A 69,235-nucleotide genomic window follows, 5' to 3' on the forward strand; every position below is an offset into this window, starting at 1 on the left:
TTGGGATCACCGTGAGCTGCCTGAGTTCAGGCAGCCCACTTGACTCTCTCTGGCACCCAGAAATACCCTAAACAAAAGGCACAAAGATATGCCTCTGGCTTAACTTTATCCTATTTTGAAACCTAAGATGTATAGAAGATAGATAGATAGATAGATGTGTGTGTGTGTGTGTGTGTGTGTGTGTGTGTGTGTGTGTGTGTGTTTCAAGACAGGGTTTCTCTGTGTAGTCCTAGCTGTCCTGGAACTCGTTTTGTAGACTAGACTGGCCTTAAACTCAGAGTTCCACCTTGCCTCTGCCTCCCAAGTGCTGGGGTTAAAGGCTTACGCCTTCATTGCCCAGCCCTAAGTTATATTTTGATGCATGTTTTTTCCTGATTTTTTTTGACTACGGGAGCAACATACTCTCTCTGAAATTATATTCACATCCAAGGACAAATGCAAATGAATCTGCCATTAAGCTTTTGGTACATGTATGTTCACGGACTAGTGCAAACAACATCAGCTCTAGGGAGTCAGTAGAGAAAGTGTGAGGAAACTGGGTTAAGGCCAATGAAGATTTAGGCTCAGCAAGAAAAGACTTTGATTTTCAAAATGGAGCTCCAGACTCTATTAAGAGAGCGCTCCTTTGATTTAAATATGTGTACTGGTGCCTTACCCCATACTGGAACACCTTTGGCTACTTGCCTATATATTTTCAAGATGACATAGGCTCTGTGTAAACAATTTCTGGCAAGCCGTACAGTAGCCTGAAGAAGGCACAGCCGCTGCATGTCAGAAAATGTGATCCTTCACACAACCCCAGGCACCGAGCATATTCTCATGTATGCTAATGTGACAACTCATTGTCAGTCACCCAGGAGACTGATGCCAAAGATCCCAGCATTCCACTTTTCTCTGCTTCTGGGTCTGCATTAATGTTACCTGCCATGCCTTGCCCACGAGGATGGACCTGTCTTCTAAAACCTCATACCTAAGCCAAGCATTTCAGAAACAGACATAGCACAGTAACTTTAACACAGCTTTCTAATAAATCATTCATCAATAACCTAAAAAGCAAAGATCTGATTGGAGGAAACTTACAAGGTGGTACAGAGCAAGTTCTCCCATTTCATGAGCATCTCAGGGTCATCTTTCATCACTGCTTCACACACACACACACACACACACACACACACACACACACACACACACACATCCCCAGACAGCTTCAGCCTCCTTCACATGTCTTCTGCTGGCACCACCATGGTCCCTGCCTTTTCTCCCGGCCAGTCAACATCACTAATGGCCAGAATTCCCCTTTATCTCTGCACCAACTGTACAAATGGCTGATAATAAAATTGCAACAAATCAAGACCTGTTATAGCTGTGGAATTCAGTGACACCAGTTCCTGGGGTAGGAGATGGAGGCTTCCAATCCTAGAGAGGATGCCTGATGAAGATGGACCACGGAGCAGCATCTGAGTTAATGAGGGCTGGCTCTCACTCCAATTCTGTATCTCGTTGTCTATTTTATTCTGGGGCCTGAGTCTAAGCTCGTTCTTCTCTTGCAGCTCCTAAGATCTAAAATTACAAACTCATAGAAAGTGAAAATAAAATACACAACCAAAAAAAAGCTGCCTTTTAAAAGGTGTCGTTTAGGAATTCGGACAATGAGCCAATTTGGGGAAAACCAGAGATCTGAGTAAGGAAATTCCTGGAATTTCCTGGAATTTCACTGGACTCTGGAAATTCACTTCCAAGGTGAACTAGGGATTCAGACTACAAAAGAAAACATAGCGAGAAGATTCCTCAAGTCATATCAGGTGTCAGAGCTATATTCCATAGACAGGTTCCCCAGTTCTCCTGCCTGAGGGGCTACCACATTTAATCTCACTTGTCCACTTGATCAGATCTACAGTTACCTAGAATGTAAACTATGAGGGATTACTTGGATTGAGGCTAGTTTCTGAGGTGTCTACGAGGAATTGTCTCACTTGGATTAGCTGATGTGTGAATCAGAACCATTTGGGGCAGAGACTGTGGACTGTATAAAAAGGAGAAAGCAGGCTGAGCACAGGCATTAATTTCTCTCTTCCTTACTGTAGATACAATGTGACCACTTGCATTATTTACTTGAACTTAACTATGTGGCCAATATATTTTTCTTGGTGTTTTAAACTTAAGAAAAAAACAGGCCCTCATATATCCCAAGTTATAATCAAACTCTCTAGATTGCAAGAATGATTTAAAATTTTTGATTCTTCTGCTTCCACTTCCCAGACCCTGGGATTACAGGTCTATTAAAGCTTTAATTTTTGGCCAGTAATAATTGAGCAGATTGTATGTAATATTTCCAAGACTGAGCACACTGTGTAATGACCAGTTAAGCTAATAATTATTCACCACCTCACCTACTTACCATTTCAATCACACACACACACACACACCAAAAAAAACCCCAAAAAAACAAAAAAACAAAACAATAACCAAAAACTAAATGCAGAATTCAGAGAAAGCTAGAAATAGAATAATCTCAGAATCTAGCAACCTCAACTGGGAGGTTCAAAGAGATTCAAATCCATATACTGAAGTGATGTTGGCATTACCATAGCCAACTGAGGCTGAGATACAGAAATAACCAAAGTGCCCATCAATACAGAAACTGATAAAAAGTGGTGACAGACACACAGGCTGAATAATCCTGAGGAAAGAGGGGAGGCCTTTCTCTGACAAGGAGGAGTGTGAGTCTGGACATCATATGACAATAAGATCAGAACAAAAGGACAATTCTACCCCGTGTAATTAGAGATTAATAAAAGGAAAAGCCTTTTAATAATGCTGAGTGATCACTCTGGCAACTCTGGCTAGCGCCAATAAGGAAAACAGCCCATAACAGAAAACAGCCCATAATAGAAAACAGCCCATAATAGAAATCTTCCATAGTTTATACAGGTTAGTGTTATCATATTACATACACTTTATTGGCGAGTTGCTTTTAGGTTCCATGCCCAAGTTACACTTTGAGTATTAAACGTGTTTTGCAGAGACAGAAGCTGCAAGTTTTAGTCATATGTGGACAAATGGGGGAATTTCAAAAATGTGACAATATGATGTAAAGATATTATTATAGTTATCTTGGTATTTGACATTTGCTGCATTAACACAGACATTCTTGGAAGAACAGTGGTTCAAAGCTTGGATGGTTCAAGTCTCCACAGTGACGCTAGCAAAATCTTCCACATTGATTCCGCCTCCTAACAAAATCCATATCCCTGTCACACAGACTCTGCCAGCCATTCAGGATCTGGCTTTGGTCTCCTCCAAAGCCCCGGGTAGTACCTTGTGCCAGGGTTCAAGATGTTGCCTTAGGAAGAGGACTGGGGATATGGAGGAAGGAATGACACCTGACCCACAGCCACCCTGGGCTTGCCTCAGTCAAGGTGACAAGCATATTCACCTGGCCTTTGATGCCAGACTCTTTCTGGCTGTAGCCTGATGACTCCTCAGTGTCTGTGTCCTCCCAGCATTAATTCCCTTCCACATGAGCCAGCACTTTCTCAGCTCTGTCTTCTGGAAACAGAATTAAGTAGCTTGTATTCCTGTGGTTTTTACTAGGACCTCTGCACCCACTTATCCCCACCCAGCTTCTTCTAATATTTCTCCTTCCATTTGATGGAACATATCTGCTAAGCTATATCAGAAATTCCAGGTAAAACCCCAGCCACGTCTGTCCCACTCTAAGTACACAGCAGCTGAACTTTCTGTTTTTTTTTTTAAATGACATTTATTTTTATTTTATTTGCATTGGTGTTTTACCTGAATGTTATGTCTGTGTGAGACTATCAGATGCCCAGGAATTGGAGTTACAGACAGCTGTGAACTGTCATGTGGGTGCTGGGAATTGAACCTGGGTCCTTTGGAAGAACAGCTAGTGCTCTTAACCTCTGAGCCATCGCTCCAGCCCACAGCTTTACTTTCTACAAACTTTGCCCTTTCCCAAGCACTGTGCATGTTTGCCTTTTCCAAGGTAAATACCCACACTGCTGCTACCAGCTGCCCAGACTCTGGTACAGCACCCAGGCTGCAGCCAGTGCCTTCATTGCCCCTCCACAAGCCTGCATTCCTTCCTCCCAGCTGACATGGAGGTGATAAGGGAGGCCCTCAGGCAAACAGTAGTGCAGTCAGTCAAGGGAGCTGGGAACGCAGGACAAGAGTGGGAACCCTGTTCAGCCACAGGTGGCCAATGTCTTCTCTGGAGCTGCTGATAACCAGGAAATGGGCTCAGAGCAGCAGGCATTTTCTTGGATGCAGCATATTCTATTAAAACTAATCAGCAGGCTGCATGTTCAGCATCAGCACATTCGGCATCAGTGAGCACTGGGGCGGTTATGTTTGTCCACACACCAAGCTCTCTCGCACTTGAGTCCACAGATTCATCAAATCGACATTTAAACAAACTGCTTCATCATGTTAGCTTTCTGATAAAAAAAAAAAAAAGGCATGCCTCTGTAGACAACCTGGGCCTACATACACATGCTCTGAGCCTGCCTGTGATTTCTGTTCCCTCCCTTAGCTGTATCTGAACACAATTTGAGCAGACATGTCCAATCACACAAGAGTGACTCACTTCATCCTCAGGGGCTTCTCAGATACCCGACAGCTGAGATTGGTGGTCATCCCATTTTTCTTGCTTGTTTACACATTTGGCCTCCTGGGGAACATTTCCATCATCACAGCTGTGATGAGAGACAGTAGGCTCCACTCGCCCATGTATTTCTTGCTGAAGAATTTATCTTTCCTGGACACATGCTACACCTCGGCCACCATCCCTAAGGCAGCGGTCATATCCTTCACAGGGACAGGGCTCATCTCCTATCTCGAGTGTGTAACACAGCTCCATATATTTATCACACTCTCTGCTACTGAATGCTTTCTGCTCACGGCCATGGCTTATGACCGGTGCCTGGCCATCCTCAGACCACTGCTCTATGGAACCATCATGAGCCAGAAGTGTTGTTCTCAGCTGGTGGCCACTGCCTGGGTGAGTGGAGCCATCGACTCAGCCTTCCACACGTTCAACGCCTTCTACCTCCCCTACTGTGGACCCAATGTTGTTGAACACTTCTTCTGTTGTGACATCCCTCCGGTCATGAGACTGTCCTGTGCCGATTATCGTCTCAATGAGGAGGTGGGCTTTGCGGTGAGCAGTTGCGTCGTCATGAGCTCCTTCGCCCTCACCGTCCTCTCCAATGTCGGCATCACGTCCACAGTTCTTCGCATCCCCTCAGAGCATGGCAGTTGGAAGGCCTTTTCTACCTGCTCCTCTCACCTGACCACAGTCGTCTTGTTTTATGGAACTTCATGTACCTTAGACCTGCCTCTCGATACTCCCCAACCCAGGGTCGCCTGGCATCTATTTTCTACTCTGTCCTCACCCCTTCTTTGAATCCACTTGTCTATTGTCTGAGGAACAAAGATATGAAGTTTGCTCTACAGAAACTTTATTGTGGAAGAAAGTACTGAGTCCTAGAAGGCGCCAGTGTGTGGCTCTAGGTTCTGATGCCTGTGGTTGGAGCCGTGTTTCATCCGCACACACCACACCCCTCCCCCTTCCTGGGACACTTGACATTGCTGATCAAGCCGGTTACAGAACTTGCAGGAGGCCACCACAGTCCCTGCAGTGACTTTTCAGCTCCAGAGGATGCTGGGACCTTCTACTGGCCTTCATGGGCATCCAGACCCATGTGTACTTACCTACATATAAGCACACACGTAAATAGTAACATTTAAAAAAAAATTAAACAATGTGTCTCAGAATGTTCTAAGAAATAACAGAACTGAAGGACTTAAATTAAGTGTAAAAAAGTATACATAGGTAGATTCTTGTGACAGAAAGACAAAGAAAAATGTGTCTGCCACCAGAGACATCTGACCCATGTTCAGCTGATGACGCTGTTTGGTAGTTGGTGCTCAACCCTATGCTAAACTGCTGTCTCACTGCGAATAACGTGCTATGGTTGGGTCACCACTGGGTGTCCTCTACTAACCATACAAGTGAGCTTACTATGTCGGTGATAAGCATCGTCATCACAATTCTCAAATGTGCTTGCCTTTTGGGTTGTACGTACTTCAGGGGCAGCCATTCTCACTGCCAATGTCACTGTCTCTCAGACAAGCTCTGCAATATGATTTTTTTTTTCATGGTTCTTTGTCTCTTGGCTCAGGGTGTTGCCTTCATGTGTGTGTGTGTGTGTGTGTGTGTGTGTGTGTGTGTGTGTATAGCTGGATACGGTCCATCTGTTTTCCAATGAGGTATTTATTGAGTTCCTTCCTAATTAAAATTTTACTCAAATGAATTTATGAGAAATGTGGCCTCAGCCTATGTATTTCAGAGATTGTTCTTTTGCTGTCCTTCTTGGTTTGATTCTTTTTTTCCTTTATTTTTATGGTACGTGTGTGGGTGTTTTGCCTCCGTGTGTGTCCATGCATCATTTTGGTCTTGGGTCCATGGAGGTGAGAAGAAGGCTACAGTTCCTGGAGCTGAAGTTACAGGTGTTTGTGAGCCACCATGCAAATGCTGTAAATTGAACATCAGTCCTTTGGAAGAGCAACCAGTGCACTTACCCTCTGAGCCATCTCTCTGGGCCCTGGTTTCTAATTTAAGGACAAGACCTCAAGTAGCCCAGTGGCCTCGAACTCAGTATGTAGTCAAGAACGACCTTGACTTTTCTGCTCCAGCTTCCCAAGTAGGGATTACAGGGGGGAACCCACAAGGGTTTAGTGTTCTTGGGGATGCAAACACGCATATGCACATACATGTACACCACACACAGATACACGTGAAAGAGAAAAAGAAACAACTCCGAAACACACTGAGATAGCGTGATAGACTCACTTGTCCAGAAGAACACGAAAGGGTACAAATGGCCCCATGCTCATTTCTGATGTCATTTTGTCTTCCCCAGCCTTCCCGGCTCATGTGGGCTGGAGGACCATATTGATGTAGGCCCATTGCTTATCACGCGTCTGCCCCAGAGGTAAACATTCTTTGTCTCTAACCTTTGCCATTCTGCACTTCTCAAGTGCCTCTCAGGGAGAATGCAAACCTTCCACCTCGACTGATTCAAAAGGAATTTTTATTTTAATTTTCGTACTCATTGTTCTCTCCCCTCGGAGAAGCGGCCCCATCTTTCAAGGTACATTTTGTGTCACAATTTCAGGAGTGACTAAGATGGCTGGGATTTGTGCAGGCTGCTTAGTACACAGACCTATGGGAAGGGACCATGAGCATTCTTTCTGTACCTCCCCTCCTGCTATTCCTAGGTTTGGGTAAAGCTTCTTGCATTCACCTTGAACCTTGTTACACGGGGGCTCTGTGGTGCCCTGATCATCTAAGGATGGTACTCAGAGCCTGAAGAGTATCACAGAAGTCCTCAAGGATGGTACCTGGTCCTGTCCGAGGCTCAAACAGTAGAAGTGGCCTGCTCCATACGGAAACATGTGTCACCCTGAGGGAAAGTCCTACAGAGCCACACCTTCATTCGCTAGTGTCTTAGTTAGAGTTTCTATTGCTGTGGAGAGACAGTATGAGCACAGCAGTGCTTATGGAGGAAAACATTTTGTTGAGGCTGGCTTACAGTTGCAGAGGTTTAGGCCATTCGTGTCATAGCAGGAAAGGCAGCAGCATGCAGGCAGACATGGTGCTGGAGAAGGAGCTAAGAGCTCTACATCTTAATCCGCAGGAAAAAGGCGGCGACTGTGTTCCACAGTAGGCCTGGCTTGAGCATAGCTGACCTCAAGGCCCACCTCCACAGTGACACTCTTCTTCCAACAAGGTCACACCCACCCCGATAAGGTCACAATGGTGCCACTCTGTATGGGCCAATTATTCACACGCATGGCCTATGGGGGCCATCCCTAGTCAAACCACCACCACTCGGAACACTATCTTCAAACTAGAGAAAGAAAGACAGGGTTCAGTGGCAGGTGAGCTCCCTTCACCATCTTGGTATTGAGGTGTTGCTGGTGAAGGCGAGACTAACAAATACCCGAGACTGTGCGACCTGGATGAATGTTTATCTTTATTCATGTAGAATTGAAACTAGATGTATCCTTTGTCCTACCTCATGCTCTTTTGGTCAAATACCTAATTGTTTCACTTTATTAAAATGAACACGTGTTCCCAGCTCCCGCATGGCAGTCCACAGCCATCTGTACATCTGATGCCTCTTTTTAACTCCACAGGCTTAGACATGTACTTGGCATTTTAAAATCATTTTTAAAGTTAGGCAAGACATCTTGCCTACATGTAACCTGAAAACGGATGCAGAACATGGACATGTCTTACAAAATGCTAGAACTCGGCATCTTTATACATAAGCAAAGTAGGCCAGACTCCAAAACACAAGTTGCATGTTTTCCCTTGGGAGTAAAAACTTGGATTTATTTTTATTTGTGTGTTCTGTGTGTGTGTGTGTATGGTGTGAGTGTGTGTGCATGAGTGTGTGTGTGTGTGTGTGTGTGTGTGTGTGTGTGTGTGTGTGTGTGTGTGTCCATGAAGGAGAGAAGACAGCATTGGATCTCTGGAAATGCAGTTATAAAGGTTGTAAGCTGCCCAAAGAAGATACTGGGCTGGCCATCTGAAAGAGCAGCAAGTGCTTTTAGCCGTTGAAAATAGAGAGGAAGATCGTTTTAGATCAAGATAAAGAAGTTAAGCTGTTAGAGTTGAGATAAGATAGAAATTGAATCTCATTTGGAAATCTAGACCCAACAAGACAGGAAAAACACTTACTTCAAAGGAGACAAATGCAGATGGCCAAGTCACTATGAATGTAACATGGATAGAACTCATTATTCTCATGATTGTCACATGGTTCTCCCTGCTGTATGTAGTTTGTTTTATACGTGTGTAATAAAATAAAAGTATATATAAAAAAAGAAAATAGAGGGGAAATGTTTAGAAAGAGAAACAAAACTTTGGCAAGAGAAAAGTAGAACAAGCCAGAGAAATAGCAGTGATGTAACTATGCTCAAATCTATTATAATCATATGAAAACAAATTGAACAATGAATAAAATTTAAGGTATATATTATAAGAAAGACTACAATGGATATTACCTTTGAAGAAAAAGTTTTATATGATTTTATGTGTGTGTGATACAAAATATAAACTGACCAATTGGGGGGATGCAAATGGTAAACCCCAGCAAATCCCAGGAAAAATGCAAATTAAAACCACAATAAGTTGCCACTTGTATGAGTGAATTTATCAGTAACGGAAAAGTTGGCAAGTGTTGCTGAGAATGTGTAGAGGAGCTGAAAGTGGATGGGTAGATGTCCATTATGGAAAATGTGACGGTTCCTCAAAAAGATTAAAATGCAACTACTGAGGAGGTCCTCCTCAGTCTTAGACCTAGGGGAGGGGAATAGGGTGAAAGCGGGAGGAAGGGAGGAACAGGAGGATACAAGTGATGGGATAACAATTGAGTTGTAATCTGAATAAATTAATTAAATAAAAAAGATAAGATATGATAGATATTGATTCACATTCAGAATTTTAGACTCACCAAAATAGGAAAGATGTTCTCCCTCAAGGCTGCCAAATACAAATAGCTAAAAGACTATGAATGTAGCATTTATATAACTCCTGGTTGTTTCATGGTTCTTCTTGCTGTAGATAGTTTATTGTATATATGTGTAATAACATAAATGTATATGTAAAAAGAGAAAAAAAATAAAAGTAGAATAAAGGCCAAAAAAATTTTTTTAAATGCAACTACTGTAACAACCAACAATTTCAATTCTGAACATATAAATAAGGGATTTCAGGTCAATGTGCTATTTTTTTCTGCATGCTATGGTTATTGTAGGACTATGCATAGGGGTCAAGGTATGGAAATTATTCATCCACAGGTGTATGGAGGAAAAAAAGGGTGAATATCCACAATGAAGTGCATCTCAAAAATAGCAAAACCCTGTCACATAACACAGATTAACCTGAAGGACGCCATGCTATATGGGATAGCCAGGCAGAGAAAGAAATATACTTAACGATGTCGCCGGCTGAAGCAGGAAAAGTCATAGTTACAGAATCACAGAATAAAGTGGTAATTAGAACCCGCCAGTCAGCCTTGTTCCATCAACGATTGGTAATGTTTCCTGTCACTCAATAGATTCTATCCAATCACGGCAGTGGCTCGGGATCTGCCCAATCAGGCCCACGCTCCGCGATGGGGCGTGCTTTCCTTATTTGTCTCCGGCTCCGCCCTGCTGCTTCCGGTTTCCGCCGAGGTCCGGCCTTGGTTGTTTGGTCCTACGCTCTCTTTCGGTGGGTGATAGCCACAGGGAGGCTGACGTCGGCACAGAGGTGAGTGCCCTGTCTCGGGAACCGGCGGGAAGCTGGCTGGGATGGGTCCTCATCTTCTCGACTGTTCCGGGTGCTGACGGTGCTGGGCTGGGAACCTGCGCTGGGCTGAGCTCACCACCTGTCTCCATGCTCAGTCTGGCCCTGACGGAGGGAGGGCCTGATTGCTTAAATTCATCTGCGGCTCCTGAGCTTAGCTCTCCCTCCACCAGGTGGCCAAGTGTGTGTCCCCCTACGCTGCAGTTCAAAAGGACTTGCGCCCTGTCATTGTAATGTTTTGTGAGGGCTTCACGGTAGAGGAAGGCAGTGAGGAGTCAGTCCCTTGACCAAATGGGACCCTGGTGGGGAGAACGTTGAGGAGTCTCTAACTTTGCAGTATTAGTCAGACCACAGTTACTGCAGACAAAGCCATCACTGCGGTCTTCATTGCCAAGGGCATCTTACACCAGGGTGGCAGTGGAGACCTGTTGTGTCTGGAGGGAAAACCTGTGACACAGCAGGGTTCTCGGAGGAGTGTGGCTAGCTTATTGTGGTTTCAGCTCCTTGGATCCACACCCAGAACTGTGGCTTCCTGGAGCCTGTTCTTTTTCTTCGAGTGTAAGGTGAAGAACTTTTAATACTCTTTAAAGAACGGTATCTATAGAAGCAGAGGGTGTAGGGACATAAAGTTGTCATCTCCGCCAGTTCCCCTGGGGAAGAAAAATCATGTTAAAATCTGTACAGGTCACATTTATTGTAGCTACACTGGCCAGAGCAAGGGACTTTGTGGGAGGGAGACCAGCCACTGTGAAACATCGCTCCTAAAGTCCTGCAGTCAATACACTCAGTGTTCAATTTTGCCAATGTAGTCTTGGGAAGAAGCCGTCTAGATTGGGGGTGACAGCGTTCTATGCAATTTAAATGTAAAGCAAGAGATGTGTTAGTGGTTGTAGCTGTGCAGTTCCATATAGTGTATCTGTATTGAACTGAACTAAAATGACAGGACACGAAGTAATGTTGCCTAAGTATGTTTCTATAATTTAATTTCTGTGACTCAATAATGTTCATTAAACACCCATCCTTAAAACATTGCATTAAATAATGTTATTGTTATTATTTATTATTATTATTATTATTATTATTATTATTATTATTATTATTATCATCACTACTACTACTATTATAGCAGAATTACTAAGCAAACAGCAAATATTTCCATTAACCTGTGCATAGTTGAATGGTGAATCTCTACCACTTAATAAAATGCTTGGTGCTCCTTCAACAATGTTGCGGCAGTTTCCACACAGGGAAGCAGTTTTGTCGTCTTATGGCTCTGTCCCTCAGCAACTGTCTTTGTGCATTTTGTGCGTTTTGCATTGGAATCTGAAAGCGAGGCGCATCTAGTGAGATCATTTCTGTTGACCCTCTCTTCCAGCCGTGATTGCACAGTCCTCTCCCGTCTGAGTTAGGGCAATGGACACAGCTGAGGTAAGTTGTGGATTTATGCCTCACCTTGTTTTACGTTGTCTCTTAGGACTTTTGAAAATTGGAATGCAAGAATAAACTAAGTGTCAGCTGCATATTCGCAGACGGTAGCACTGGGTGTCCTGACAGAGCCACATTACAAGGTCTTTTGGAGAATGAGTAAGTCACGTGCATGTTGGCTCTGTTTCTCCTGACGTAGTGGCACAAAGGTCTGCTTGTTGTAGGGCTTGGATTGACTCAGAAAGAGAAGGTGCCAACTTCTCATGTCTTGTGATGCCTAAACAGGCTTCGTGGATATGCGTGATGCAGACAGAGCTGCATTCCCAACCTGGAACTGAGCACAGCGTTCAGTGATGTCAGTTCACGGGTGCTCAAACTCAGATGGTTCAAACGGGTTTTCTTTGCTGGGTAGAGCTGTGTAGTCCCAGATAGCTTTTAGAAGCCACACACACACACATACACACACACACACACACACACACACACCCCGCTTATGTCACATGAGACCGGGAGCATATGAAGAAAATGTACTGCGAGTCCTTCATTTCTCTGCGTACATTTTTTTTCTCTGCTTGGGTGTGTATTAGGTCATAACAGTGTCCAAACATGTTTCTAGTAACAGTTTGTCTTTACTGGTCGCGTCTGCCCCTTTACGTACTTACTGGTTCAGATTCTCATTGGTGCGTCACAATCAGGTGGAGACCTTGTTCTTTACCCGCTGCCACGCTCCGGTCTCCTGCCCTGCCGCAGAGTTCTGCGCACCGTCCTCATCCGGAAGCTCTTTGTTTCAGTTTCTGCCCTGGTGTTGCTGCTGCTTTCTTATTGTCTGAGTTCTTTCTCTCTCTTTGTCACGGCTTATCCTTTCATTCTGCTCAGCCCCCCACTCATCCCACCTTAGAGGACCTCCGTGATCCAGCCCTTCGGTTTGAGTTTGCAGCAGCATGGTCTGCCTGCTCAGCTTTCAGATCATAAGTTTCGACTGCTGTGCTGACGTGCAAAGGTACCTCAGGCTCCCTTTTCAAAATGGAAGTCGCACCATCTGCTTTTTACTTGTATATTGTACTGATACGATCTGCCTTCTGGACTTGATGAATATGCTGAAAGGGGGGGGATTTTTTTCCCTCTGGACCCTTCTTTTTCTCCCCTCCCTCCTTTTCTCCCCGAGGTCTAGTGTTTTGAGTTGCCATTCCTGCTCGCTGTGTTTGTTCGTTCTTGCGCCAGTGACAGCACGCGATGCTGCAGGTGGTGAGGAAGTGTGGTTGCCTAGAGACGGATATATACTTTTGCTCACATTGGAACTGTTTGCCTCCCAGACTGGAAAGGTCTTGTTTTCCTCAGTGGTGATGTGTGAGCGCCGAGGAGCGGTGCTGCTAACAGGCGGGCATGGTGAAGGCCGTGGGAATAAGCAGGAGGAAACCGAAGTTAGTGGGGTACCATTTGTGTAAGAGTCAAGAGAGAGAGACACAGAGCGTAAGCACGACAGGAGCACAGATGTGAGTAATGTGCATAGCTTGCTTATGCCTTTCACTTCAGTACTTCCATCTAGTTTGTAGATCATGCAAACTCTATTCCTTGCTCAAAAATGTCTCGGCATCATTTTAAACACGGGAAACAGGACCGGCTGCAGGAATGGTGGGGTCCTCTGCAAAGGGTACAAGTACATTGGGTCAGGCTCAACAGGTTGCCTGATGTTCCCCATAGACAGAAGCCAGAATATCCGTAAAGCTGAGGAAAGCAGCACACTCCGTTCCCTCCACTGACCTGACCTACACAGTGCTTCCAGTTTACGGCCAGTAGCGTAGAATGAACACTGGATTCAAAAATTGAGGTTAAACACACTTGGGAACAGGAGTGTTGACACGCTAGCTGGATAATAAGAGTATTTGTGTCTCCTATGACCTCATCAGAAGTGAACTAGTAGCACTAGGCACCCTGAAAGACATGATCTCAAACAGGTCTCACTTGGTTGGCCTGGAACTTGCTCTGTAAACCATGCTGGTCTTGAACTCACAGCCTTTACACTTTCCAAGTGCAGGGCATAAAGGTATTCACCACCACGCCCAGCTGCTAGTACTGTTTGTTTCTCTTCCCCATGACCAAGTGCTCCACTGGCCTGGCTGCCTTACATTGAGAAAGGCAGTGTTTGTACCAAGAGCCACAACCGTGATCTATTTAACTGGAGGGACTGGTTTTATCCTGAGCACCTGACTTCTATAGCTCCAAGCCAATAGGTGGAAAAGAGTCCCAGGGCTGGTTTTGCTGAGTAATCTAGATTACCAAGGGAAAAATCGGACTAGTCTACGGTGGAGGTAAGGGAGGGTGTTCATTACTGTTGTGTTGTGACCAGATACCCAAAAGAAACCACGTAGGGGAGGAAAGATTTATTTTGGCTCATTGTTTCAGAGGTGTCAGTCCATCATGGCAGTGATGGCAGGTTGGAGTGGCCCCATCAGTGGAGGTGACAGTGTGAAGAGGAGCAGCTGTTCACACCATGGCAGACCTGGAACCTGAGAGAGCAGTGGGAACCAGGGGCAGGTATAACCTTCAAAGACCCTCCCTTTCCAGACTACGTCCACCAGCCAGACCCTGCCTCCTAAACCTTCCACAGCCTTCAAAGTAGCTCCACACATTTGGAATCACATGCTGTATGGGACATTCCATATGCAAACTGTGAAAGGAAGAGAATGTGTAGAGTACAGGAGATCCCTAAGGGCATGCCTTAGTATAACTATGCCCTTTAGTGGCCAAAACAACCCTGTCAGGCAAGACTACAAATATAAATTAAGATCAAGTATTTCTATGTGGGATCAAGCCTCTTAGTAAAGAAACAAGGTCTGCTGAGACATTTGCTGAAGGCTGGGAAAATACAGAGTTAGTACTAGAAGTAGATAATCAGCTCACACACACACACACACACACACAAAACCAGTTATAGAAATGAAGACTGTAGTTGTGTCAGTTGTTTCTGTTTTATAACAAGTTTGCTATTGTAGATTATTTTTCAGGAATGCTTTTATGAATGTTCATGTGTATCAAATGAATATTTTGGATGCTAATTTTTTTTGTAATTTTTCTTAGATATATAATTAGGAAGTAAACATTTTCAGAAGTGACTGAGTCTTTTGTAATGCTTTTCTTTGTCTTGGGACCTAATTAATATATATATAAATTAAGGTTTCTCGGCTTATATTATAGTTGTGTGTTTATTGACTCTACTTCCTTTTAGAAAGCTATTTCCTCATTGAAAATACCCAGAATTCTTGTTTGTATCCAGTCAGTGTAAGCCATGAACTGAGTTCAGTGTGCATGCGTGGGTGCTTGCCGTGTTCCACAGTCTATGCTCGCGCCTGGATCTTTTCTAGTGGATGTAGTCTTGTGTCTCCTCAGATGGCAGAAGCTGTAGCGTAGGCTGTGCTCTGATAAGCAACAACTCCAACTTTGGTGACATTACATAAACAAGGTGATTATCAGATCTGTGGCTGCAGTAGCATCACAGAGTGGTCTTCCTGGAGTTGCTAGTCAGTGAGGAAGAGAGCAGCAAACCAGCTGCCAGCTTCAAAAGGTCGTCAGAGGCGGCACATCACTTCTGTAGATGCTTTCCTAGGTACTGTGGCCACCATGCCCTGAAATCCTCTTCCACACACATATGCCAGCACACTGTGCTTTCTATCTTGTATCTCAAAATGATGCCAGGAATTCAGTTAGCATCCACTCTGACTATTATTTCAGGCATCTGGCACTTACAGACACATTCCAACCTACCCCGTGCATAGTATAACAGGTAATAGGCCGAAGGGGCAAACCTTGAGAAGCATCACCTTCCTACAGTCACGGAGTCTCAGTTGCTGTGGTGAATGGTCTTAACCCTACGGACTAGACACCTTCCGAAATGGGGTTCTGGTCCTGCACCCTGGTACCTCCTAGGCCATTACTCTCCAAGCTTACCTCTCCTTTAGGAACTTCTCATTTTGGTCTTGCTGGCGATGAATGATAGCCTCTCTGATGTATCGTGCTCAGAGAATAAGCAGCCATTACCCCCTCTTTCTCATTCACAACTCTCGAATGCTGCTGCTTGTCCAAAGCAGGTACCAGACCCCAGCTACAAAAGCTAATCAGAGATGGCAGATCACATGCAGGTGTTTCCTTATGCAGTGTTGGCTAGTCCTGACTCAGTTGAAGTGAAGTGGGAAGGGAGGTGTGTGTTCTGTTCTGGATCTATCCATACCACCTTATTTGCCTGCGCTCCAAAAGAAAATAGGGAGCAAATTGTCGTGGGCAAACAGAGTTGTTTACAGGTTCTCAAAAACCACAGGACAGAAAGGTGTATTGTTTTCTTCCCACAAATTGTCCCCTTCCTTCATGTGTATAGTCACAGCGTCAGTTCCTATATAATTGCGTATGGAAATAGCTGAGGAGCAAACTGGTATTTTTATCAAAGAGCACAGGAATTAGTGAAAAATCCTACTCTTTATTTTTTGCTTTGTGTTTCCTTCTGTGATGAGTTTCCAACTCTTTATTTTAACCTCTTTTGTCTGCCTATACATCACTGACTGTCCTCTAACTCTTGGTCCCCCTGCCTCAGCCAGCCTTCTGGAGGTGGGATCTGTGTAGCTTACCACATTGCATGGCTTCCATTCTGTGTTCTTGTGCCTTGGTGTGTTTCTCATTGTGAGGTGATGCTTCCCCTCTGGCTCTACCGTAAGACCCTCTTCTCTCCTTTCATGGGATGACTTTCAGAATGTCGAGGTGTTGAGCTAATCAGTTTTTACTGGCTTCTGCTTGTGTATATATTGCCTTACAGGATGCTAGTGATGTTTATTTCTGTTGGATCTAGCAGGTCTTTACATTTTGGATGGGCATATGTGGTTGCTTATGACTGTACTTTATAAATAACATGGGAACATTGACTCCTTGTTATTGTGGTTGTTGGAGTCAGATGTGTACGTCAGTGTGAAAACAAAGAATTATCAATTGCTTACGTTTTTCTGCCTCTTGTGTCTCGTCATTACTAAATTGATATGTCTGTAAGTCATTTTGCAGATCATTTTTTTTCCATGATAAGAAAACTTACATGTACATCTTGTGTAAATTATGCTTGTGGAGAGCAGTGATTTCCTGTGTTCCTGTCTCTGACCCAAGGCTGAAGGCTTGAGTTGAAGAAGTTGCTTCATTTCAGGGGCTGGTGTCCTTTGAGGATGTGTCTGTGGACTTCACCTGGGAGGAGTGGCAGGACCTGGATGACGCTCAGAAGAAGCTCTACAGGGACGTGATGCTGGAGACCTACAGAAGCCTGGAGTCCTTGAGTGAGTTGGGGGGGCTACAGTAATCTCTTTTTGTTACTTTGTCTTTTTTTTTTTCCCCCCTTCAGAGCTGAACACCAAACTCAGGGTAGAGCAAGGGCTCTACCACGAACTAAATCCCCAACCCCAAAGACTCTGTCTCAAAATAATTAAAACAAACAAACACATGCATGCTTGCGTGTGCACACAGACACACAGACAGATACACACACACACACACACACACACACACACACACACACACACACACACACACACACACCTCTTCCTCTTACCTATTCTTGGGGCTTTGTGTTTGAACCAGTTTTTGCATCTCTGCTTTCACTGATACTATGTCTTTGTACTAATTTCTGCTTTGGTGTTTTATGCCTTCTCTGTTTCTCTTTCACTTGCTGCTTCTTCATAGACTCGCTGCTTCCTTTCTGTTGCTCTTACCACGTTATTTATTGGTGGCACGGTTTTTCGTTGTTGGTGGTGCAGTGCACCTTTAAGTTTTTTTGTTTGGTTTTGGTTGTTTTTAACAGTTCATCATTCAAGACAGTGTTACTTATTTTCAGCATAACATCTTTATGATATCTTTTTAATGCCTGACCCTGGGGTGGGGCAGCTGGATGGATGTTTTGTTGTTTGTGTGTGGCTCATGTACATCTGTGTGTGAGGCTTGCTGACTCTTTGTATGCATGAGGAGGCCACTCTACAGCCTGGCTGTTGGCTAGCAATCTTCTGGCATCTCCTGTCTCTCTCTGTCCTCCTTCTCCCAACCCTTGCTACCACACCCAGCTTTGATCTGAGTCTTGGGTCTCTAAACCCTGATCATCTTGGTTGTACAAGCATTTGCAAATCCTCTTACCCATTCGAAGATGGGCTCTTACTGTGTAGCTTTGGCTAGTGTATTAGTTCCTGTTCTACCTCATGACTACAGTAACTTACACAAGAAAGTATATCAAGGGGCTTATGGTTTCAAAGGGTTTGAGTCCAGGATGGCAGGACAAAGGCACGGCAACAGGAACAGCTGAGAGCTCACATCTTGATCCACAAACAGGAAGCCGAAGGAGAACACTGGGAATGGCATGTGACTTTTGAAGCTCAAAGCCTGCACACAGTGACATACTGCTCCCAACAAGACCACATGTCCTGATTGTTCCCAAACAGTTCCACTAGATGGGGACCAAGTATTCCAACATCTGAGCCTGTGGGCGCTATTCTCCTTCAGAACACCCCAGCTGGGCTCAGGCTCACCATGCTTTTGCCACACTCGCCCCAGTGTGCAGGTTACAGGTGTGCGCCCCATGTCCAGTCAGTACTTACTGTTGATTTCTAGTTTTCTTCTGTGGTCTAGAACACCAGGGTGTGTTTCAGTTTGGTTTTTGTTTTGTTTTATGGCTATGTTGAAGATTTTTTTTGTTTCGTAACATTTGGTCTGTTCTGGAGAATGCTTTGTTTATGAGGGCAATGTAGTATTCCTTAGCTATTGGGTAGAATAATTCTGTGAATTTTTTTTTTTTAAATGTCTTTGGTCTCTAAAGTTTAACTACACTGTTATTTTTCATCTCATAAGTTTGCATTGTGTAATTGGATCCTCCAGCACTGATGTGCGTGTGTGTGTGTGTGTGTGTGTGTGTGTGCGCGCGTGCGTGCGCACAATATGAAATGTCTATATACTATGTATGTGACTCTGTAATATACATATATCATTATAATGACCCTTGTCTTTTTTTCACACTGTTTGGTTACTATCTGCCTTACATATTGTTAGCTGTTCAGTTTTGAAGTCCGCATGTGTTCACCATCATTTTCAGTCCCTTTACTACCAACTTAGGTGGGCTTCACTGGAACAGGGACTTTTGCTTAGGTAGTCCATCACTAACTCTCATTTCTGCCTGTATCCTCTGACTCACACATCACATGCTTACAAATTGCTGTTCTGGGGTTTTGTTGTTGCTGCTTTTCTTCATATCTTCTGTTCTTTTCTTGATAAATCTTTGCTGTTTTGTGATTTCCTATACAAATAGGAATTATTTTCAACTTACTTTTTTGTGTCCCTGCTCTGCGTTTGAGTTTTTATCCTTTCGTGTGTTTTCATGATAGTATCCTGTGGAGTATCTAATGGGGACATCAGCCGTTTCTCATCAGGTCAGCCAGAATTAATGAAAGTTGTCACTTGTTTATGTCTGAAAGCTTTCATTTTTCTTTTTGAACGTTGTTCTGGTTATGGTATTGTTTCTTGGGAATACGTATCATCTCCTTGTTTTTGGCCTGTAAAGTGTCTACAGTTAGAGATGTTTACTGTACTATGTTAGGTGTTGTTTAGGCCGTGATGTACTGTCTTGTCTTATCATTTAAAATTGTGTATTTCATTATATTTATTTGTGTGTAGTAGGGACATATTGTGTCATAGGGTGTATGTGGAGGTCAAAGACAACTTGTAGGCGTTGATTCTCTCCTTCCATCGTGTAGTTCCTGGGGATAGAACTCAGGTCATCAGTCTTAGAGACAAGTTCCTTTACACTGAGCTATCTCAGCTGCCTTTTCCCCCATTTTGTTAATTTGTAAAATTTTGCTTTTTAAAGATATAATCTCAAATAAATAAATAAATAAAGTCTCGGCCAGGTGAGGATGCACATAATCTTTAATTCCAGCACTTGGAAGGCAGAGGCAGGTGGGTCTCTGAGTTCGAGGAAAGCCAGGGCTACCTTATCTTGAGAAACTAGAAAAGAAAAGATCTCTCTCCACAGGCTTTCCTTTGAAACTCAGTGCTAGAATTATAAGAATGTCCCATATGCTGGCTCTCACATCGTCTTAGAGCTCTGTCCTTGTTTTATTAGGTTTTTAAAAATCATATTTAACTATGCATGTCTATGTGTGGGTTTGTGCATATGAGTGCAATGTGCTCACAGAGGATGCAAGAGGAAGGTGAATCCTCTGGAGCTGGAGTTTGCAGTTGTGTGTGCGCTGCCTGATGCTAGTGTTAGAACCGAGCTTTGGTCCTCTGCAAGAGAAGCACTTCTCTTAACTGCTGAGTTCCCTCTCCAGTCCAATTTTGTACTTTTCATAGTTGGCTGTAATATGCCATAGGGATTGGTGTTTGAGTTAAACTGTGGATGTTTCTTAAGCTCTTATAAAATGTTCTCATTGGTCCTATCACTGCCCAATGTCCATAATAATATATGTGTTAATTTTATGCATGTATATCTATGCACAATGTGGGTGCAGTGCCTTCAGAGGCCAGAAGAAGGCATTGGGTCCCCTGAGACTGAAGTTGGAAACAGTTGGGAACCTCCATTTGTGTGCTGGGAATTAAACCTAAGTCCACTGAAAGAGCAACCAGTGTTCTCAACCCCCACACCGTCTCCAACCAATGTATTCTCATTGCTTAATATACCTGACCTAGCTGTTAGCCAAAAATCTGTACAGTGTTTCCTATTAATAGATCAGTGTGATCCCAAACCTGAGTTGATCCTGAAGTTGGAGCAAGAAGCTGGGCCATGGAAGGAAGAAGATGCCCCTGACCAGAGCCTCCCAGGTCAGTGAATACACCCTGGACAAGGAGACCAGGTTGAGGAAGCTCATCCAGTGGTGTCTGGGTTGGGCTCTTCTCCCCATTTTCCCATGTCTGAGACTTGAGTTTAGTGTTCTTACTCGTCCAACAATCAGTGTGCAGTCTGCAGGGAAGGTTTTCTCATATAAATGCATACTGCTTGTATTAGTCAGGGTTTCATAAAGGAAAAGAGCTGATAGAACACACACACACACACACACACACACACACACACACACACACACACACACACACACGATTCATTACAGTGGATTATAGCCTGTGGCCCAGAATGTCCAACAAAAACTACCCCAGCAGAAAGGCCAAGAAGTTGGTAGCTGTTGAGTCAGTGAGAGTAACGTCTCAGCAGTACCCAGAGGATCCTAGAAAGCGGCTGTCTTGACTATGCATTGGAATCCTGGAGAAGTAGGTTCTAAGGCCAGTGAAGTAACCCCTCAGCGATGGGATAGGTGCACTTACCAGTGAGTGTGAGGACAAGCAGCCAAAAGGCAACCGCCTCCTTCCGTGACCTTTCATTAGGTCACCAGAAAGTGTGGCTGAGAGTTAGGGTGGGCCTTCCCACCTCAGATGAGCCAATCAAGACAATTCCTCATGGACGTGTACAGCTGCTTGAGTTTTAGTTGCTTCCAGAAGCAGGCTCGTTGACACCAGGATGAGCATCACATCACTCTTGCTGCTTCTGCCACCCATCATCACAGGCAGCAGCTTAGCTCACGCCTCACATACGAATTCACCCCCATCCGAATGTTTGCAATATGTTATCTTCGGTTAAACAAATCCTATTAAATCTGTAGTTGTTCTTAGATCTGTTTGTTGGTAAGGTTATTGTGTAAGTTCTTGCTTGTCATTCTTTCCTCATTTGTATAGTTTACTTTGAGCATTTATTCATGTGTTCATTGCTTATTATTTGCTCCCTCTCATATACTTGTTTGAGATTCTGGACCAAACAGTAATGAATCAAGAAATTTATCAACAGGCTAAAGAGTTCTGTAGTATTGAGAAACAGAAATTCTGGCATTAAAAGAATCATCATTTCCCCCCCCCCCCCCAAAAAAAACTTCCCTGCATAAAAGGAAAAAAAGTAGTTAAGGAACATACAATTTTAAGATTATCACCTTTTTAAAAGATTTTTCTATAGTTATTTTTGTATAATTATTTTTTAAGATTTATTTATTTATGTATATGAGCATTCTGTCTTCCTGTACATCTGCATAACACAAGGGGGCGTTAGATCCTATTATAGATGGTTGTGAACCATGTGGTTGCTGGGAATTGAACTCAGGACTTCTGGAAGAACAACCAGTGCTGTTAACCACTGAGCCATCTCTCCAGCCCCCTATTTATTTCATTTTGGACCACTGATTTCTAAACCTAGTATACAATATGTAAGTGGGCATGCACTCTCAAGAGTGCTTATTATTTTAATTAATAATCTAATTTTGAGTCAGGCATGGTAGCACATGCCTGTAATCCCAGCACTTGGGAGGCAGAGGCAGGCAGATCTCTGTGAGTTCGAGATCAGCCTGGTCTACAAAGAGAGTCCAAGGCAGCCAAGGCTACACAGAGAAACCCTGTCTCAAAAATAAAAACAAAACAAAAAAACAGAATCTAATTTGATATTGTTAGTTTGAAGCTAATACTACAAACATAGCTCTCTATAAGAATATGAGAAAGTGAAATCATGTATATGAAGATAGCAGAAATTTGAAGCTGAGGAGCCCCCAGCATACCTCAAGGGTGGAGTGTATCTAGAGCTTAGTGTGACAACTGGGAGACCTTGGACTTGAAGGTCAAACAAACCACAGATTGCTTGTTAGGATTTATAGTTAGGATTGTACTAAGTAATTAGCCTTCAACTTTTCTCTTTGTGGAAATCACTCTAATTCAACATATGCGATGAATTTGTACAGGGAACTCCATTTGTTTTGAAATGTTAGCACAGTTAGAATTCGAAAGCACAGATACAGGCATGGAGAAGCATGATTCCATGTGTCCGCATGCGTGTGTTCACACAGGTAGGAAAACACAAGTGATTATGTCAGACCTATGCAGAAATCTTACATTTCCAGTATTGTGAGTACACCTTGGCTTTTATGGAGCCAAATGTTTGCAGCTTTCCTATGTGTTATGCTTAATTCAGATTAAACTAGGACCTTTAAGAACCTGTACTGCTAAATATGGAGCAGGATCTTTAGTATTTGAAAGACACTGGAGGCGTCTGTGTCATTTCATCCAGAAGTTCTGTCTTGGGTAACAGACAAGTGCATTAAGCAGACGACCTTCCGTTGCTTTATTTTCTTCTAGACATGCAGAATGCGAATGCCCAGGGTGCGATCCGCCAGGACAATCAAAAGATGCATGGACGCGATCTGGTAATTGCCAAGAGCAACACACCAGCTGAGGAGAGGGCTAAAGCAGGAAAAACACGCACTAGCTCAAACCGTGTTTTAAGTCTGGCTGTGAAGAATGGCATGTCTTCTGGAATGAGACCTGGGGCTCTTACCATGTGGGATAATGTGCTTCTCCCCGGTGGGTCCAGTGGGACACAGGCTGTAGAGGACCTTCCTAATGCAACCAGGGTGTCCCCGAGCCTTCCCAAGCCTCTTAATCTATATGGTAGTACCGAGTGTGAAGAGCAGCGTCTTCAGTATTATGGGCCCAGAGAAGCTTTCCACATGAAGACAGTGTGGTTACAGAACACATTTCCAATGAGAGATGCCTCCAGGAAGCTGAGGGACTACAGGAAAAGATTAGAAAAGTTAGCTCTTCCTGCCCAAGGCGGTACTCGGGTACAGGAGCAAACTTTTAAATGCAAAGTGTGTGGGCAATTGTTCTATAAAAAGTTTCATCTCACACAGCATTTAAAAACACACAAAGAAAAGAAATGCTATAAAGGTAATAATTGTGAGCCAATATTCAATATACAATCAAAGTTCCCAAAACATCAAAGGTTGGGAGTGGGAGAAGCGCCTACCTCATTACACATGTGTAATGATGTTGAGAATTACATTTGTCAGAAATCAGAAACAAATGTTGAGCAGAGACTCCTAGGCGATGGGAGGAATGTGTTCCGGAAAACTCTGTGCTCAAAGTTGAATTGCAGTGCTCAGCAGAGCCCTGGCAGGCGTGAGAAATCCTATGAGTACAGTACATCTGGGAAAACAGTTTGTGAGTCAGACCTCCACCAGCTTCAGACAGCTCACAGGTCTGAGAGGGAGTGTGCATGTAATACCTGTAGGGAAACCTTTAACCATACACCAAATGTCCACTCACAGTCCAGCGCTCACACAGCTGAGAAAGCCTATGAGAGTAAAGACTGTGAGCAGTCCAAACCCACTGTGAGTCGGCCGACTCACACGCAGGAGAAGCGCTATGTGTGCAGTGTATGTGGAAAAGCCTTTTACAAAAGAGCTCACCTAAATGCACACCAGCGAACTCACACAGGGGAGAAGCCGTACGACTGTAAGGAATGTGGGAAGTCTTTTAGGCTGAAGTCGTTTCTTGTTGTGCATCAGAGAATTCACACAGGTGAGAAGCCCTTTGCGTGTGCAACGTGTGGGAAAAGTTTCAAGCAGAGGACCAGCCTGTACACACACATCCGAATTCACACAGGTGAGAAACCCTACGAATGTAAAGAATGTAGAAAATCTTTTATCCTCAAGTCATACCTCACGGTACATCAGAGAACTCATTCAGGTGAGAAACCCTATGCATGTGATGTATGTGGAAAATGCTTTAAGCAAAATTCCCACCTTCATGCACATAAGAGAACTCACACAAGTGAGAAACCCTACGAGTGTATTGTATGTGGCAAAAGTTATAAGCAGAGTCCAAGCCTTTACACACATAAGAAGATTCACACAAGTGAGAAACCCTATGAATGTAAACACTGTAGGAAGTCTTTTAGTTTGAAGTTCCATCTCACTAGACATCAGAGAACTCACCCAGGTGAAAAACACCATCAGTGAAGTGTGTAGGTGAGCCTGTAAGCAGAGTTCCCCCCTCTACAGCAGAGAGCTCATCCAGGTGAGAGTGGGGAAAACGCAGAACAGCTCTCTACCGCTGACCATCTGCCCACATTCCTAGGGGCCTTGGTGGTGAGACACTCTACCAGTGTTGTCTGTGGAAAGGCCTTCGGGCAGATGTCAAGCTGGTACACACATCAAAGGGTTCACGCAGGTGACAGGCCTTTATAATTAAAAACTAAGAAAATATTTCAGCCAAAGATACATCAGAGAACTCAATATCATGAGAAACCGTAAGCATATAAATGTAAAAAATATCTTAACCATAAGATACAAATCAGTGTTCATCAAAATACATACAGCTGGCCATAACATATGTAGAAAAACCTTTCTCCAGAGGTCATCTCAGTGGTCATTAGGTAATTTACACCCTGTGAGAAACCCTATGAATGTAGAAAATCCTTCAACCATGGGCCATTCTTTACTGCATACCAAAGAAGACACATGGGGACATCTCCATGAATTTTGTTTATGTGCAGAAAACACTTACTCAAGACAAACCTCCGTGTCCACCTGAAAAATCAAAACTGAGAAACCCTATGACTAAATAGGGTAGGAAATGTTTCAACCATAAGCCATCTGTTGCTGTACATGAAAGAAGTCACATAGGTGAGTAATAACCCTGAGCACATAGGTGAGTATAATGTAAGCAGAGAGCCTTTAAGAGGTGTCAGGTCTCTTTGCATTAAAGAACTTGCACTACGGAGTCAGACCTCTCTGAAGTCAGCAGCTCTGGTCAGAAGCACATGAGCAGTATATGTGGGAAGTTTACTGGATGTCAAGCCTTTGCTTGTACAGATGTAATCACTGTGTATCTGAAAGAACCACATAATATAAGTCAGACCTCAGGAAACATTTGAATTAGCACAGAGGAGACACTAAAACAGGTAATACCGTGGGAAGTATTTCTGTGTGAGAAGTTGCTCAGCACAAAGTCACACCACATAGGCCGGAAGCCCAGGAGGTGGAATGCCAAGTGCTCTCCAAGATGTACTTTCTTCCCTGCACTCATCAGCCTGTGTTTGCAGTTCGTCTGTTAGGGGGAGAGCCCTCATGCTAAAATCTTCAGTGGAGTACAGACATGTGATGTGTTGATTTCTATCCCACTATCCCCAGATCTTACAACAAACTATCTAGATGCCCATCCGTAGTTGGCCTCAGTGCAGATAACCTCTAGCATGTTTGGGAGCCATACATAGAAGGGCACTGTGGCTTAGGAATGTGTCTTGTCCAGAGAGCTGTGGCCCTCTTACATGTTCCTGCCATCTCTCTAGTGTATGATCTGCATGATCTGTTTGTACTAGTGCAGACCCACAGCCATTAAAAACTACCAGGAGAAAGATGCTGTTGCAACCCTTAATCTCTTGATGCTTTGTGGGGAAGAAATCCTGGTAACATTTCCATGAAGGCTGAGTGTGTTTCTGGTACAGATTGCCCATTAAACAGATCATTGAGGGAACAGTTCTTTTATGTGTGAAACCTTTCAAGGATTTCCAGTAGGGTTTCAAAAATCCTTGATCAAGGGCAATTATCACTATGGAATCTGTATGTTAATTGTTTGGAGAGAAATGTTAAATCTCATATTCTATTTTTCTAAATCTGCATGCCAGGGGATGAATATTGGTGATACTGCTTATCAGTGAACGTGTCTCTGAGGACATTTGTGATGTAAGTAGACTTTGGGAGAGGCCAGTGGCACATACAGGGACACAGCTGAACAGCCTACAGTGTGTTGGGTAGTGCACTCATCTATGTATGGTTCGTTGATGTGAGTATATTATATCAAACATCTTCCATGATCAGACTCAGCAGAAGGGAATCGCCACGGCTTCATGTAATATGTGTTGAAATGTACATTGATATTTCCTGCATTCAATGCCATTCTGGCCTGTTGACTTTTTACTAGTCTCAAACATTGTATTATATACTTCTTAGTCTTGCAGCACATGTAAATGTGTTTGACAGTTACTGCTGGCTCGAGTAAATAAAGACACTGTTTTCTAATATGATGAGTCAGAGTGGGCCTGCGCATCATTTAGAAGTGTTGGAGTAAAAAGCACAAGCACGCACGCTCGCACGCGCGCACACACACTCACACACACACACACACACGACATTTGTTCACAGCTAGTGAGCGTTGACTGTTGTGAGCTGTAATGCTCATTTCCCCCTATTCTCAGGGGGATGATTTCCTCCTCTTCACACCTTTAAATGGGCATCAGGATAGGTGAGAGTATTTGTACCTAAGGCTCTATAACTGAGGTTCTCTCTAATTTCCATTAAAAAAATAAAAATTTAAAAAAGCACCTGTCTCAATGTGACATGATGAAATTAGATGAAGTACTTGCCGCGCGGCCTGGAATATGATGAAAGACATATCCTCTAAGTGAATTAGTTTACAAGCATATTTTAGGTTGGTAGGAGGCTGCAGCAGAATGCTGAGAGTCCCATGACATACCTTAGAATGTGCCAAAGAGACAAACGGAGACACGGAAGCAGTAAGTCTTCTGTTGTACACTGATTGACCTGTGGAGGCAGAGCTCTGGGTTCAAATAGTCCTTTATTAGTGGATGTCATCAATTATTAGTATACAAAACTGTAAAAACCCACTTCAGTAGTGTTGTATAGAGCCACTGAAATAGCTAGTGTGAGAGCTGGGAGACTTTTCTTTTTGCAGAGGAGGGAGCATTTACTACAGGGCTGTGTTTCTCTTGGTCCCTAAGAAATAGTCACCAAGTTACAGGACATCTGGACCTAAATAATAGACCCTGCTTTTAAAAAAAAAAAAAAAAAAATGTGGCTTTGAAACTTGAGAAATGGTTCAATGGCTGAGACTTGCTCCTCTTACAGAGGACCCAGGTTTGCTTCCCAGTACCTGTATTCAGTGGCTCAAAATTGCCTGTAACTCCAGTGCTAAGGGATCCAATGCCCTCCTCCAGCCTCTGTGGTCCTGCATGCAAATGGTGCATGTAGAGACAAGCAGGCACACACGCACATAAATTTAAATAAAAGAAAAGGACATAAGTAAGTTTGGGGCCCGAGAGATGGTTGGCTCAGCAGTTAAGAGCACTGCTGTTTTCCCAGTGGACCTGAGTTGAATTCCCAGCACCCACATTGAGTTACTTACACCGACCTATAAATTCCAAGTCTGAGGCCAGGGGGAAGCTCAAATAGGTGTCTCCAGCCTCTTCGGGTACCCCTATGCACATTGCACATACTCCTTACACACATAATTACTAAAATAATTTTTAATTGTAGATCTAATGTGTGCACATCTGATTATACAAACACTGGTACTAAAAATAAATATGGGTACACAGGGTAAGGAATGGTCTAAAGCAATAAAGTTTAAAGGTGCCTAATTAGTTGTTGAAGCTGTAAAAAAAAACTATTGTGTGTATGTATGTATGTATGTATGTATATTTTCTGTAATATGCATCTATTTATAAGAAATACATTCATAAAAAGCAAAGTTAAGCCAAATGCAATGGCAAATCCCTATAATCCTAGAATATGGCACAAACCTATTAGCCCTGAAAGATCAGTTAAGTGTTATCTTCAGCTACATACTGAGTTTGAGGCCAAGCTGGGCCATGTGAAATGTCTCAAAAACAAACAGATGAAGTTGACAGTGTTGGCTCCTAAGAACTTCGCTACTGGACCAGGTGAGTAGCTTAATGTTAGAGTACTTCTCAAAAATTTGTGAAGCTCTGGGTTTCATATCTAACTGTCAACAGTTTTCTATTCAACAACAGGGGCAGGAGAGGCAGCTCAATGGTTAAGCACACCTGTTGCCTTTGCAGAGGAGTGGGGTGCAGTTCCCAACACCCACATGGCTGTTTACATCACTAGGTGTGACTACAGTTCCAGGGCATTTTGGTACCTTCTTCCGGCCTCCTCTAGTGCCAGGCATGCATATCGTACAATTACATAGATACAGGCAAAACGCTTATACACAGTATAAATAAGACTTAAAAACAACAAGAACAACAAAAATCTCAGTTACCTTTGGAATAGGCAAGGCCAAAGTTATTGAGAGCATGGGAGAGGCTAATTTTTTTTTTAATATTACACAAGTATATTCATTAAGTAATTCATTGAGCTTTCCATGGGTAGAGTGTGCATTTATTTTTGTATGCTACACATTAATAAAAAATTTCAATATTATATATTGTCACAAAAATCCCTTGGCAGTTTCTCAGAGTGACCAAAGATTTTAGTATCCCCTGTTTGCCTGTCCCATCATCAGAAGGATGGGGATTGTCTCTAAATCCTAAGCCTTGGGCAACCCCATACACATCAGTTGATAGCTCAGTTTTGTAAGTAGTAAGTTCTACATTTAATTTAAAAGTGTGTGTGAAGGCGCCCAAAGAGTCCAGAAGAGGGTATTGGGTCCCCTAAGACTTGATTACAGGGGGTTATGAGCTCCCTTGTATAGATGCTAGGAACAGAATTCAGGCTTTCTGCTCTCAGGTGTGTACTCTTACCAATGACAAGTCTCTCTGACCCCAACTCTGCATTGTTTTCCTTGTAGTCTCCCAATGTTGTGGTGCTCACCAGCCTCACAGTTGGTGCAGCGTCCTCACACAGCAGGGCGGTTGTGGCACTGGGTTCAGTCAGGGCAGGTTTTGACCAAGAATGTATTTGTAGGAAGTCACTCTGCTTCCTTCAACTCCCCAGACATTGCTGTCCATCCAGTGAGATCCAATAAAACACCGCATAATAAGGTGAATTTGTCAAGGGTGAGAGTGAAAATAGGCTTTACACCACACACTGAGGTTTTTGGGGTCATCTCCCCAAGAGTTTTCTATCTAGGAGATTGACAAGCTTGATTGGAGTAACTTATAACAATGAGGCAATCGCATGGCATTGATGATTTATTTACTTCTGAAACAAGGTCTTACTATACAGCCTTGGCTGTCCTACAATTCTTTATGTAGGCCAGGCTAGCCTGGAACTCAGATCTGCCTGCCTTCACCTCCTCAGTGCATGGTATAAAGATGTGGACCACCGTGCCTATCCTGTATCTTTGGTTTTGTAATTTGTGAGGCAGTTTAAAATACCACACTAATACCCAGAGCCAAAGGTATGGCTTAGGTCCTCTTCTTTCTGATCAAAATTTTGAAGAAAGTTATGATGAAATATAGAAAACAGCCTTCCCTTAAAGGGCCTCAACAAGAGACTATCCTCTTTCATTTTTTTTCCCTTCACATGAGATTTTAAATTTTTTAAGCGGGCAACTGCATCCATGCTTCCCTATTTTCATGTGGTAGTTTGAATTCGAAGGGCAGTTGTGGTACTTCGGTTTTCGTTAACGTATTGTGTCCATCCGCATAAGACCTGAAAACACCTGGCAAGCTAGCTACCTAGTAAGCAGGTAGTTTATGTATGAGTGTTTTGCCTGAATGTAGGTTTGTGCACATGAGTACAGAGAGGATTCTGGATCACCCGGGCCTAGTTGTGAGGTGCCATATAGGTGCTGGAAATTAGACCCTGATCCTCTGGAAGAATAGCCGGTGTTTTTAACATTGAGCCATGTCTCTAGCTCCACAGGGTCGATTGATTGCTTGATTAATTTTTTTTTTTTTTAAACAGACCAAGCTGGTCTGGAACTCTGTCCATGGCTGCCTCTTCAGTGCTGGGATTAAAGATGTGTGCCACCACACCCTCCCAGCTAAAAGCTTTTTTTTTTTTTTTTTTAAATCATTTGGTTCTGGGTCAGCCTCACAAAGCATTCACTATAGAGCTTTGTTGTATTTCAAATACAACGATGTCACTAGCGAGTGACCAGGGATGTCCTAAACTGTCCAAACACTCAAGACAGTTACAAACTCTGAACTCGGGATGGTCCCCGCGCACTTCCGGTCTATTTCCGGCGTCGCCATATTACTTCCTGTTTCCCGGGAGGCTGGATTGCGGCCTCGGACCAGCCCCTACTTGTCGGGACGTCTACTTGTAGTCAGACTCCTACCTTCTGGTGAGTGCAGCCCGTTCCTGCCGGCGGCGGCGGCGGCGGCGGCGGCGGCCGGGACAGATGCTGTGCGGTGTGCAGACGGTTGCGATCCCGGGAGGCCTGTGCGGGGCTGAGCTTGATCCTGCAGGGAGACTTGTCCCCAGCCATATCTCGTGTCCTAGTCCTGACCCCGGTGCTACAACTGCTGTGTATGGTGTCCCATTGCCCAGCAGTGACAGCCCTGGGTTCTAAAGCAGCCTGACACTTAGGGTGAACCTGTGCTGAGGCGTCTTCCTGGCCTCCCCTTTATTTTGGAAGGCTCTTTCGTGTGTTGCTTGAGTGGAGAGTGCACAGTAGTTGCACAGACTTACTGCGGAGACAGTCTCTTCGCCTCAGATGGGCACTGCAGAATGGCCAAAGTATGGACTCCACCATGCTCCAACTTGGTGATGCAGTGAGTCTATTGGGCTTACTCATACAGAGAGGATGGAGACCCCTCCCCTGACCACCAAGCCCCGCCCCATTATGAAAGCTGACCTCAGGGGAGACCCACATTCAGCTAACTTTCCATTTCATGCAATGGCTGGAATCCAATTAACTCTCGCACTTTGGAGTGTAACAGCTCCATTACCACTACCGAAAACCTATGTTATCATCTGGCTTTTTGTTTGTTTGTTTTGTTTTTGTTGTTGTTGTTGTTGTTATGGACTCCCGGTCAGTCTCTACTCCAAGATGGAGATGAGAGACGATGCTATGCCCAGAGGAAAAAGCCATAGTACAACAGTCAGCAGTGGAATACGCTGTTTAGTACAGTGTGATTTCATTTCTTGTGGAAACATGCAAAATTGTGATTCCTGGATCCTGTTGTAATTGTACTTTTAGTTTCTTGAGGAGTTTCTTGATACTGTTTTAAAATTAGGTATATTAAAAGGGCACGGTAACACACCAACTATAACCGTAGCATGTTTGCATGGGAAGCCTCATTTGAAAACTGTCCTTTTGTCACACGGCGGTCCTGCTGGCCAGAGCACATGGGAAGACAACCTAAGTGGCATTGTGGTAGGGAGCTACACCCAGGTGTAGGCAGCATAGGTAGGCTCTGGTTAAACAGTAATTCGAAGGTACTGCAATAAATATGATGGGTCATGTTCATTTCCAGGTACAGCCCTGGGCCAAAAGGTGTAGACTGCACAAATCATTTTGTCTGTGAAACTTAAATATGTGAACTAAGAAATGTGGATGGAGTCCTGGGTGGTTCCTCTGCGTTGACAGGAGAAGCGGAAACCCTGCCTAAATGTTTCCTATAATTTCTGTGACTGCATCATGTTCATTAAACATCCACCCTTGAAACGTGGCAGTATTTGGTCTTCAACCCCATCAGAGACTGGAGAAGGAATAAAATTAATTACCTGAGTAAACAGGTAATTAATGGAGGTTAGCAGCTTCCAAACTGAAAAAATGACAGACTGTTCGCTGCCTGAATAGTCACCCAACACTCTCTATAACATTGGAGCATCATCTTCAGCCTTCTGGCCCAATGTATCTGACATACTCTACTTGCTGTGTGTAGTTTATTTCATATATGTGTAATATAAATATATATGTAAAAATTTAAAATATTGTTTTAAAAACATGACAGTATATAGTTACAAAGCAAGCAGCAAATACTTCCAGTAACCTAAGGTTAAACTATAAGTTTACTTTCTAATTAACCATGTTCTTTCCGTTTGTTGTTATAGCACTTCTCAAGTTGAAGGGACTGTCTCCAAACAGGAGGCCTTTTTCCTGTCTTCTTGCCCTTTTTTTTTCCTCAGTAACTATGTAAAGATTTTGGAATCCACAAACAAGGCACACTAAGTACCTGTTCACGTCTGTTCGCCTTCTTTTCCAGCTGCGGTTGCGAGGGACTCCATGTGCCTTAGAGAGCAAGAAAAATGAACACGGCTTTGGTGAGTGGCGTTATTATCCCTGACTTTATTTTACATTGTGGTTTAAGAGCTTTTTGTGAGAGAATTAAAATTGAAATGAAGAAATAAACATACACAGACATAATAAGATCATAATGTTGGCATAACTATGTTGTAAAGGTTTTAGTGGCATTTGAACTGTGCAGAATTTGGTTACTGGTTTTTCTGATCCTGTGCCATTTGTGGTAGACCCCATTTGGATTGACCCCAGGAAGAGACTATGATCAAGTCTCATGGCCTGTGGCATCTAAATAGGCTTCACTTCCAACCCAGAGATGAGTGCAGCATTGACCGCTGTCGGGATTCACTGGTACTCAGACACATCTGTTTTCATCAGAATTTTAAATTATAGTTAAGTGATAGTACAATTCTCCAGCTGCCTTTAAACTTCTGCCACATTTGAAACTGTTATCTCTGATCTTCATATGAAAAAATTTCCATTTCAAGTTTTTTCCTTAGGAGTGTGTGTTTGTGTGTGTGTGTGTGTGTGTGTGTGTGTGTGTGTGTGTGTGTGTGTGTGTGTATTTGTAGATGTGCATGTAGGATATGCATGTGAGTGCACATGTGTGCATGTGCATGCGAAGGCCTGAGTTGATGTTAGCTGTCTTCCTCTGTTACTTTCTCCATGTGACAATTCTGGCTGCTCTAGCCTGCCAGCTTGCCCTGTGATCCTTTGTCTTTGCTTCCCAAGTGCTAAGGAACAGGCTGCCACCATGCCTGCCTGTCTTTCATGTGGGTCTGGGGGTCAGGACTCTGGTTTTACCAGCCCGGAGGTAAAGTTTTGTTTTGTTTGCAGAAAGCAGTTAATTTTCTTCTGACTGCCATTTCTTTTGTCACATATTCAAATTTCTTGAATCGCAGTTATATCATTATTAACCATAGTTTCTTTCAGAAAGGCCATTTTTTTTCCTCCAAAAAAATGTAAGCAGAGGGGCTCTAACTTATAAATCCTCAATGCGTATACACTCTGTATATTTAATATTACTTCATATGGATATGCAGTTACTCGTAGCCATTCGTTGAATTGCTCGCTAGTCCAGCTCAGGATCTCTGGTGCCTTCTGTACACTAGAAGGGGCTTCTTTGACTGATGCCCTCTTTCTGCCTTTCTTGGGATGTCAGATGTGGTGGTGTTGTGGTCAGCATCAGCTCCAGCTTTGGAGTTCCATCTTCATGTGTCACCTCTGTGTTCTTATTTTACCACTTGAGTTGCATTTGTCTCTCTTATCCCCACGTCCTCCTGGCCCCCTTCCTGCTCAGATGGGACCCCCACTCTAATGTCGCCTATATTCCATTATCCCCTTCTGTCCCCACCCCAGCCTCTCATTAGTTTTCTCTTTCAATGCACTTTCATGTCTCTATACATGTATGTGTGTATTTAAGTCTGGATTCCACATATGACCAAAAAAAGTGTGATGCCTGCCTTTCAGATTCTGGCTTATTCCAGCTTAATAATTACCTCTAATTCTACCCATTTACCTAACAGATGTTATAATTTCATTCTTTGTGGCTGAATAAAATTCCGTTGTGTATAGTTATCATATTTTCTTCATCTGATGATGGACACATAGGCTGCTTCCATTTTTGAAGCAAAGTGAATAGTACCACAGTAAACACAGATGATCTGTAAGAGGCTGGCTATCTGACTCACATGGTAGTTTTATTTTTAATATTTGGAGGAACTTTCATATTGACTTCTGCAGTGGCCGCATTAGTTTAGATGTATAGGATACATGCTTGAGGTATAAGAAGTCCTGTTTCCTTACATCCTCAGCCATGCTCGATTGTTTTTATTGATAACTGTTGTAACTGGTGAAATTGGGATCCCAATTTAGCTTTTATTTGCATTTTTCTGGTTGCTGATGACATAGAAACTTTTTTTCCATCTACCTATTGGGCATATACACTTCCTCATTTGAGAAATATCTGCTCATTTTGTTTGACCATTTATCATTTGGATTATTTGAGTTTGATATTGAGTTCTTTATGTATTGCAAAAGCTAGTCCTGTTAGATATGTAGCTTTCTGCTGTTTTTAACCCCCATGCTTTCTTATTTGTCCAGTTCCTGTAATAGATTCCTGAGCTTTTAAAGTCTTGTTTGTTTGTTTGTTTTCTGGAGACAGGGTTTCTCTGTGTAACATCCCTGGCTGTCCTGGAACTTGCTCTGTAGACCAGGCTGGCCTCGAACTCACTGAGATCCGCCTACCTCTGCCTTCCAAGTGCTGGGATTAACGGCATGCACCACTACCACCCGGCTATACTTTTAAAGTCTTTTTCAAACAATTTTGCCTATGCTTATATTTTGACAAACTCCTAGCCACTATAATACTAAATGTGACACATTTCTTTTAAATTAATTAACAAGACAAGGCTACTTAGACTGTATAATGGTTGAAGTCTTGGCCAGTACAATAGGGCAAGAAAAAGAAATACAAGGGCTATGAATAGAAAAAGGCAGAAATCAAATCATCTTCATTTGCAGGTGGTGTGATCTTACACCTATCACCTTAAGTGCTCTACCAGGAAATTCTCAGATCTGGCAGCACTTCAACAGTATGTCAGAAATGGAAAATCAACATATAAAACTCAAGAGGTATTCCATAAACTCGTAACAGTTATACAGAGAAAGAAACTAGTCACATTTACAATATAAATTTAACAAACCTAATAATGTAATAACTTTGAAGACTTCCAGATATTAAAGAAAGAAACTGAGTAAGAAAATGTGAGATTGAAAGAATTCTCATGCTCTTGGATTGGCCCTGTGGTTTTTTTCCATAGATGTATGTTTATTCTGAAATATGTTTGTACACACATCTATACACATACATGTGCATATATGTGTGTATGTGTGTTCCTTTTTTAAAACAAAGTCTATAGATGTGTGTATGTGCCTGAGTGAGTGAGTGTGTGTGTGTGTGTGCCTGAGTGTGTGTGTGTGTGTGTGTGTGTGTGTGTGTGTGTGTGTGTGTGTGTGTGATGTATCCTGGGATGACCTTAAACTGGCTTGTGTAGCTGGGGATGACCTTGAACTTCAGACCATTTTGCCTTCACTTTCTAAGTGCTAGGATCCCAGATAAGAGCCACCATGCCTGCCTGAAGTATATTAATAAATTATCTAGTCTTGAACTTTCTTGTCTTCCTAAAATAAATTCTAAAGTCTTCTGCAGTTCTCAACATCTGCATCTTTTCCTCAGCCACTGAATATATTTCTGATTCATTGCTTAGTGCCCTGAGTTGTTTTAAAGCCATTCTACTCCATTTGATGAAGTTACCTACCACTGGAATTTTTACTTCTTTATGTTCTTTGTAAAAACTTGTAAGATATTGTTTGTCCATTTGCCTGTTAGGCATCTATACATTTGATAGCAGGAGCTTTAGACAAGTATGTCCAAGACCACCTGTGACTCCTATCCATCACAACGATTGTCATTTATTCCAGTTTCAGTTTACTCCCCATGTAGACCAGACTTGCCTCAACCTCAGAGACCGTCCTGCCTCTGCCTCTCATGTGCTTGGATTAAAGGTGTACATCAGCACACCTGGCCAACTTACCCTTCTGTAGAGGGCACTGGTGATGTGTCTTTCTTTGTGGACACTAGCAACTCTTCTGGTTTTAGGAAGGACATATAAGGCTGCCTGTGAAAATGAGTGTGAAAGTATATTATTATTCATGACAGTTTCAGAGTTGAGGCATATGTTTAAGTGGAAGACCAAAGGAATATCAACTATGTACACACGTTTACTCCCTTGTAAACTACCTGCTAGTGAGTAGGCAAGGCATTTTGTAGTTTGTTTGTCTTGTTTTTGTTGTTGCTGTTGCTGTTTCTTCCTTAATAAAAAATGCCGATAAAGTACATCTCATGTAAGAGATGCTTGTGGAGAGCAGTGATTTCCTGTGTGCCTGTCTCTGACCCAAGGCTGAAGGCTTGAGTTGAAGAAGTTGCTTCATTTCAGGGCCTGGTGTCCTTTGAGGATGTGTCTGTGGACTTCACCTGGGAGGAGTGGCAGGACCTGGATGATGCTCAGAGGCAGCTCTACAGGGACGTGATGCTGGAGACCTACAGAAGCCTGGAGTCCTTGGGTGAGTGGGGGGCTACAGTAATCCTATCAGAAGCACATTCCTTTTTGGTAAATACAGAAGCCACTTCCAAGGGTGGTGGTGTTGGTTGTTTTTTCCCTGTGCTGGTGGCTTAACCTAGAGCCTTGCACATACTGGGCAAGCACCCTTCCACTGAGCTTTCACTGACACATAGTGACTGTACATATTCATAATAAAAGTTGCCATTTCAAAATTTGTGTAGTGTGCATGATGATCAGTATTTATAAGTCTATAACGTAGTTATGTCATTTCTTTCTGAATGCACTTAAAACCCTCCCTCTTATTTTCTTTCTGCTTATTTCTTTAGTGTATATGAATATTTTGCCTGATTGTATGTGTGTGTACTGTGTGTGCCTGGTGCCCAAGGAGACCAGAAGATGATGTCACATCCTGTGGAACTGGAGTTATAGATAGCTGTAAACTGTTGTATAGGTGCTGGGAACCAAATCCAAGTTCTCTGCAAGAAAAACAATTGCTCTTGTCTGCTGAACCATCTCTCAAGCCCCATAAAACTCTCTCTCTTACTTTCAATAATTGTTATCAACTGTATTTAGCTTAGGGTGCTATAGAGCAATGGCAGGTATGTGCAGCAGCCAGCTGCTCCCCTGCATCCGCGAGCCATCTTCTCTCTGTCCCTCCTTCCTTCCTTCCCACACACCATTCCTAGGCCCTGGTAGCTTTGTGTTCTTTCTTTATGTTTCAGGCTGGCATTAGCTTCCAACCATAAGTATGAATATGCAGTGTTTGTTTCTTTTAGCTTGATCTCCCTCACATAATAAGAATGTCTTTCAGTTACACCCATGGTCCGTCCGGTGAGAGAAAATCGAGGGCCTTTCCATAGTGGGATGAGGTCATCTCTGGGTATTTAGCGCATTTTCTTATCAATTTATCTGATGGTGGAACACTAAGGTAGATTACATATCATGGCTTCCGCATGTGATGCTGCAGTGACTGTGCACAGAGAGGTCTCTTCAGAACCCTGAGGTGGCCTTCCTCTGGATGTGTGTGTTCCAAGGGATTGTATTGTGTTGTGTGCAGTTCACTGTCCAGTATTTTAGTAAGCGCTATGCTGTTTCTCATAGTATCTGTTAGTCACATTTCCAGCAGCGCAGACTCTTCCTTTTCTATGTGTCCTCACCAGCGTACGTAATGTTACGTGTTAGATAATCACGCACTTGTGGTACGGTGAGAGCCTGTTGGTGTTTGGTTTGAAAATCTGTGAGGGATATTCACATCCTGTGTCTTTGGAGAAGTATCTGTTGTGGTCATTTGCCCAGATGTCATCAGATTATTCACTTTTGTGCTAGTGCATTGGTCCATCATCAGATAATAACATGTAAATCTTCTCTTTCTATGCATTTTGCTTTTAACTCTCTCAATTGTTAGCTTCTCTTAAGTAATGTTTTAAATGTTTAGATAATCCTGTTTTTATTTTTAAAAATTATTCTGTGTTATGTATGTGGGTTTGTGCATGTGAGTGCAGGAGCTGCAGAAGCCAGAAGCTGGAGTTACAGGGAGTTGTGAGCCAAATACGTGTGTGCTGGCAGCTAAACTCAGTTCTTCTGCAAGCTCAGTAAGTGCTTTTACCGTCTGAGCCATTTCTCCAGCCCCCATAATTCTGGTTTTCAGTGCTTGCTTTTCTTACCTGTGATTTTGGTGTCGGTTTTAAAAGTTGGCCTTCGGTAGGGTTACATCCTTTTGTGTTTCCCCGTGTTCTCTAGTGTCAGTTTTTATAGCCTCAGAGTCTACATTGAAATACATTGAAATTTTTTACTTGACTTGTGCATATGGGAAGAGGCAGGCTTAAGGTCTCTCTCCAACACAAGGCTATCCAGTTTCTAGGAAGTTGAGATCTTCCTTCTAATAATCGGTCTTGTTGCCTTTTGGGAGGGTTGGGTGGTTGTAAGCCTGTGCATTTGCTATTGGTTGCTTTGTTAAAGTTGTGATGATCTCTGTGCCTTTTTTTTTTTCTTCTTCTTCTTTTCTTTTTTTCTGTCTGCATGTGTGCCTGCAGGCCAAATGAGGGCAGCAGATCACATTAGAGATGGTTGTGAGCCACCATGTGGTTGTTGGGAATTGAACTCAGCATCTTTGGAAGAACATATAGTGATCTTCACCTCTGAGCCATCTCTCCAAACCTGATCTCTGTGCTTTTTCTTCCTGCCCATGCAAACCATTATGGTAACTGTCTTTTCTTAGGATGTTTTGTGGCTAGATTTTTATTGTTCTTTTATTCTATTTTGGTTGGTTGGCTTTTGGTTTTGTTTCTTCAGACAGGGTTTCTCTGTGTAGTCCTGGCTGTTCTGAAATTTGTTCTGTAGACCAGGCTGGTCTTGAACTAGAAATCCACCTTCCCCTGCCTCCCAAGTGCTGGGATTTGAGGTGTGCACCACCAGACCCAATCCTTTATTCTTTTAATTAAGATTTAGGACTGTTCCAAAAATCATGCTATTGATTACTTTGAGTTGTCATTTTCTGTAGTGTTGACACTGATGTGGGGGGATCTAACTGTCCTTGTGGTGCTGGGCAGGTGTTAAGCACTGTGGAGTCTTTGTAAGTGTTGTTTATGTTCATGAGAAGTTCTTTAAGTTGCTGTAAGGGCCCCTTTGAATGTCCTTGTTTTGTCCTTCAAGAAGCAAAAGCGTTATGAATGGGTAGTTTGGCTGACTCGCTGCCCTGGTTGCCTTGAGCAGAAAGACTCCCAGTTGACAGCTCTCTGACTCCTCTTCGGGCAGTACCAGCTGCTGGAAACATTCCCAGGGCGCTTTGAGGAAGGTGCAGTACAAGCAAGCACAGTTTCAAAGTTTCTAATTGACTTTTGCCCTTTCCCGAGTTTAGCGAACTCTAGGTGACTCTGCAGCCATGTCCTCCTAAGAATCAGGAAGGGAGCACTCCCCTTGTGGCCTGACAGACAGGCTGCTGTGACCACTGTTAAGTGAGCGATGCTTTGACTGGTGCAGACATCCCTCAGATACATCGTGCCTTCCTGTTTGCGTTCAAAGCCTCCTCTCTGGCTATAGAAACAGACTGTGCAGCTCACTTGGGGAGCTGGCTGGGAGATGCCCTCTGTGCTGCGTCCCCTGGTGTTGTTCCAAGAAAAGGCCTCTCTCCAGTCATCTCTTCTTACCTAATTTTAGTGGAGTAAATTGATCTGGTAATACAAGAATAGAGTGGCAGAGATGGGAACTGAATCCAAGAGACCAGAGATGATTTTATCTCTTTAAAAAGAACTCTTACTGTTGATGCTCTGTTGCTGGTTTGTGTGTACTACATTCTTATACATTGTTCCTCTCCTCTCCTGTTTTCCTCTGCTTCCTGTTGTATTGGGGGGAGGGGTTGCATAGTTCAGAGCTGACTGCTTTCCAGCTTCTGATCTTCCGACACCTGCAGTATCTGGCCTAGGAGGTTTAGATTTTTACTTGATTCAGTGCATTTTTAAAAATTTCACTGGCTTTTTTTCTTCTTTAATCCAGGTAGTCAGTCAGAATGATGCCTTTACTCTGTATATGTTTCTCTTATTTTACTGTCCTCAGCATTGGCTGCCAATGCTGTGGTCTGATTGCTGAGCATCTGAAACCAGTATTCTGTCATTGGGGGAACAGCTTGTACAATATTTCCTATTGGCAGATCAGTGTGACCCCAAACCTGACTTGATCCTGAAGTTGGAGCAGGGAGCTGGGCCATGGAAGGAAGAAGATGCCCCTGACCAGAGCCTCCCAGGTCAGTGAATGTGCCCCGGGGCGGGGGTGGGGGGGGTAGTCAGACGAGTGCTACTCCTCAGATGGTGGGTGTGTGAGGTTCTGCTTACTCGTGTGCCATCTCCCACCCTGGAGACTGCCTTCCTAATCAGATGCTTGCTGTATTGTGTCCAAAGGAAGCTCTCATCTACAAATGTGCCCTCCCTTCCTGTTCCTGCTACGGATCTCAGTAGACTGAGCAAGTTCCGGTCTGCGCACTCTTCTTAAACATTTCTCACACTCTAAATCTCACCACCCGCTCCTCTCTGATTTTACACAATACTACACTCCAAGCATTTATTTGTGGGTTTATTAATGCACTCATCATTTTTTATTTGATTTCTTATAGACAATGGTCTGCTGTGTGGGGCCAACAGTGGGGATCCAACAAATTTGCCTTGTTTAGAGGGCTTAATGACCACAAAAATATGTTTTCTTAGCTGGATAAATGAATGAAAAAGTATAAGGCAGCTCTAAGACTAAAGCAGTTTTAAAGAAATTGCTTTTAAAATTAATTTCAGATTCATTTAGAGACTTACAGATTTGGTGCGTAATTAGTAGGTTGATAGGAGCTCTTGTCTTCAGGGTGGTTCTTGCTGCGTTCTGGGAGAAGCTGAGAAACCTTATTTCAGTGAGAAGCTTAAAATGTAAGCTTTATTCTCCGAGCTCAGGGAGGGATCTGAGCTGCGTCCTCGAAGGGAAGTTGTACGACATATTTAAAGGATAAAGTCCTAAAGCCAGGGGGAGTGGGGTGGGTTGTAGCATTGCCCAGTCAATCATATTTTAGTATAAAGGATTGATCAGAGGAGTTTCCATTGTAGTTTTGCCCTGACTGGGGCTGCCCAGCCTCAGGAAGGGAGTAAACGTCGGTGATTAGGTCCTAACCAAGCCACCTGGTTTCAAGATCCTTGACCCAGGGCCTTGGTGGTCAGGCCTTATCCTGGATATCTGGGCCGTAACTCAAAATGATGAAGGAGCAGAGGAGAGGGCAAGCGGCCCATGGTCAGTTAGGTCATGACAGACAATCAGTTCCATACATTTATGACTTAGGTACCTTAGTGGCATCTTCCTTCTTTATATTGTTTAGTAACTTACTAGTTAACAGACGAACAAGAAACATCTGGAGAAACAGGATAGAAATTAGTTCCTGGGCCTGGGAACATGAACTTAGTTTGACTCTGCCAGCAAGATAGAGAAGTTGTCCTGGAGGTGTCTGGACTCAGACAACTGTCTCCTTACGTTTACGATTTCATTAGAGGTTCCAAAATGGCATTAGTAGTTCTAAGTTAATATTGAAAACATAGATTTCAGGCAGTCATATGTGGAATTCAAATATGAGAAAAGATGTCCAGAATCACTTCATACATACCGAGACCAGAATTTATGACATTCAAGAAGCATCCACAATGACTCTTGGTAGACCAAGGTGTGGCCTGGCATCCAGGAGGTCTTAGGCTTGCAGGCCAAATGAGCCCAGGCTCTGCTGAAAGGCTCCTATTTGATGAGGAACGTGTGATATCTTATTTCATCGTAGAACTTAATCTAAGTCAACAGACTCATGCAACACGTGCTATGACGTTGTAAGCCAGTGGGAGCTCTGCACAGGCAGCAAGTGCTCTTAGCCCCCAGGCATTGCTCCAGCCCCGATTTTCTTACATCATTAGGGGGGAACTTTTTGACTTTTGTATTGAGATCCTATCAGAATGGCTTCTGTATTGTTCATGGGGGGCAACTTCTATTTCCTTTCAGCTATGCAGTATGGGAAGAGACACGTGAGCCACCCGGTCATCACTGGTGACTTGTCAGCCGAGGAGAGGCGCAACTTTGGGAAAATATTTAATATGAGTTCCCACCGTGTTTTACACCTCACTGTTAAGAACAGGAACTCTTCTAGAATGAGATCTGAGGGGCTTGGTATATGGGAAAATGTATATCTCCCTAGTGAGTCCATTGAAATGCAGGCCACTGAAGAACTTGGTCATCTAAATACATGCAGACCTGCCGAGCCTCTCCGTCTGGACCACGGTGTTGAAAGTGGGCTGCAGCACTTCCAGTATACTCAACATGACAAAGCCTTCAACGGGAACACTGTGTGGACACATAAAGTGTTTCCTTTGGGAGATGACTCGAGTAAGTTCAAGGAATATGGGAAAGCCTTTGATGAGCTGACTGTTAGTGCTCAAGAGGGGACTCACCTAAGAGAGGAACCCGGTTACTGTAAAATGTGTAAGAATTCATTCTCTGACAAGTGTAGCCATACTCAGCATTTAAAAACATGCATAAAAATCAACTATGGTAAATGTGCTGATGGTGAGCCAGCACTCAACACAGAACCAAGTCTTGTAAATCCTCAGAGCACTCCGCATCCATGGGAAAAGCCCTGTGGGTGTAAGGATGGCAAGAAATGTGTGTGTCAGATGCCAAAAGAGAGGGTCAACCAGAATGCTTTCTCGAGTAAACAGAGTACTTGTGTGAAAAAATTTTGCCCAAACTCAAATTTCAGTGTGCACCAGAGACCACACACCAGTAAAAAGCCCCATGATTGCACTACATCTGCAAAAATCAACAACCAACCTCGCAAACGTCACAGGTGTGGGAGAACCTACCAATGTAAAGTATGTGGGAAAGCCTTTAAACACACACAAAACCTGTATTTACACCACAGAACTCACACCGGTGAGAAGCCCTATGAGTGTAAAGAGTGTAAGAAACTGTTCAGTGTAAAGTCCAATCTTAGTGTACATCAGAAAACTCATACGGGCGAAAAACCCTATGAGTGTGACATCTGTGGCAATGCCTTCAAAAGGAGGTGTGACCTAACTATACACCGGAGAGTTCACACCGGTGAGAAGCCCTACGAATGTAAAGAGTGCAGGAAAACCTTCAGTATAAAGTCAGGCCTCATTGTACATCAGAGAATTCACACGGGCGAGAAACCGTATGAGTGTCATGCATGTGGGAAACGTTTTAACCAGAAGTCAAATCTCTCCACACATGAGAAAATCCACACAGGCGAGAAGCCCTTCGAATGTGAAGAATGTGGAAAGTCATTTAGCGTCAAGTCATATCTCACTATACACCAAAAAACTCACCTGGGTGAGAAAGCCCATGCATGAGATCCGAGGAAGCCTAGGAGAAGACAAACCTCACGGCCATCACAGAGCTAACGCGGGTGAGACACCGTAGGAACACGAAGAATGCAGAAAAAGCTTAAGTGTGTCACCTCTCCATGTACTGCCGAGAATTCAGAGGTGGGGATCCCTGTGGGTGTACAGGCTGCAGAGCCTCTGTCAGTGTTAAGTCACATGTCATTGTTAATTAGTGAACTCAAAACACGAGATGCCTGCCAGTGCGGTATCACAGAAGGCTTCTGCCAGGTGTCAAGCCTTAGCTACTGGGGAAATCCTACAGGTGGGAAGCCCTCTGGCTGTGGGTCCAGAGCAGTCAGTTTGCAGCAGGATTGGAGAATGCATACTGATAGAAACCCTGTGAGTATAGCTGTGTGGCAAGCCTTGCGTCAGAAGTCCCAGCTCTGAGGGTCTTAGTGAGTTCACACAGGCGAGGAGCCCTGCGAATGTACAGGGTGTAGCAAAGCCTTTCAGACTTTGGCCATCTCTCCATGTGTACCACAGAGTTGAGAGGTACCTATCAGTGTAATCTATAGAACGGTCACAGGCCACACGACAAGCCTAGATACACATCAGAGAGGTCTCCCAGTGGAGAGGCCATATGAATGTCAGGACTCAGAAACAGTTCCAGCAAATGCTTATCAGAATACTCAAATAGAAACGCTCTGCAGATGGAAAGGGAAGGAAGTCTGAACAGCAGATACAACTCACTACCCGGGCCGGGCGTGGTGGCGCACACCTGTAATCCCAGCACTCGGGAGGCAGAGGCAGGTGGATCACTGTGAGTTCAAGGCCAGCCTGGTCTACAGAGTGAGTCCAGGACAGCCAAGGCTACACTGAGAAACCCTGTCTCGAAAAAACCAAAAAAAAAAAACTCACTACCCGCCAAACACACAACTGACTGACTGTTCGAATGCTCTGTGTGTGTGTGTGTGTGTGTGTGTGTGTGTGTGTGTGTGTGTGTGTGTAGAAACCTTTTCCTAGCTGTCAGATCTCAGCAGTCATCAGGTGAGGAGCCCTGCCAGTGTGAGGAATCCTCCAGCTGTGAGGCATCCTTTACTGCATACCAAAGACACAGGATAAGCCATACCAATGTAACATGTACAAAAACAGGGTTCTGTAAGTCAGACATCTGCCTTCACCAGAGAACCACACACAGAACCCTGTGAATATGAAAACCGCGGGGGAACCTTTAAAGGCTAGAAAAGAGTTCATATGCTTGGGTTATGTGCAAGAGCTCACATAGGTAACCATGTTCCCACATACATAAGTATAACATGAACAGATGTGTGGACGTCAGAAAATTCCCCCACTCCTGAGAAACCACACGATTGTGATCTAGATGGATACGACTCTGGAGAACTCATGGGCTGAGTACATCAATACAGTGTATGTGCATAAGCCTTTTATAGGGAGTTGGCCTCCACCTTGGAGAACTCGTAATAGGAGGAATGCTGTTAACGTGTGGGAAAACATTTGTAGCACGGTTATGAAGATGGAAGATGTCATGCTAAGAAGTCCTATAGGCAGAGGGCCTATGTGCTGAGATCGGCTTTCTTTACCCTGGGACTGGCAGCCCATAGGCGTAGTGTTATGGAGAGAACATGTCCTGAGTTTTAACATTTGTGATGATTCATTTATTTCTGACCCCAGCCCGGAGTTGCAATGCATTATCCCTGGGTGTGTACTCGTGGCCTGAAAGGCAGGTTAGATGATCTTAGGTAACAAGGAGGTATAGAAAATGACACTGATTTAAGGACATATTTTATTGGAGAGAGCAGAGGTTTTATATGTGTTTATAAGTCTCTCATTTGTCTGAGTGATATGACATTCTACATGAGCTTTTTACAACATAATGCAAAATCATTGTAACCCATTTTAAAAGCATTTCAGACAGGGAACCTTTTGTGTTAGAAAATTCACTCAGGAGAGGGCCCTTGTCACCTGTGTATTTTCAAGCCATTTTGTGGAGAAAAACATGAAATTTCAATAAATTCTAAATGTCTTACCTGACACCAGCATTGCATACGAAAGTTTGTATCATGTGTGAAATATATGTATACCCATAAAACATTAAGAGTCATATGTATCAGAAATCATCCATAAAATGAAATCATTTCCAAAACATGTTAATTATAGTATTTCAGTTATTTTTTTAAAGAGTTTTTTAAAAATATTTATTTATTTATTATTTGCACAGTATTCTGCCCTCATGTATGCCTGCATGCCAGAAGAGGGCACCAGATCTTGTTATAGATGGTTGTGAACCACCATGTGGGTGCTGGGAATTGAACTCAGGACCTTTGGAAAAACAGACAGAGCTCTTAACCTCTGAGCCATTTCTCCAGCACTATTTCAGTTATTTTTAAGATGGATGTGGTGGCATGTTATCTTTAATCCTAGCATCCAGAGGCAGTCAGATATCTGAGTTTGAGGCCAGCTGGTCTACATAGATAGTTCTAGGCCAGCAGGGCTACATAACTACACAACAAGACCCTGACTTTAAAAAATGTAATATGTCAGAGGACACCTCTTTATGATGGTGCCTGATGCAGTGGTTTGGCCTACATCTGGGGCATTTGTGTTTGTCACAACAGTAGTTTGACAGTTGTAACTGACACTAGTAGATACCAGAATGCAGCTGAGCTGCCTGAAGGTCACTGTTGTCCTGAGGAGGCTGAACAGATATCTACTCAACCCAGACAGCCCAAAAGACTAAAGAGCCAATTCTGTCAAGCTCCACTCAGGTGAATCCAATTAATTTATTGAGCTCACAAGCGTATAGGTGAGGGGCTACCTATTAGGAACATACAGGCTACCTATTATATATAACATAGGGGTTGCCTATTAGGAACATAGGGGTTGCCTATTAGGAACACAAGAGCTACCTGTTAGGAACATAGAGGTTGCCTATTAGGAACATAGGAGCTACCTATTAGCAACATAGGAGCTACCTATTATATATAACATAGGCGCTATTAGGAACATAGGGGTTGCCTATTAGGAACACAAGAGCTACCTGTTAGGAACATAGAGGTTGCCTATTAGGAACATAGAGGCTGCCTATTAAGAACATAGAGGCTACCTATTAGGAACAGGATAATCCCAGCAGCTGCATCACTGAAAAGCCCACTCCAGTACAGGAATAGCTCATAAAAACCGGAACACATGCTGGAAACTCAGCAGGTCACAACTGGCCAGTCTCCTCCCTCCCCAGCAGCCCTTCCTGTTATATATACTTGGAAAGGGAATGGACCCTGTGTGCCTTATACATCTGGGGGCGTTCGTGAGACTTTAGGGGTTTCCAAGTCTTAGCGAGCCCACCTCCAGGATCGACAGTTTTAATTCAGAGGGTACAGCCACACCTCAGGCACAGCATACCCTGCTACATGTGATCTGCACTGGAACAAAGAGGAGGGCTCCTCCAGGGCAAGATCCCACCCAGATAAGCTTCTAACTTGTGGAAGGAAAGGCTTAAGGAGTGGGTTTTTGCAGGAGTTCACTTGTTCATTTCTATGTGGATAGTTATTTCTATCAGGTCAACTGGCAGGCTTTATATTAACTTCATAAACTAGAAAAAGTCTTGCTTACTTAAGGGATAGTTAAATAAGCAACGTTCACAGTTACAGTAGAAGAAAGTGGGGAAAGTGCATACTAAATATTTTATAGAATACGTACATGTGCTGGAATGGTATTTCATGTGGGCATTTTTAGTTATTAGGATATGCATGTATGTAGGGAGGCTGAGTCCAGGGTCTCAGGAATGTTACACATACTTTACCACTGGGCACACCTGGACCTCAGTCACTATTTAACAAAGCAAAACAAATACAAAGCAAACACATTTTCTATAATTAACCTAGGTCCCTCCAAAGGAACTTTCCATTACTATAAAACACCCAGATATGTAAGTGAATGGGTGCAGTGGATGTACACGTTGTTTGTTTTGATCCCAAGTGTGGGATGAGGAAGAGACTTGTGAGAGAACAGGTGATGTTTATCCACTAGAAGACGAACCACCTCGTGCGGGGGCTTGGTTTTTGCCAGCTGAAACACATCTTAGTACAGACTCTGAGAGGAGATATATGTGTGTGAGCCCAAAACAGGAGGCAGGGGCTTTTTGGGTCTTGGTATTGTTTGGCTGTTCATCTTTCCACTTGGAGACGCTCCTAGAGAGACTGCTCCAGAGACCGCTTCGGGGCTGCAGGGCTCCAGGTTCCAGCAGTGATTTTGGTTCAATTGCTGGTCTGCTGAAATCCTGCCAACTACACCAGGGGAATCACTCCCAGGAACTGAGTCCAAAATTGTCTACTTCTGTTCCCACTAACCTCTTTTCTCACCTATTTTGGGTAAGTGGGTTGGAAGGGAGATGTAAGAATTAAAGAACCCCAAATAAATAGGTTTGGAAAAGGTCGAAGCCTACAAATGAGAGACTATTGTATGCAATATAGGCTGTCTAAAAAGCATGGCTGGCCCCTATGTACTGCATGCCAGTACCAAGTCCCAACCTCCAGTCACAATAACCATACATGTTCCCAGACACAATGTACTCTGACAATGATACCATTCATATTTATTGACACATGTGCCTCCATTTGAAAATTAATATTAAAATTACAAAGACTGATAGTTTTCATTACAAACTTCTGACACGGAAGTTTTGTTCAAAGTTACTTACACACCTTATCAATATTTGATTTTTTTCAATTGTTCAATGAGATGGGCACGGTGGCACACGCTTGTAATCCCAGGACTCTGGAGGCAGAGACAGGTGACTCTCTGAGTACAAGGCCAGCCTGGTCTACATGGTGAGTCCAGGAAAGCCAACACTATACAGAGAGACCCTGTCTCAAAAAACCCAAACCAAACCTATCAACCAACCAAGCTCAATGAAACTTTATCAAAGTATTCTCAATTTGCTGCACAGGTTTCCCTTGTGTCCAAATCTCAAAATATTAAAAAGCACGTAAGTTCTCTCAATTGTATTGAGTGAGTTTGTTATGGAGGCTTTGCACGCACAATGGCTTGAGCGAGCAGGCCTCAAATAACCTTTAAAAAGGGGGGAGGTTATTTGGGGATAAAATTGAGACAGCTCTGATCTCTCCAATCAGTTTTCTCTTAAGTAGGTGACTTTCTGACAAGTCCATCCTGCAAGTCAAGGCCATCTTGCAGGCCATATTCGTATTCACCTCAGCCTGGGGCTCATGAGAACTTAGGCTCCTGTGGGCGTGGCTGTGGCCATCATACATACGCATATCTCGGGTACAGCTGCTACACGGCCACAGGCCACACACTGGAGCCTGTGTTCCAGCGAAGAATGCCAACTGTGCCACAGAATCATCTTCTCAAAGCAACACTGTCCACATTTTTAGAATATCCCCAATGTGTGACCTGTCTGATGCCTGCTGATGGTCTCCGCTAAGAGCTTTCACATAATACTCAGAGGCATTCCCTCAGGTGGATTTTCTGATGTACAGTGAGAGATGACTTATGATAAAATGTTTTTCTGCATTCTTGACATTCAAATCGTTTCTCGCTTTCATGGGTTACCTGATGCCTGTTAAGGTACGATTTCTGGTGAAAAGCCTTCTGACATATCTTACATTCATAGGGCTTCTCCCCTGTGTGGGTCCTCTGATGCACAGTGAGATGGGACTTACTGTAAAAGGTTTTCTTACAGTCTTCACATGAGTATGGTTTGTAGCCTGTGTGGCTTCTTTGATGGACAGTGAGAGATGACTTATGAAGGAATGTTTTTCTACATTCTTCACATGCATATGGTCTGTTACCTGTGTGGTTTCTCTCGTGCCTGCTGAGGCTCGACTTCTGGTAGAAGGCTTTCCCACACTCTTTACAACCATAGGGCCTCTCACCGGTGTGAGTTGCCTGATGCATGCTGAGGTGTGACCTACGGTGAAAAGTTTTTCCGCATACGTTACACTCATAAGGCTTCTCACCTGTGTGTGTTTTCTGGTGCACAGTGAGGTTTGACTTACGGTTGAATGTTTTCTGGCACTCTTCACATTCATATGGCTTGTCGCCCGTGTGGATTTTCTGATGTATAATGAGGTGTGAATTAGAGTAGAAGGTCTTTCTACATTTGTCACATTCATATGGCTTCTCGCCTGTGTGGCTTCTATGATGCACGTTCAGGTCTGACTTACAGTAGAAAGTTTTCCTGCATTTTTTACACTCATAGGGCTTCTCCCCTGTGTGAGTTCTCTGATGTATGGTGAGAGATGACTTATGGTAGAAAGTCTTCTTACACTCTTTACATGCATAAGGCTTCTCACCTGTGTGAATCCTCTGGTGCCTGCTGAGGTGTGACTTCCGGTAAAATGACTTCCCACACATATTACAGCCATAGGGCTTGGAACCTGCACAGGTTCTCGGATTCCTCCTGACATCCAGCTTCTCGTTAAATCTTTCTTCACACTGGTATGTATCATAGAGTTTTGCTCCCCTGGGGCCTCTCTGGTGCACATTTTTCTGATAAAAAAATTTCTCACATTGCTTACATCTATAGGGCCTGACTCCTACATGTATTCTCTGGGGGTGGGGGTATGATTTCTTAGTGAAGGTTTCCTCACAGTCACTACACTTGTAATATTTCTTCTGCCCTTTGTGTATTTTCTTATGTTTAGTGAGCTTAAGCTTTGTGCAGAATGCTTTCTTACAAACACTACATTCAAAAGTTTCATCCCCGACCCAACTCATATCTTCGGCATCAAGAGCTACCTCATCAGGCGCTTTCTCAGACTCTCCAGCCTCACTGGAACTACGTGCAATGTGAAATCTCTTATTCGTCCATGGCACCTTTGTGCTGTAGGTCGCTTCGTGCCTAAAACACTGAAAATGCTGTCGAGTACCTAGAGCTCTGTTATACAGTCCATGATGCTCTGTGTTTATGGGGGGCTCACTAGTGAGAGAGCCATCACCTTCCTTTCCGGTCTGCATGTCATCGGGCTCATTATGGGGAGGCACATTCCGCCGTACCATAAGCGCTGCGGGCCTCATTCCAGAAGAATTTCTGTTCTTTACAGCCAGATTGGGAAGGTGGATTGAGCTCACATTAAATGTTTTTCCTGCTTTAACTTTCTCTTCAGTGGACGTGCTGCTGTTGGTGATCACAAGGTGCCACACACGTCTCTCTTCATTGCCCTGGCTGGTGTCATTCACTTCAGTTACTTTCTGGACATCTAAAAGAAAACAGAAGTAGCCAAGCTCATATCACAACATAAGCTTTCTCGTTCTCATTCCATTATGATCTCAAAATAATATGATATATATAGCTCTGTCTCCAGTGAATCTATAAATTAGGCTTCATGATGTAAAATCACATCACTTTGTTGACTTAAGACGGCTTATTCATTTGAAACATGAGACAGTTAAATATTCACCTACCGCCTAGCCGTATCTTTCAGTACATTTATTTCCATCTGCTATTTTCTCTATTTCCTTCACTCTGGGTCTTTCTTACAAGTCACCCCTCTTTCCTTTTCTTTCTGACTTGTAATGGCAAATTACAGTTAGCTATCTGAGATGGAGGTTTGTATGGTTGTCTTTCACCTGATCAGAAATTCAGTTTAGCCTTAGGGAAGGTCTAATATCTGTGTTCAGTTTTCACGTTTCCACGAGGAACCACAGTAGAAACCTAAGGGGTTGGTTTATAAACAAAGATGGCCTTATTCCCACATTAATACAGCTAACACCAACCCCCAAATTCCTAATCAAATAAGTTTTATACTTCCTCGAGCCTAATGGGATCAGGAAGTCCCAGTCTCTTTCCCTGTTGGACTAATGGATTTCATTCAGGAAACTAAGCCACGCCCATCATCCTTTGACATGTTTCTCTGGGTATTTCTGAGACTCAGGGTGCCGTCATTCTTCACTTACATTAAAGTACATGTATCCCACTTTGTAACTCTCTGCTTCTGGGAGTTTCCATTTTGTATTAGGCTGTCTTCTACAGTCAAAAAGGAATCTTCTATGTAAGTCTACTGTCTTCCAAGTATTTTCATAAAGAGACTGTGGATGACAACTCCCACACCCACACAGAACTCTCAGCCTTTCAATGTGAAATACTCCCTGTCCTGCCAAGCTTAGCTTTCCCTTCCTGTACTGATTAGCTTTGCCGAGTACTCCTCACTCTCGTGGATTCTGATCCTGTGAGATACAAGACTTGATTCTGGGCCTCTTTCTCTGATCTCCTCATCCATCCCTGGGCTAATGCCTGGAAAAGTATGATATAGATGTTTTGATTAAGCCGTCAATTTCCAAATCAATTAGATCACGATCACACACACACACACACACACACACACACACACACACACACGTATATGTTATGCCCACCTATTTATCAGGTATACCAAATTTGTGGTGGGGAGAAAGTAGTGTCAAGACTAAACTGAAGCTTGGCATGATGGTGCATGTCTGTGATCCCAGCACTTGGGGAGGCAGAGGCAGGCGGATCGCTGTGAGTTCGAGTCCTGCCTGCTCTACAAAGCAAGTCCAGGATAGCCAAGGCTACGCAGAGAAACCCTGTCTCGAAAAGGGGGGGGGGAGGGGGGCTGGAGAGATGGCTCAGTGGTTAAGAGTGCCTCCTGCTCTTCCAGAGGTCCTGAGTTCAATTCCCAGCAACCACATGGTGGCTCACAGCCATCTATAATATAATCTGATACCCTCTTCTGCAGATAAAGCACTCATATGCAATAAATAAAATAAATAAATCTTTTAAAAAAAAAAAAAGAAAAGAAAGAAATTTGTGAACTCTAGGAAATATGTATCAAACTAAAAAAGAGTAAAGGTTATGTAAGAGATTTCCAGAGAATGTCCACAGGAATTATCTGATGTGTAACACCAGCTGACCGTATGACTAGGAACAGTGCTGGCAGTGAAAACTGCTCTTGGGTTCTGCTCGTCCTATGCTGTTCGTCCATGGGGTTTAGTTTAGCCACTGACCTGGCCGACTCCGCGCTGGGACTTCTACTCTCCACGGACCAGTTCCTTGCTCCAACTTAAAGATTACCTCAGGTTTGGTAATGCAGTGACCTGTTGATGGGAAATAATAAAAGACTGTACCAAATGCTAAGTCAAGCACACTGCAGAAAGATCACACCTTTGGAAAATGAGTGATTGCTAGACAAATCTGAACATTTTGTGGGATGTTTATACTCTTCTGTAAATTAAGCTAAATGGTTTGAGAAGAAATGAGGCTGAGACGAGTGCAGGCCTGTGGTACCCATGCTGGAGGGGCTAACAGAGGGAAGGCTAGTGCAGAGTCTATCTGAGCAACTTAAGAAGACCCTGCCTCAAAACACAAAGTAAGAAAGGTGTTGGGGATGCAGGTCAGTGACAGACACTTGGTCTAGTCTATCTGAAGCCCCAAGTTAATGCCCAGATACAAGAACAAATAAAAAAGAAGTAGAAATCTAAGGATAATTTTAAGAAAACTTAAAATGACACAATATAACTCAATTTAAAAAGAAAGATGACACAGAGATGTAGGAGACAAAGGTGGTCATAAACTAAATGACCCAGGTGTCGAGACTGCTCAGCAGGTAAGGGCACCAGATACAAGCCTCACATCTGAGTTCCATCCCCAGGACCCATGTGGAGGAAGAAGTCCTTCCAGTTGTTCTCTGATCTCTAGGTGCATGTCACAGCAACACACACACACACACACACACACACACACACACACTACATTTTTTTAAATTTAAGGAATCTGAATTTTGGAGCTAAGACTCAACAAAAACTTAAAGAAAGCAAAAAGGTGGGTGCCTTAACAACAGAGCTGACCAAGCAGAAGACTGAAGTTTATAGAATACTGTGGGGGGATTTTGTTTTGTTTCATTCTCCCTTTCCCCGCTCCCCTCCTCTCTCTTTGGAGACAAAGTCTCACTATAAAGCTCTGGCTGTCCCGGAGCTCACTATGTAGATCAGGCTAGTCTCAAACGCACCTGCCTTTGCCTCCTAAGTGCTAGGATTAATGGCCTGTGTCAGATTTTCAAATGGAAAAAGATATCTATTTTATTTTAGCTGTATGAATGTTTGCCTACATCTATGTCTATGCACCATGTGCATGCAGTATCTGTGGATTCAAGAAGAGCTGGATGGAGCCCCTGGGACTAGAGTTACAGATGGTTGGTGAGCTGCCATATGGTTTACTCAAGAGCAGCCAGCACTCCTAACTGCTCAACCATCTCTCTAACCCGGAAAAAAAATTATCTTTAAATGAAGAACACCTTTAAGACTTTTGATTTAAGCATTTGTATTTCTGGTATTCCAAAAAGAATAGAGAATGAACATTGAAAACCAAACCAGAAATGGTGGACTATACCTGCAAGACTTCGCTTCAGGAGACTCAAGAAGCTCAGGAGTTGGAGGCCAGCCCAGGTGACTATACAGCAAATTCCAGGTGAGCGTGACCTACATGGCGCAAGCCATGTTTCAAAAAACCAAACAATGGGGGCCAGAGAGATGGCTCAGTGGTTAAGAGTATGGTCTGCTCTTCCAGAGGTCCTGAGTTCATTTCCCAGCAACCACATGGTGGCTCACTACCATCTATAATGTGATCTGATGCCCTCTTCTGGCCTGCAGGTATACATGCAGATAGAGCACTCATACATAAAATAAATAAATCCCTTAAATAAAACACACATATACATACATACAATGTGTCCCAGGAGTTTGCTAGCCAGTCAGGCAGCAAAAACAGAAAATTTCAGGTTCAGGGAGAGACTTTGTCTCAAGGTGTCCTGCTTGGGTTTTGTTTTGGTTTTGTTGTTGTTTTGGTTTTGGGTTTTTTTTTTTTTTTTTGTCAACTTGATAAAAGCTAGATCTCTGGGACTAGAACTCTCAATTGAAAGAACATTTCCGTTAAATTGACCTGTCAGGAAGCTTATGGGGAATTTTCTTGATTAGTGGTTGATGTGACAGGGTCCAGCACTTTATGAGCTGTGCCAAACTTGGGCAGGTGGTCCTAGGGTGTATAAGAAAGCAAGATGAACAAGCCATGAGTGCTAATGCCTCAATAAACATGCCGAAGTTCTGTGGGAATGTGCAACTTTCTGCCTAAGAGGAGTACATCATCAGATCTGCAGTGCCTCCAAGGACACACAAGCTCATCTAAAGGGGTAAAAATACACAGCAGGAGGAGCTGACCAACACAAAGACATCAAGAACTGAAGGTCTTCTGCCCATCCTCTGCCTTAATAAACCTTACACACACACACACACACACACACACACACACACACACACTCACACACTCAAACACCATCTGTATCTAGTGTATATGAAAAACTGATAAGAAAAAAAAAGTGAGTACCCCAAAATGAAGATCTTACTGTCATAGACAAACTCAATATTGATAAAATGTCCACACTACTCAAATTGACTGGCCAACTCAATGAAACCCTTATGTAAGTATTAACAGCATTCTCACAAAACTAGAAAAAAGATTAGCAGTGCTAATCTTCATAGAGGAACACAAAAGACCCCAGACTCAAAGCATTCTTGGAAAAGTCACACAATAACACAGTAAGACAGCACAGGAATGGCATGAAAGTAACAAATAGGCCATCAGAACAACAGAGAAACAGCAAATCCATACATCACAGCCAACTGGCTTTCACCAGAGGCAGCGGGAACATGTAGGAAGGAAACTCTCTTTAATAACTGGTGCAAAAACTGTATGTTCTTGTGTACAGAATATAGAACTCTTACTTCTTACCATATTCAGAAATCTAATTAAAATATATCAAAGACATAAATGCAAGATCCAAAACTACTGCAATAAAATACGGGGAAGCTGAACACCAATTCAAAGATTTTACTTCCGTTTTGGCCTCCCTACATTGCCAGGTGGGTCTGGAAGTCCTGGGCCCAAGCAATGCTTCCTCCTCAATTTCCAGGGTGCTGGGAACACAGACATGCACCATCATGCCCAGCACAAGGACTGTGACATGACCTTGAACCACAGTCATCAGTTGAAAAGCTGAGAACTGGGCACCACTATGCCCGGCCATAAAAATCAGTATTTTAAAGACCATGAGTTAAAGGTAAACTTGGGCTACATGAGATCTTATCTTTCATTTAAAAAGGTATTTGTCCATAAGGGAATATTATTCACTAAGAAACCCAAAAATTATCTCAGGTTGGAGCTAAAGAATGTTTTGCTGTGTATTGTTAAGTAAGTCAGACACAAAAGGACAAGTGTCACATGTGGAAGACAGAGTTGCGCTCACAGAAACAGAGGCAAGAGTGGGTAAGAGGCTAGACGAGGGAGGGAGGGAGAGAGGGAGGGAGGAGATGGTTAGTGCATACAGGGCACAGCTGGAGAGTGGCATGACTTCCAGTCTCTGTGCAGAAGCCTGACCACAACTGAAGTGATGAAACCTCTCATAATACAGGATTTAAATGTTCTCAATATAAAGCTGTGATAAGTCTGCAAAGGCCTGCCAATTTCTGGTGGTGGGTTGGCACACATGCATGCACGCCGTGTGTGGATAAACCTCAGACATGATTACTGGTCTAACAAGAGAAGTGTTTCTAACACTGCTGTGGACTTTCACTCACCCAAGGACTCCAGGCTTCTGTAGGTCTCCAGCATCACGTCCCTGTAGAGCTGCCTCTGAGCGTCATCCAGGTCCTGCCACTCCTCCCAAGTGAAGTCCACAGACACATCCTCAAAGGACACCAGGCCCTGAAATAAAAACATTTCTCCTCAACTCCAAGTTTTGGTCCTATCGGAAGACAGGAATAAGGAAGTGTACTCTTTGTGAGCTGCATCTTGGGAGGGGGGAAAATCACTAATATCTTAACATCTGTACTAATTTAGCAACTCAAAAGACTGCTACTATGAAATTTTCCGTTGCTAGCAAGAACAGATAAATTATATGCAGTAAAACATGTACAAGGCCTTGGGTTCAATCTGCAGTAACACACACACACACACACACACACACACACACACACACACTCACTTTTTTAAAACAGGAAGAAATAAGAATAACGCTGTCCACAAGTGTCTTGGAATCTAGTCTGAATGCAGACTTAGGCAGACCTACATCCTTGAGATACTGTTACAGACATGTCAATGCAGACAGGGTGAGCTGCTCTGCATCCGTAATGTTATCGGCACTGGCAGCTGGCTTAGCTCTTTGACACAATAGAGTTCTCATGAGTCAGAAGCAGCACAGTCAAGTTGCAAACACAGAAAGACAACAGTGGGTTAGTGCAGGTAGGACCACATGGAGTAACAGGGATGAGCGATAAAGCTACATGTTCAGGTAACGGACAACTCAGCGATTCTGCATCTAAAACTTGGTCTAATTCCAACAACTTAAGGACATGTATAGTAATCCTTACCTTTGCCTCCTAAATCTAAGATCTCAAATAAAGAAGAACGAATGAGGGAAGAAACCAGGTGACACATAATTACCTGCAGCAGGAAATACAGCATTGAGAATAGAGAGTAGGAGCCGGCAGTGGTGGCGCACACCTTTAATCCCAGCACTTGGTAGGCAAAGGCAGGTGGATCACTCTAAGTTCGAGGCCAGCCTGGTCTATAGCGAGAGTTCCAGGACAGCCAAGGCTACACAGAGAAACCCTGTCATGAAAAACCAAAAGAAGAAAAAGAAAGAAAGAGAATAGAGAATGGAGGCCACACCCTTATTTTAAGGCCAGGTGGGACCTACATGAGCTCCCGTCTCAAAAACAGAAAAAGCAATCAAAGGGCCACAGCCAAGTGCGGTGTGCGCACCTTTAAGTCTCGCACTCTAGACAGGCAGGCAGGTCTCTGCTAAGTCCAAGGGCAGCTACACAGTGAGACCCCACAGTAAACAAGCAAATACAAAGAGAGAATAGAAAACTCATCCTAGAAAAGTTAAAAAAAAAAAAAAAAAAAAAACCTCCAGAGCTCCAATTTGGTAATTGGCTCCAATTTGGTAATTGTTTGTTATGTACACGGTCATCTAAGTAGGAAGTAATTTTATCAAAATTAAAGGGAAGGACAATAAATATGATAGGTAATAGCTTGATCTTAAATGTAATATGTGGTTGGTTAGTTTGTTTTTGAGACAGTGTCTCATGTAGTACAGGCTAGACTCAAAACTCTGTGTAGCTAAGGCTGGCCGTGAACTCTTAGTCCCCTGCCTCCGGGGTACAGGGACTATAGTCATGTGTACCACCATGCCCAACTAAACATACTGTGTTCAAAGTGTCTGTGATCAGATATGTGGGGTTATCCACCTGGCTACTGGATCTAGGGCCTAGCATTCAAAAAACAGTTTTAACAAGAAAAGTAAGACTTAACTAAGAGCAGGACCTCAGTCATATGACAACAGCCCAAGAGATTGTAAAAACAGAAGTATAGAATCTGCAGAGACATTAACACCCAGTGACTACAGAACAGAATCAAATCACAGGAACTGAGAAAAATTCATAAATGCTCTTTCTAGGAATAAGGAGAAGTTCAATATTAAAAAATACCCTAGTGTATTTCACTGCTCCACTGGGGGATATGGGTGTGGTCCTCTCATCCTTAAAGACATGGAAAGGACATTTTTTTAATTTTATGAATATGGGTGTCTTGCCTGCATGTATGTATGTGTACCACATGCATTCAGTGCACATAGAGGCCTGAAGGCCTTGCATACCATATAACTGGAGTTACAGACGGTGTGAGCTGCTACATGGATGCTGGGAATTGAACCCAGGTCTTCTGGAACAGCAGTCTGTGCTCTTAACCACTGAGCCATTTTTAAATCAGGAGCCGTATGTAAAGATTCTCAGCAAAAATGAATTGAGAACTGTCTTTCTCTCCTGATAAAATTTATCTCTTAACCTAAAAGGCAGTACAACAGCTGAGGGGAAAGAGGGCCGGATAAGGGTACCCCGCCTTCCCAGGCAAGGTTTGCTAGGACTGTAATCCCAGGCAGAGGATTCAAGTTTGAGGCCAGACTGGTCTACAGAGCAAGACCCTGTCTACAAAACTCAAACATCAACATAGACCCCTGCCCCCATATGAGCACCAGTATTGTATAAGATGTGCCAACCGGGGCTGGAGAGATGGCTCAGTGGTTAAGAGCACTGTCTGCTCTTCCAGAGGTCCTGAGTTCAATTCCCAGTAACCACATGGTGGCTCCCAACCATCTATAATGTGATCTGATGCCCTCTTCTGGCCTGCAGGTGTACATGCAGACACAGCACTCACATTCAATAAATAAATCTTAAAAAAAAAAAAAAAGTGCCAACTAAGTTGATGAGGATTATGATTTCCTTATCATTTAGATCTCCTGTGAAGTATTCCAAGTAGAAAACTCAATAAATTAAAGCCATACAGAAACTAAACTCTATACATGTGAGAATATTCATATGACAATAGCACTGGACTAAAGCCCCAGCCATATATTCAACAGCGAAAGTATGCACGTACACAAAGAAAGAAAAAGGTGAAGGATGTTCTTTAAAAAAAAATTTTTAAAGCAAGTAAAGAGAGAGTACCATATTCATGGAGTGGAATTTTATATCATAAAGACACTGACTCTCTGTTAAGTCAATAAACTATTTAACAGTCGTCCAAAAGAAACATCAAATTCATAGATGTGGGCAAAGGGATTTCTGAGCTTTTACAGGAACTGAAGAGGCAAACACAGGGTGTGATTAGTTACAGTTCTGTTTTTCCCAGTCCAAGTCCCTCCCTGCATTAGCTGTTTGGACTTCCATAACATATGCTACATTTCCTCAGTTCTACAGGATCAAGATACCAGATGACTCAGTTCCTGCGGAGGCCTCTCCTGGCTCATAAAGCCTTGACATGTCCTCACAAAATGCAGTGAAAAATATTTTGCTCCCTCTTTTTTTTAACTCAAGGCTACACAGAGAAACCCTGTCTCTAAAAAACAAAACAAAAAAAAAAAAACCAAAAAAAGAAAAACCCAATAAATAAATAAAAATTAACATCTTTTTAACAAGTTATTTTGAATATTTTGTTTTTGGTACCAATGACGGAATTATTCAACTTAATTTTCGGACTGTTCTTTGTGTAGAGAAACACAGTTGATTTTACTCTTGATTTTTGTTTCTTTGCTCAACTTTTCATGAGTCATATTTTTAAAGAACACAGTGTCACCACATCTCCAAATGCAAGTAATTATGACCCTCTTCTTCCAATTAACATGACTCGTCACTACTACTGCCCAGGGTCCTAAGACCACTGCTAGGACAGTGATGATTAATATACTTTATTTCTGTTCTTTTGAAATAAAAATAGTGATTTTATCAAGTAAAATGTAACCTTATGTTCCTATACTGTTGTGTCTTCTCATCACAAAAGGTGGGTTTTCTCAAGTTTGTCTCCTGCATCTACTGAAATGGTCATGTGGCTTTTTGAAAATGTATTTAGTTTAGTGTGTGTGCACACTTGTACCACATAGCACACGTGGGGGTCTAAGGACAACTTGCGGGATTTGGTTGTTTCCATTCAGCATGTGTGTCCTGCAGATTCAGTTCAGACTGCCAGGATTGAGTACTTTACCCACTGACCCATCTTGCCGGCGTTCTTGTGGATTTTCAATTGCTGGTTGCCATGGTGTATTACATTAGGGCATGTTTGGAAAAAGGGTACGTTGTACACATATAATTCCATTCTACTGTTTCTAGATAAGGTCGAGAGTAAAAATAAAATGCACATATATTACCTCCTATAGTTTCTTATTTACCTTTCCTGGTGCCTGGTGTTTCCTTGCTCTGTACTGCTGGGACCATCTCCAGTGACTGGGAGTGACTGACCTCTTCTCGTAGCTTCTCTTCTGCTTTCCCATTTTGAGACTCTGACTCGTGGAGCTCTCCACACTGCCACGCTGCAAGTCCCTCTATAAAATCATACAGCATTGAAGATGTCATGTGAGCAACCAAGAGCCACGTCTGTGCTGGACACACGGTGCAATGACACACGAAAGCAAAATTCAACAGAAGTACCCCCCAGTCCCTGGCAAAGGAAGTCACACTATGACTTGTCTTGTGAGCTTGGCAAAGGCTGTGCCCTGAGTACAATTCGAATCTTTTGCTAAAACTTTCATAAAAGCAAATGCTGAAAAATAACTGCAAAACTGTAAGACAACATCAAAGCTACACACTATTGTAAGATGCTAATTAATAAAGCAACAGTTTTCTTTAACACTCCCCCTTCCCCCGCCCGCTAGCTTCCAAAATAGTTGACCGAGAGACTATATTTCTTTTACAAGCTTAAAGCAAGCTGGGTGCAGTGGCACACGCCTGTAATCCCAGCACTCTGGGAGGCAGAGGCAGGCAGATCTCTGTGAGGTTGAGGCCAGGCAGGTACAAAGTGAGTCCAGGACAGCCAAGTCTATATAGAAAAACGGTGTCTCAAACAAACAAACAAACAAACAAACAAGCTTAAGCATTGGAGTTGGGCACATTTCAACCCTCTGAGCTATCTAGCATTCTCTCAGCTACACAATCCAAGTTACTTGCCAATAAGTTGTCCTTTCTGGGCTGGGTCAGACCATCTCTCTCTCTCTCTCTCTCTCTCTCTCTCTCTCTCTCTCTCTCTCTCTCTCTCTCTCTCTCTCTCTTTCGTCTCCGAAACCTCAAACTTCAGCATTTTTTTATTAACCAATCAATTTTAAATTAGGCAGAGCAAGTTTTACACAAGGACAGGTGTACGTGAGAATGCGCTCCTCAGGGTGGCAACCAGATCTCTGGGGCCGGTCATTAGCATTGGAATACACAGGACTTGACCAAGCAACCAACACACTATGACACAAGGGACACAGTCTTAAGAAGACACCTTCAACAATAATCAACTTAAAACTTACAAGTTCCGTGGGATATGACGTAAATGATAGCTACAGACCAAAGACGCAGGAATTCTGATTTATTCTACTAATTGTTGTTAGTTCTATTTGAGACTTTACAAAGTTAGGGGAACTAGGGACTTTTAAATGGAGTTTGAAGTTTTAAATGGGGTTTGCCCTGCACAGATTCTTCTGAGGCCCATGGCCACCCTTGTAGCTAACTTCCTACAACTGTGTCCCAATTCCTGCTTTTCAGCACCACCCAGTATTGCATGTCATACAGTGTCATGTCCTACTCAAGGGATTAATCTATTCATGGGGCCAGAACCGTTGCATTGTTGTATTGGACCGTCACCTCTGGGAGGCCTCTCACCCAGCCAGAGGTGTGTTCTATTAACATAGACAACAGTCAGTGCGATTAAGCTGACAGACAACACTACCTAGCACACACACACTTCACAAAGTTAGGAAGATGGAATACGGTGTACATCGTACCATCCGGCCGGCACACTGGCAGCAGAAACATAATCACAGCACAGGACCTAAATTAAGCGTGAAAGAGACACTTGCAAGTCCCGGCTCACTACACTCTCCATACAAGCTTGCTGATTGACGGGGAGGCCAACACACACACACACACACACACACACACACACACACACACACACACACACACACACACACACACACACACACACACACACACACACACACACACACACACACACACACACACACACACGCACACATCTCAGGCTGCTCTAGCACTTAGGGCTGACACTGCTAGACAACGGGACACCAGACACAGCAGTTGTGGCACCGAGGTCTGGACCAAGGGGAGACTGAGGTGCGGCTGAGGACAAGTCCCCCTGCAGTGTGAGGAAGTGCGGAGGCTCAACCACGTTAAGAGCGAGGGCAACAGAGGCCGTGAGCTCAGCCCCGCACAGGCCTCCCGGAGCCAAACCGTCGGCAAAACGCACAGCGGAGGACCCGGCCGGTTTCTGCGGGCAGCACTCACCAAGGCGGCCCTGTCCGCCTCCAGCAGTTGACAAGCCTGAGGCGCCCAACTCGTCTGACGGATCAAAATGCAAAGATGGCGCGAGACAAAGACCCGCGAACTAGCGAAGGCCCGCCCCTGCGCCCGGGATGTGTGCCTGATTGGATCGCACCTCAGTCCCCGCCCCATCGCTCCTTGAGTGACCGCAGATGGGACCAACCATGACTGAATAAGGCAGACTATCCTTGAATAGTGTCTGCTGCGAATGTTTTTTGTTTTGTTTTGTTTTGTTTTGTTTTGTTTTGTTTTCGAGACGAGGTCTTGGCTGTGTAACCCGCGCTGTCCTTGAACTCATGACAAATCCTTCTGCCTCACCTCGAAAGTGCTGAGATTACAGGAGTTGACCACTATGATCCCCTTGTCTGCACCTGTCTGAAAGTAAAGCTCATTCCAGGCGGATGACGAGATTGGAGTTTAATCCTGTTCATAAAGTCATGTGAATTATGAACTATACATAGGAGTATGTTATTCACAAATAAAAAGAAAACAATGACAATTATTTTTAAATTCTCATTTTCTTAGGATTTTCTTTAATTTTGGCCCAGTGCTTTGAACAGAGAAGCTGATAGAAATTTAACAGGGAACCATCTGTTAAAGAGGATATCAAGTACAGACAAACTGTGAAGCACATTGTCATTTAAAAGTTCCTGGAATTCACATTTAAAAATTAACCTGACTGTATTGGTTGTAATCGTAAACCCCTTGAGGTGCACCCAGTGGCTTGGCCCAGCCCCTGAAGACCTCCAACTGCTAGGCTCCACCCACAGAGCACTCTAAAGGCCAGAATGGCAGGCCAGACTCCACCCCATAAAGTGAAACAGCTCAAGCTAAGGATTTGAAATCCCACCAATCCCCACCCTAGAAAGCTGGGCACCCCCCACCCCGGAATGCAGAGCAAGAAACCACCTGTTCAGTTCTCTGCTGCTTCTCTCCCTATAAGAGGCAGCTGCCTGCCTGTGTTTCTCCCAATAAATCTCCTGTGTGAGGTTTGTTGTGCGGTGTGACTTTGTGGTATTCCTTGGCTTCTGATGGCCGGGATACCTTTCCACTCAAGAGATATAACACTTAGACTGGTGTACTTGGATACGCTCTCCTGGTGTCTGTGCCACACTGGGACGCGACCCCTTGTCTCCAGGCCATCTTTTGGCTCACTGATTGATCAGTGCCCCCACCCCCCCCCCCCCCCCCCACTTCCCCCCATCCAGCAGCGGCAATTAGGTAAGTTTCCCCATTGGTCAGTGTAAACACTTCCCTAAGTCTGAGGAAGTGACCACTGAACATTTGGCACCCATCTGGTACTCTTGGAGGCAGAGGTAGCCCAAGCCCCCAACCATCACCACACACACACACACACACACACACACACACACACACACACACACACACACACACACACACATCTTTAGGCTAGCCCTCCTCACCTGACTCTGAACCTCAGAGTTACAAGCTACAATCCTGCAGTCTTTTTAGGCCCAGTGGAGGTAGTGCTCCCCTTCCTGCTCTTTCCCCACCTTCCCTTCAGAGCTGCCTATACACACCCAGTTTCTCTAGGGCCTCCTGGCTTTTGCAGCTCCCTTTCTGACTTTCCTGTGGATGAGACACCCCCCACACACACACACTTCTAGACCTTGGTTCTTATCCTCGCTTTCTGGCTTCTACGACAGCCCTGGTACTAGGTGCTGAGTCTCTCCTCTGACTTAGCCAAGCTAAGGTCCTGACTTCTGTGGAGTGTGGTGACAACCTACTGAATGGCTTGTGTCTACCTCTGATCCTCCCGAGTCCTGGGGACATCAGGACTACATACTGTAGTGACATTTTTCCTCCTTGCCTCCTCTCTCATCCATGGGAACGGTATCTTCCATACATTGTCAGCTCCACCCTCTCCACCCGGCCCCCCCCCCCCCGACCTGAAGGGTCCTAAACTTGTTTGCCTTTGCAATAAAATTTGGCCTCAATACTCCTTAGATAATCAATCAAAATAGCCACCTAACGGCACCCTAGACCCCACTATTATTCGGGACCTTTACAACTACTGTGAGCAGCCAGGGAAACGGAAAGAGATTCTGTATGCCTGCATTTCCTCTCTCCTTGGCCCCAAGCCTGCTCTCTCTTCTTCCTGTTCCCCCACTGAGCTCCTTCTAGCTATGGAGTCTGAACAAGATTCCTCCACTGGATTTCACTGTCTGGTGGAGCAGCCTCGGCCACAGTGCCTTCTCTTTATGAGCTGCAGTGCCTGGAGGTGAAGGGAGTACACTGTGTCTGTCAGGAAAACTTACTATTAGCAATGTGACTCCGGGCAGTAAACTGTCTTAAGTCAATTTGTACATTTTGGAAGCTGCTAACCCACACTGCTGGTTCACTCAGGAATTTAAGTTTTATTCCTTCTCAAGTCTCTGAGGGGCACTGAAGACAAGATAGTATAGTTTTACAACCAAGTTTAGCTGCTTAGGGGACAAGATCGTTTTAGATCAAGATAAAGAAGTTAAGCTATTAAAGTTGAGATAAGATAGATATTGAATCTCATTCGGAGATCTAGACCCAACAAGACAGGAAAAACACTTCAAACTGGACAAATGCAGATGGCCAAGTCACGATGAATGTAACATGTATAGAACTCGTTGTTCTCATGACTGTCACATGGCTCTCCCTGCTGTATGTAGTTTGTCTCATACATGTGTAATAAAATAAAAGTATAAAAAAATAAGTATCCTGTGTTGTTTATTTTTTATAAATAAGAAAAAGTTTAAAAAATGATTCCTCCACTGCTTTTGAGGCAAATAACCAGCTTCCCCACAATCAGTCTCAACCCACAACTCCTCCTTCAGCCCCTTGGTTTCCTTCTCTCCCTCCTCAGTGATAGGTCAACCAAATCAACCCTCCCTGCTCCCTCTGCCTTGCACCACCTGGCCCCCAACTTCTCCCTGTGTGGGAGGTTGCTGGAGTGGATGGCTTGGTCAGGGTACACGTCCCTTTCTTAAAGTGACCTCTCTCATATAAAGAAGAAATTGGGATCTGCTACTGCTAATCTCTCTGCTTTCGTTAAAGAGTCCCTGTCTTACAGTCTCACCTCCAGCAAACTTGTCTCTGAAGCTCGCAGCATAGTCTGGGAACAGGCTAGGATGCATGCAGATGAAATTCACCAAACTATCACTGCCCACCCAATTGGGGCTGAGGCAGTCTCTGAACCCAACTGGAAGTATAACAGGTTATAAAAATCCCCAGGGGGCATTTTAGCTACCAATTTGTAATTTGCCTCCTGGCTAGTCTCCCTGTAAGGCTGTCCTAAAGGAGTCAATTATGACATAAATCCAAGAGGTCTTCCCAGCACGAACACGCAAGCCTGTCTCAATTCCTGGACCATCTTACAAAGACCCTCCTACCAACCTAGACCCTGAGACCCCAGGTGGGAAACTCCTCCTTATGACCTATCTCTTCTCCCAGAGTTTCCCTGACATTAAGGCCAGGCTGAAATGTGGGTCTCCTCTTGACTCTGGGGGGCCCCCACTCTGTGGGGGCAACTCTAGTTACTTAGACAGGTACCTCCTCTCCCTTTATCAGGACCTCCCTGTGTCCTTGTCCCCTTCCACTTAGGCGCATACTGTTAAGTCCCACAGCTTCTTTAAGCCCTTCTGGGTCTCTGCCACCTTGTCCTTCCTGTCTCAGCTCTGTCCTAGAAGTCTCACAGCTTCCCTGTGCTCTCCTGGGCTTCTCTTGCCTCTCAGCTCCAACTCGGAGCTCAGAGAAACTCCCTCCAATCCGTTCATTTTGCAGGAGTTGGGTTTTGCAGGAGTTCGTTTTACAACCCCTCCTCTCTTTCTCCACAGACTCAGCTTTTATTAAAGCCTTACTCTGTTACTACAAACAGCTCGGCTTCAGTACCATTCAACGGCCAAAGCTGGCATGGTTGATTTTCAATGGTAGTAACTTCTGCCACTGAACAACAAAACAACAATAAGAACAAAAATCCAAAAATCTGTCATATCTAAATTTGTCTCTTCCTCAATTTCCTCCTAGCTATACCTGTCCAGGGTAGCTCTTAGATGTTGATGTTTAACACCCAAGAGACCTGCATCCCTAACCAACAGTCTGTCCAAATATGGTCAGGAAATTGCTCTATATCAGGCTGTCAAAGGCTGATTCAGTTCCCTGTAACCCACTTAACCATCTCTCTTTCACCAGAGCTTTTCCCCTTTGCCTGTTTTCTCTATTTTTGTATTTTGTATGATAATTCTTGTCCTGAAAAAAAATCCATAAAAATAGGTTTTACAAAAGATATAATTAAAACAATAACAACAACAGCGCTTGCTTAATAAGGTATTAAAGCTGCACCTGTGTCCTCATGCTGGTAGCCAAACTTTGTAACATAAGACTCACTGGCCACTGGAATGCTACCAAATCTGTGTGTATTAGATTCACTAACAGCAGAAAGGTGGCCTTTGCCTCTTCCTCAGGGAGGAACGCTGTTTCTATGTTAACTAACCAGGTATATAGTAAAAGCCAAGATGCCACAACTCCAGATAAACCTCCAAAAAATGTGAGAAGCAGCTGAATGCCTCTGGCTGGTGGATCACCCTTAATCCCCTCTCTCCTTTTCTTAGTCCTACTAGTCGCACCCTGCCTTATAAACTTCTTGTCTATAGCTTTCTTCAACACATCCACTCTTCAATGAGTTTGAAAAGCAAAACAAAACAAAACAAAAACCTTGATTCATTTTGTTGTTCTTGTATAATTACCAAAATGTCATGAAACCATTACCGTACTGGAATAGAGAGTTTGGAGTTACCTTTATCTGTGTTCCTAGGTGGTCATGGTCACTGATATTTGGCTCCATAACAAATTATGTTTGCCACTGAGGTGAGAACTGTGCCTTTGTGTTAGTCCATGCTAGCTTTGAGAACCCTGACTCCCCTGACTTGAAGGACCTCCTGTAAAGTCCTAGAATAGCCCAGGAAATTTATACAAGAGTCGACCCACGTGGTTGCACAGGATTAAACAACTACTGGATAACACAAGAGATAAGAGACAACCAACAGAGTGAACGGTACAGCATGAGAGAAAATATTTGCCAGCTATACGGCCAACAAGGAAGTAATATCCACAAATGTATAAAGAGCTTGAGAAAACAAAATGGTCAACACTTTTAGTCCTCACAAAAATGCAAATTAAAACTATGTTGGGATTTCATCCCACTGTGCAGGATGGCTCCCATCAAGAAACGAACGAGTGAAAGACCAAGGAGGCAGCGACTGCTCCACAGCTGGTGGGAGTGTGCATTCATGCAACCACTGTGGAAAGTCCTGTGGTGATTCCTCACAAAACTGAAAGCAGAGCATCTGATTCAGCGATACCATTCCTGAGGGCATCCCCTAAGAATCTCTGTCAGCTTCACAAAGGAAATGAAGCTAACCCATGAAAACACAATACACAGCTCTCACTCCATACGGACTGAGATACCCCCTGCACCCCAACACACACCCCATTTTTGTGACAGGGTTCCTTATAGCTTAGAATAACCTTGAACTCCTTGATCCCTCCTGCCTCTACCTCTAATGGCAGAAATTATAATGGTCACCAACAAACCTGCAAGAGGTAGTTTATTCTGAGGCAAATCTGAGTGAACCGTGGTCCGAGAACACCTATTCCTGTTGTCTCCAATGACACAGAGCACTGTGGAAGTTTTTACACGACTGTTTTATGGCCACAGAACGGAAGAAAGCCACAGGGGCTGGTGAGGTAGCTCTATGGGCTTGCTTTTGATACCCAGGACCCAAATGGTGGAATGAGAGAAGTGCCTCCTAAAAGTTTCCCTCGGATCTCTACACGTGTTGAGGCAATACACATAAATAATATGCACACACGTGAAGGTAGTAATTCTCTCTCTCTCTCTCTCTCTCTCTCTCTCTCTCTCTCTCTCTCTCTCTCTCTCTCTCTCACGCCACCCCCGAGACAGGGTTTCTCTGTGTAGTCTTGACTGTTCTGGACTCCCTTGGTAGACCAGGCTAGCCTGGAAATCACAGCAATTCATCTGTGGCGACCTCCCGATTGCTAGGCATGTACCACCATGCCCAGCTAAGGTGATTCTCTTAATAGCGGTCCCAAATCCATGGGTCTGCTGCCCTCCAGTGATAACAAACAAGCCAAGGGCATGAGGGTAAAAGCATTTAAGAGACCAGAGCAAGTTAAAAAGATTTGGTGAAGACATTTGTTTATTTGTTCCTAAATACATTGTGAGGAGAGACACAGCAGGCAAATTCTCAAACAGTCACCCCCTGAGGACTGAGAACTCTCTTAGAATAATTAAGGAAACCTACTCAGTCTGGTATGTAACTTGTGTGGGGGCAGGATCTGGCTAGATTATAGGGATCTCACTGTCCTGCTGAGCACTTTTCTTGGGGGTTGGTTGGTTGGTTGATGGGAGGCACCATGGGCCAATAAACATTAGACTCCCAGCATTCCTGTGAGACCTCACAAGTCACTGATGTCAGGCTCCAGGCAGTCAGGGCCTGATGTTAAAGTGTGGCATCTGCTGCTTCTGGTTTGGGCCATTTGTTTTTACACTTTCCCCCTGACAGGACAGCAAGACCAAATCACTGCTAAGGAACAAAGATTGTCATCTGGAGCTTTAGAGCTGAGAAGGGGCATCAGAGGAGCTTTATGGACTAATGGTGCTTGGTGGGCTAGCTACCTCTGATAGGAAAACATTTTTTTCTCTTTTTTCACAGGGCCAGTTTAATCTCAAATGACATGGCTTTTCACCCCACTTCTCTCCTCCC

At 43.7% G+C, this 69,235-nt stretch overlaps 3 protein-coding genes across 3 annotated transcripts; 2 read left to right on the forward strand and 1 right to left on the reverse strand.

Annotated features, from left to right (window-relative positions):
• Positions 1 to 4,579: 4,579 nt before the first annotated feature.
• On the forward strand, positions 4,580 to 5,502 carry LOC127208804 (olfactory receptor 1019-like). Its single transcript, XM_051168414.1, is given in 2 exon segments — positions 4,580 to 5,333; positions 5,336 to 5,502. Coding segments are annotated over 2 exon segments (921 nt in total).
• An 8,600-nt stretch (positions 5,503 to 14,102) lies between these two features.
• LOC127207928 (zinc finger protein 39-like) lies at positions 14,103 to 43,565 on the forward strand. The gene is made up of 8 exons (XM_051167280.1): positions 14,103 to 14,341; positions 16,983 to 17,109; positions 20,537 to 20,629; positions 22,970 to 24,277; positions 30,650 to 30,765; positions 36,568 to 36,694; positions 40,340 to 40,432; positions 42,199 to 43,565. Exons 2-8 carry the CDS (start codon positions 17,076 to 17,078, stop codon positions 43,563 to 43,565), a joined length of 3,138 nt encoding a protein of 1,045 aa, XP_051023237.1. The 5' UTR covers positions 14,103 to 14,341; positions 16,983 to 17,075.
• Positions 43,566 to 48,930: 5,365 nt separating this feature from the next.
• On the reverse strand, positions 48,931 to 60,501 carry LOC127208301 (zinc finger protein 39-like). Its single transcript, XM_051167703.1, has 4 exons — positions 60,308 to 60,501; positions 56,163 to 56,289; positions 52,542 to 52,631; positions 48,931 to 50,776 (listed from the first exon to the last, which is right to left on the reverse strand). The coding sequence occupies exons 1-4, from the start codon at positions 60,407 to 60,409 to the stop codon at positions 49,017 to 49,019; spliced, it is 2,079 nt and encodes a 692-aa protein (XP_051023660.1). The 5' UTR covers positions 60,410 to 60,501; the 3' UTR covers positions 48,931 to 49,016.
• Positions 60,502 to 69,235: the final 8,734 nt, after the last annotated feature.

This window comes from Acomys russatus, chromosome 25 (assembly GCF_903995435.1).
Source record: "Acomys russatus chromosome 25, mAcoRus1.1, whole genome shotgun sequence".
Classification (NCBI taxonomy): domain Eukaryota; kingdom Metazoa; phylum Chordata; class Mammalia; order Rodentia; family Muridae; genus Acomys; species Acomys russatus.

Excerpts from the sequence above, each read along its gene's own strand:
- LOC127208301 (XM_051167703.1), bottom strand. The coding sequence starts at position 60,409 with ATGGGAAAGCAGAAGAGAAGCTACGAGAAGAGGTCAGTCACTCCCAGT. Across the intron at positions 56,290-60,307 it reads AACACCAGGCACCAGGAAAG|GGCCTGGTGTCCTTTGAGGA; the intron begins GTAAATAAGAAA and ends TTTTTATTTCAG. Across the intron at positions 52,632-56,162 it reads CAGAAGCCTGGAGTCCTTGG|GTCACTGCATTACCAAACCT; the intron begins GTGAGTGAAAGT and ends TCCCATCAACAG.
- LOC127207928 (XM_051167280.1), top strand. The coding sequence starts at position 17,076 with ATGCTGGAGACCTACAGAAGCCTGGAGTCCTTGA. Across the intron at positions 20,630-22,969 it reads CCCTGACCAGAGCCTCCCAG|ACATGCAGAATGCGAATGCC; the intron begins GTCAGTGAATAC and ends ATTTTCTTCTAG. Across the intron at positions 30,766-36,567 it reads GTTGCGATCCCGGGAGGCCT|GGCCTGGTGTCCTTTGAGGA; the intron begins GTGCGGGGCTGA and ends GCTTCATTTCAG.